At 41.0% G+C, this 70,541-nt stretch overlaps 5 protein-coding genes across 5 annotated transcripts in view; 3 read left to right on the top strand and 2 right to left on the bottom strand.

Annotated features, from left to right (window-relative positions):
* Positions 1 to 15,023, top strand: part of LOC128879161 (papilin) — a 107,038-nt gene extending 92,015 nt beyond the window's left edge. Inside the window, exons 11-37 of the mRNA XM_054128062.1 lie at positions 1 to 322; positions 497 to 676; positions 885 to 1,058; positions 1,503 to 1,685; positions 2,453 to 2,594; positions 2,911 to 3,041; positions 3,487 to 3,832; positions 3,896 to 4,063; positions 4,127 to 4,822; positions 4,930 to 6,006; positions 6,204 to 6,560; positions 6,799 to 6,975; positions 7,085 to 7,264; positions 7,688 to 7,867; positions 9,206 to 9,376; positions 9,843 to 10,058; positions 10,137 to 10,307; positions 10,415 to 10,819; positions 10,920 to 11,132; positions 11,371 to 11,541; positions 12,130 to 12,372; positions 12,539 to 12,861; positions 13,019 to 13,169; positions 13,357 to 13,875; positions 14,245 to 14,400; positions 14,476 to 14,589; positions 14,816 to 15,023. The exon at positions 1 to 322 is cut by the window's left edge and continues 22 nt beyond it. Coding sequence (XP_053984037.1) covers positions 1 to 322; positions 497 to 676; positions 885 to 1,058; positions 1,503 to 1,685; positions 2,453 to 2,594; positions 2,911 to 3,041; positions 3,487 to 3,832; positions 3,896 to 4,063; positions 4,127 to 4,822; positions 4,930 to 6,006; positions 6,204 to 6,560; positions 6,799 to 6,975; positions 7,085 to 7,264; positions 7,688 to 7,867; positions 9,206 to 9,376; positions 9,843 to 10,058; positions 10,137 to 10,307; positions 10,415 to 10,819; positions 10,920 to 11,132; positions 11,371 to 11,541; positions 12,130 to 12,372; positions 12,539 to 12,861; positions 13,019 to 13,169; positions 13,357 to 13,875; positions 14,245 to 14,400; positions 14,476 to 14,589; positions 14,816 to 15,018 — 7,369 coding nt within the window. The 3' untranslated portion in view covers positions 15,019 to 15,023. The remainder of the gene's footprint in view (positions 323 to 496; positions 677 to 884; positions 1,059 to 1,502; positions 1,686 to 2,452; positions 2,595 to 2,910; positions 3,042 to 3,486; positions 3,833 to 3,895; positions 4,064 to 4,126; positions 4,823 to 4,929; positions 6,007 to 6,203; positions 6,561 to 6,798; positions 6,976 to 7,084; positions 7,265 to 7,687; positions 7,868 to 9,205; positions 9,377 to 9,842; positions 10,059 to 10,136; positions 10,308 to 10,414; positions 10,820 to 10,919; positions 11,133 to 11,370; positions 11,542 to 12,129; positions 12,373 to 12,538; positions 12,862 to 13,018; positions 13,170 to 13,356; positions 13,876 to 14,244; positions 14,401 to 14,475; positions 14,590 to 14,815) is intronic.
* A 4,358-nt stretch (positions 15,024 to 19,381) lies between these two features.
* LOC128879956 (potassium/sodium hyperpolarization-activated cyclic nucleotide-gated channel 2-like) lies at positions 19,382 to 22,274 on the bottom strand. Its single transcript, XM_054129534.1, has 7 exons — positions 22,039 to 22,274; positions 21,413 to 21,634; positions 21,089 to 21,335; positions 20,518 to 20,959; positions 20,227 to 20,418; positions 19,871 to 20,094; positions 19,382 to 19,651 (listed from the first exon to the last, which is right to left on the bottom strand). The coding sequence occupies exons 1-7, from the start codon at positions 22,272 to 22,274 to the stop codon at positions 19,382 to 19,384; spliced, it is 1,833 nt and encodes a 610-aa protein (XP_053985509.1).
* On the bottom strand, positions 21,796 to 28,106 carry LOC128879162 (two pore potassium channel protein sup-9). The gene is made up of 5 exons (XM_054128063.1): positions 27,392 to 28,106; positions 26,845 to 27,000; positions 26,090 to 26,433; positions 25,860 to 25,978; positions 21,796 to 25,533 (listed from the first exon to the last, which is right to left on the bottom strand). Exons 1-5 carry the CDS (start codon positions 27,516 to 27,518, stop codon positions 25,272 to 25,274), a joined length of 1,008 nt encoding a protein of 335 aa, XP_053984038.1. The 5' UTR covers positions 27,519 to 28,106; the 3' UTR covers positions 21,796 to 25,271.
* Positions 28,107 to 36,825: 8,719 nt separating this feature from the next.
* Positions 36,826 to 39,938, top strand: LOC128879983 (uncharacterized). Its single transcript, XM_054129581.1, has 5 exons — positions 36,826 to 37,006; positions 37,095 to 37,102; positions 38,149 to 38,488; positions 38,639 to 39,065; positions 39,188 to 39,938. Exons 1-5 carry the CDS (start codon positions 36,826 to 36,828, stop codon positions 39,591 to 39,593), a joined length of 1,362 nt encoding a protein of 453 aa, XP_053985556.1. The 3' UTR covers positions 39,594 to 39,938.
* Positions 39,939 to 41,985: 2,047 nt separating this feature from the next.
* Positions 41,986 to 43,514, top strand: LOC128879976 (U1 small nuclear ribonucleoprotein 70 kDa-like). Its single transcript, XM_054129564.1, has 3 exons — positions 41,986 to 42,414; positions 42,624 to 42,948; positions 43,211 to 43,514. The coding sequence occupies exons 1-3, from the start codon at positions 42,297 to 42,299 to the stop codon at positions 43,440 to 43,442; spliced, it is 675 nt and encodes a 224-aa protein (XP_053985539.1). The 5' UTR covers positions 41,986 to 42,296; the 3' UTR covers positions 43,443 to 43,514.
* The last annotated feature ends 27,027 nt before the right edge of the window (positions 43,515 to 70,541 follow it).

Raw genomic sequence — 70,541 nt, 5'->3', positions numbered from 1 at the left:
CTGCGTGCGAAGGAAGGACAGCAAATCAGTGGATGAGAGCCTCTGCGATCCGCATTTGGAGCCAGCCGACACAGAAGGCTGTAATATGGACCCCTGTCCACCTGTGTGGGTGGAGGGCGAGTGGGGCCCTTGCAGCAAACATTGCGGGGAGGGGGGCGAGCAGAGCAGAGAGATCAAATGCGAGCAGGTCATCTCTAGTGGAATTCCCTCGGTGGTCGACGATAGTCAGTGTGTGGAGAAGGTGGGACCGAAAGGGTCCACTACCCAGGAGTGCAACAAGGACCTCCAGTGCCCCCAGTTTCACACGGGGCCTTGGAAACCGGTACAACTTCATTCAAGTCCCTTTCCATCGTTCAAACATTTACTTTATTTCATTTTACCTGGATATAATTTTGTTTACATTTCTTCCCATCATTTTGTAGCTCAATTGTAGATTATGCTAAATACAGCTCCAGGATAGTATCTCGATAAAAATATACATAATATCGTTTAACAGTGCGACCATCTGTGCGGTCCTGGCAAGGAGACAAGAAAAGTGACGTGTTACAAGAAAGTGGACGGGAAGATCGAAGTGCTGGAGGACGAAGCTTGCGAAGGAGAGGTTCCAGAGCGTGAGAAGCCTTGCGAACTGAGGCCTTGCGCCGGCCTCGACTGGGTCACGTCGGATTGGAGTGGTGTAAGTTTGCAATTTGTCATGTCGTGGCACCCAAATACCCATTCGTCCTTTTAAGATACTCACCAACAAAAATGAGGAAGCATTTTGGCAAGCGATATTAAGAGAACGCGTATCGCGACATATCTAAATGAAGAGTGACCCATTTCCTCGACACTGTACGTGTAGTTTCTTAATGATTATCATTCGGCACTCTTTCGGCTGTTGCCAGTGCGACGACAAATGTGGCCTCACTCAGGAGTCGAGGACTGCTCACTGCGCCACTCAAGATGGCACCGTTTATCCAGACGAGAAGTGCGATTCGGAGAAGAAGCCTGAACTGACCAGGGAGTGCGAGGGCACGAAGGACTGCGAGTTCCTCTGGTTTGGGGCTCAATGGAGCGAGGTGAGTGCCTTCATAAAAAAAACTTATATTTACGATTATTACGTTATTCTACATTTTTCTTACTTTACAGAACTCTTAAAATTGTTTTTCATACTTTCGAGAGCATCGAATTTAGAAAAAAATATTATATTCTCATAAAAACTTGAATAGTTTCGCGAGTGTAATTTACTCAAAGACAAAGATCTATTCCCACAACAGTTTCACTCCTACTTCACTTACTCGTTCATCTGAAAACTCAATAAAAGTTTCCCCACGTGAAAACACACAAGCTCCTTAAACCTGATTAATCTGTCCCGATTTGAATATTTAAATTAACTCATCCTCCCCTCCCTCGCCTTGCGTAAAATATCGCGAGGACTCGACTCGCAGGATTACCGAAAGCAGAAATGAGCGTTTGTACGGTTGTAAATCATACCCAACGCGCGATTGCGTTCTGCCCGATAGTGTTCGGCCAAATGTGGGTCCGGCGTGCAGTCTCGCAAAGTGTTCTGCGGCACGTTCGAGGACGACACGGTGAAGAAAGTGCCGGATGAAAAATGCGACGCTAGCAAGAAATTCAACGACACGAAGAACTGCACCGCCGAAGTGGAGTGCAAAGGTGAATGGTTCGCTGGACCATGGAGCAAGGTAATGTATCCGAGCGAAACCGCTTTCTAACGTCCACCCGTTGCACCCCCCACTGGGGGAAAGTATTCGCGGGGCAATCTATTTTCCTACGGTGTCAATTATGCGCGAATTTTATTGCATGCAAGTATGAGCAAGCCGCAGCGAAATTTATTCATACGTGCCGGAACATTTATTAACGGGTGTCAATAATAATTTCAACGACGACGATAGGACTTTTAACGGAAACCATAATAACTGTCCACCATCAAAACATTATTTATATATCTGTACTATTTTTGTAGCACAATTTACATTGTACCGGATAATTGTATTGTACGTTATATAACTTCCATTTTATTAGCGATTTTCTCCATCAGAATTATTTACAGTTAAATACATAACGTAACATAGATTGAACTATATTTAATCATATCATAAATTATACTATGCGCAATGTAGATGTATAGTATAATAAAAATTGTTCTCGATTCTCGTATGTTCCCGTGTTTTGAAACGATCAAACTATATTATGCACATGCAAATAAATTTCGCTGATACTTGCCCGTTCGCTGTCTTTCGCAACGATGTTCAACAACAAAACGACCATAGTCTCCGATATTTCCTGAATGCGTCCCTCGACTCGAACGTGGCGAGATTATTTGCATCCGCGAGAAATACTCCGCGCGTTCCCCTGGTGGGTCAAGAAATTTAATATCTTCGACGGATTTGCAACGCGCAAGAACCGTCGGCCTCGAATTTCTTCCATTAATCACCTTACCGTGTTGCAGTGTTCGAAACCGTGCGGCGGCGGCACCATGAAACGCAAGGTGATTTGCATGAAGGACAACGTGACGGTGCCTCCGACCAACTGCGACCACAGCATGATCATGTTCGCCTCCGAGGATTGCAACCCAGATTCGTGCGAGGAAGGTACCGGTCCATCGATCTAGCGTCAGCTGTTGCTGTAAAATTAATTTGTTTGGCCATTGGAACGTTGATACACGAGCCCATTCTTCGTGTACAAAGACATTCTCGATATTTGTTTACAGTGAAATGGGAAAAATAGGAATCTTATTTAGTATGATAGGGTATACGTTTTTTTTAGAGTACTTTGAATGTTGACGATGCTATGCAGGAGTCTTAAAGTATCACCTGTTGCTCCAATGCCAAGAATAACATCGAGTGATCTTTTTTGTTATAACAAAGGAATCGAACTTTCCTCATATCACCTATCACTGCATTTTAGACCAGATGATTCCAGTCGAGCCTGAGAAGATCAAGGACCTCGCCGAGGAGGACGACGATGAATGCGAGGTCTACGAAGACGAAGATGAGGACGAGGACTTCGTATCCGTCTCATCCAGCCTCGCACCCGGCGTAAGTGAAACTGGGTCATAGTTAATCAAATATCTTGGAACCGTCTTGTCTCGTAACTCCTCGCCTCGGCGCTACATTTCGCGCTATTTTCATGTAAATGGAGTCGGCTCTTGCCGTTACCAAAACTTTGATATCTGGTTTCAGTAAACTTGCGAATTCGCTCGTCGTCGGAAACGCGAAAATATAGTTGCTCGCTCCAAAGTCAGTCGTTTCGTCTTCTTTCGCTGTTTATTCGAGTTTTCATAAATACTGCTTCTTCTGTTTTGCATAATCGTAGAGTTGAAGTGATAAAGAGGTTGAGTTGATCAAATGCTAGGTGTCGCTGACAGTAACCATAGATAAGTGCAATCTGTCAGCGATTGAACGTAAAGTGGAATCTCCCAATGCATTTGAAAGCAAGAATTGCTTCATCTTTACCCGCAATTTTCCATGATTTTGTGTACAGGAGGACAAAACGAGTAAAGCGAATGACTTGACTGAAGCCACTCCCCTAAGTTCGCCAGATTCTGAAATATCCACCGGAGGCAACATGGACGACTTAATGCTCGGCGACGCAGGCTACACCAGGGGCGATATTCCGCCTGGAGAAACCGGAAGTGGCGAGGGAAGTGGCACTGATTACACAGACTTCCTCACGGGTTTCACATCTGAATTCGAGTCCACGTTTGAGGGCAGTGGAACAGAAGAAACGACGGACGATGACTTGACCACAATGTCCGGAGTCACGGAAGCAACTGACACCTCGGAATCAACTGACGAATCGACGAGTGAAGGCAGCACGGTATCAGGAGGTAAGTTGAGAACTGTTGAAATGAATAATATTTATAGTAATAATATTTACGCGACTGCTCCAGAAACGGAAGTGACAGAGTCTGGAGCTACAGATGCAACAACAAGCGACGTGACTTCCGAGAGTGAGGCCAGTGGAGCCTCTGAGGATTCCACGGATGAAACTGGAACAACAGAGCCCACCGAATCTGGCCAAACCACGTCCTCATCCGAGACTGAGAGCACATCATCAGGTAAGTAATAATTTTTCCACCCAATTATAGATCCAATACTCAATTTCACTTCCATCGCCACAGGTGAATCGACCGTTGAGTCGTCCACCGAAGAGGAAGGATCGACAGTGTCAGGAGAAACCACAGAATCAGGTGCCACCGAAGAGACGACAGAGTCGGGACCCACTGAACCTACCGTGACGACTGATGTCTCAGCTACCGAAGGATCCACCGAGTCTGGACCCACGACCGAGTCTGGAGCAACGGAAGCCACCGAAAGCACCGAGTCTGGGGCCACAACCGAACCTTCCGAGTCTGGTATGACTGAGACTACTGAATCTGGCCAGACCACAGAGTCTGGTGAGACCACTGAATCTGGAATGACAACCGAGTCTGGAATGACAACCGAGTCTGGAATGACCACAGAGTCTGGTGAAACTACTGAGTCTGGTCAGACTACTGAATCTGGAATGACAACTGAATCTGGAGAGACGACTGAGTCTGGCATGACCACCGAGTCTGGTATGACAACCGAATCTGGAGAGACTACTGAGTCTGGTATGACAACTGAATCTGGAGAGACTACCGAGTCTGGTATGACCACTGAATCTGGTGAGACTACCGAGTCTGGCATGACTACCGAGTCTGGAGAGACCACGGAATCTGGTGCGACGACTGAGTCTGGAGAAACTGACGTGACCGAGGTCACAGAGTCGACTGCCTCTGGATTGACGCCTGCCACTGGAGAGGAGGAGTCTGAAATGACTGAAAAAACTCACAGTGAGTCTCTATGTTGATCAATACTCTCCAAGTTTTCAAAATCAAAGTCGAGAACCCATCAACTATCTCTGAAGCACACACGTTTTAACATTTTATTATTATTTCAGTATCCGAGTTCTGGACAACCATCGGCCCAGAAACGAAGCGCAAGGGCCGCGTATGCAAAGTGCCCAAGAAGAAGGCCTGCAAGACCAAGCCTTTCGGTTGCTGCTACGACGGCGTCACCGCAGCCCAGGGTCCCTTCGGCCAGGGTTGTCCGACTCCTCAAACCTGTAACGATACCAAGTATGGCTGCTGCCCCGATGGCGTGTCACCAGCCACTGGTCGAAACAATCAAGGATGCCCCGAGTCGCATTGCAGTGAAACCCTATTCGGTTGTTGTCCTGATGGAGTCACAGTCGCTGAGGGCAACGACATGGAGGGATGCAAGAAACCCTGCAACGAAACAGAATTTGGATGTTGCCCAGACAAGGAGACTGCAGCTAGTGGCAAGGACAACTTGGGCTGCTGCAACGTCACCGAACATGGCTGCTGCCCAGATGGAATCACAGCAGCGTCTGGACCAGATGGAGAGGGTTGTGAGGAGGAAGCTACTTCTGTCACTCCTATCACGGATGAGTATGAGACAACTACAATCCAGGAGGATTGCGCAAACACCACCTATGGATGCTGCCCAGATGGGGTCGCTACCGCTACTGGAACGAACTTCGAAGGGTGTGGAGTTATCAATACAGAGAACTGTACTCTGTCCTACTTTGGATGCTGTCCCGATAGTGATGCACCAGCTCTTGGTCCAAGCAACTATGGCTGCCACATGCCCTGCGAGAACAGCACTTATGGTTGCTGCGAGGACGGCGTCACCCCCGCGCACGGTCATAACAGAGAGGGTTGCTGCTTATCGAGCCCGTACAAATGCTGCCCAGACAACGTGCTACCCGCTCGAGGACCAAATTTCTATGGTTGCGGCTGCGAGTACACGAGATTCGGCTGTTGTCCTGACAACTCCACCGCAGCACGTGGTCCTAATAACGAGGGATGCGGCTGCAAGTACACCCCTAACGGCTGCTGTCCCAATCGCTTCACGCCAGCCAATGGACCCAACTACGAAGGGTGTCCTTGCTACACTTATCAGTTTGGATGCTGTCCAGATGGTGTCACCATCGCCAAAGGACCCCATGGACAAGGTAAGGCTATTGCGAATATTTATTTAACTCCCGGATTTTTAAGTAGTATTTTTAATTTTATTAATTTTTGAATGAAACTTACAGAATTAGTGATTAGATTCTCAATCAGACAAATTTTTGAGCCAATAAACATTTCCAAAGTCTATCGAGTCGGACCCAACTCTCGCTAATAAATAATCATTCAATTTTGTTTGCAGGCTGTGGTTGCGAAAATACAGAATTCAAGTGCTGCTCCGATGGAAGAACCCCAGCCAAGGGTCCGAACTTCGCTGGGTGCACTTGCGACGCCTCCAAATTCGGATGCTGTCCGGACGGAGTCGAGGAAGCGCAAGGGGAGAACTTTGAGGGATGTCTCACGGTTCCATCGACCCCTGGAGCTGCCTGTGCGCTGGAGAGGGACAGAGGCTCCTGCAGGGATTTCACTGTCAAGTGGTACTTCGATACAGAATACGGTGGCTGCTCCCGATTCTGGTACGGAGGCTGCGAGGGTAACGATAATCGATTCAAGACCCAGGAAGAATGCAAAGAGGTGTGCGTCCAGCCGAAGGGAAAAGGTAAGTCCACCGTGAATCTCTTTAATTAACACTCGACGACGAAACTTTTACTTTGAATCAGTTAATTTTTCATCGCCTCGGCGTTCGTTTGATGGAAACTTAACAGCTTGTTAAATTCAGAAGTAAATTTCAAGTTGATACCTACTTTCTTAATAGAGACTACCTCTTTAAAATCTCTAATTATAATTCAGATTGAACGTGTCGATTAAAATTAAACTGGAATTTTCTGATTTCGTAGATGCTTGCAATCTGCCAAAAATATCTGGTCCTTGCGAAGGCTACTTCCCCACGTGGTACTACGACACTGGCAGAAAGCAGTGTGGCCAATTTGTCTACGGTGGTTGTCTCGGAAATGCGAATAAATTCAAGACTAGAGAGGAGTGCGAAGAGCTTTGCGTTACTCGTAGCGATCTGGGTAAGTTCCAAGTTGCCAGCTTCCTGATCCTTATACAGAATTTCAAGAAAAATATGAAACCTGCAATAGTAAACTTAGTCCAGGCTACTAACTAAATAATTTATCCAAGATCCTTGCGAGCAACCGAAAGAGCCAGGCCCCTGCGAAGGCAACTTCACCAGGTGGTTCTACAACGCCGACTCTCAAGGCTGCGAACAGTTCAAGTACGGTGGATGCAAAGGCAACGACAACAACTTCGCCACTGAGATTGCCTGCCATCAACAGTGTCTACAACCAGGAGGCAGACGAGGTACGTCTCTTAAACTGGTTCTCTTCCATTTCAGGACAGCACGCATCACGCTCGAATTTCTCTTGCCTGAAGTCTTCAACCCGTTAGGCATTCGATCGAATGAATTCCAGATTGTTTATTTGTCGAACGAAGCGTGAAAATGCGTTTATATCAAATTGTTCATATTTTCAAATGGAATTTTGCGAAGTAGTAGAAGCGAAACTAATCAGACGCGTAATTACACATAATTTAAAGCGTGGTGTCTGTGGAGGGATTAGAATAATGTATATGGGAAGGGTCGATATCGAGGATATTGAATCGGTAGGTTGTGGGATCTGCTTTAATACGGGTACACAAATGAGACTCCGAGACTTCGCCAGACATCTGTCATCGAACCTGAGCCACGAATCAGCCCTCCCCAGTAATGCATACAAATATTTCCAGTAAAACTGCCAGAAGTGTGCTCCCTGAAGAAAGATCAAGGGCCCTGTCCGGGTTCGGTGTTGCGCTGGTATTATGACGCCGAGCGTCAGATGTGTAGCCAATTTGTTTACGGCGGTTGTAAAGGCAACGCCAATAAATTCCGTTCACGTGCTGCCTGCGAGCAGCGGTGCCCCGTAAAAGGTATCAGAGCCAGGAACAAATGAAACAGAATGGCAGAAATACATAGACTGAATTTGACAAAAATTGGCTTCTCTGCTTCGTGGATAACAGCGTCACTCGTAGCAGGCGCGGGTCGTTTCTCGCACGTGGGTGTTGGGGGAATGGGCAACATTTTATTTTAGTTGCATTTAGTTATTCAAAAAGTTTCTGGAATTATCTATTTTTGAATTTATTACATTATGGAATCTAGCGTGTTAGCAATCTATGTATATTGGTGGTAGAGTGGTATACTATTCCTATGAAAGTGGTATGGGGAAAGTACCTAGTCGATAATGTTGAGTACTCAGTAGGCAAGATTCGGCAATGCAAAGCTCAAGTTCGGTAAGGCAAATCGCTCTGTTGGTAATGTAAGGCACGGTTCATTTTTTATTGGTTACATACATTTCTGTTCAGACGAGAATTTTGCCCATTCCTGATTGGACGATCGAGAGACGACTCGATGTTGTCGTTGGTGTTGGTTCGTTTGTTATTTGTCGCTGATTGCACGTCTGTAACGAGAAGCAGCTACAATATCATGTAATGTTATTTTCGCGCTACTCTCGCAATCAAGAAGCTCACGTTGCCTTTCACGCACACTCCGCACTTGGCCCGCACTTTTGTTCACTCCGCAAATCATGCTGGCGCACTACTTTGCCAATTACTCGAAATTGTGCTCGCGACTTTGTCGTATTTTTCCCGCAGTCGAACTCAATTCTCGTTCGAGCGGGAAATTGTCGACGAGTTCCTCCACTCTCGAACGAGAACAATGGACGAGTAGAGCGAGGAAAGTTCTACCGTTGTTCAGGAACTCTGTAATAAATCGTCAGGTGTAGAATCAATGAAGGAAAACAAATTAGCGCTTTCTAGTTTCGTTTCTGCAGGATGGAGATTCAATAATGTATATTTATATTCAAGATGATATTTTTGTAGACTAATTTTTGATTATTCATTGATTCTGGCATTATTATTCGATGAATATTCGTATAGAATTTCTTGACAAAAATTGGACCCCCAGGATAATTAAATTATTAAAGCTTACATTATTTCAAAAATGTATACAATTTTCAATCATTTTATAAAATTGATTGGAAAAGCATAATGACCACTGATACGAATTCGACGCGAAAATTCATCTCCATAGAAATGGCAATTAACGCTTACACTTTCCAGGAATTCAGGAGATATTCACATATATAAATGTATTCGTCAATAATTTGCGGTTTGGTTATCTTTTCTATGAATCGAGAAGAATAATTCGAGCCGCAAATGGTTAATATTAGATAAGATCTAACTTTGCATGATAATTAATGCGATTAACAGATAGTTGCTTGCTGCCGCGAGCCGAGGGTAACTGTGGGGAGAAGAACTCTCGATGGTACTTTGATCAGTCGGAGAATCGATGCATGCCATTCTATTATACCGGTTGCGGTGGAAATAAAAATAATTTCGAATCTAGGGACGCATGCGAGTCCGATTGCCCGGCTAAAATCGGTAAGACTTTATCCTAATCACTGTCAAACCTTCCTCGGTGCCATACTTCACTTTGCGTAGCATATTCATTGAAATACGAACGTTTTTTCGATTACAATTCATTCATAGCATCAAATGCACGTAAACGTTTCAACGCAAATATAGTTGAGACTCTTTTCTACGGAAGTAAACATTTTAAATGGTATCTTATTGTACACGATTCGTGCAAAATTATTGTATTGCACGCTGCTTTCACTGTCGGAACGCGTGAAAGCGAAGAATTTTTACCAGTGTCCAGCTGAAATTAAAAGTTGAAAGGGAAAAGAGTTGTGTATAAAAATTATGCAAAAAAAAAAATTCAGTAATTAATCAGGAAATTAATGTATAAAGCAGACACAAACAGATCTTCGACACTGGCAGAATTGTTCGCTTCTCATGAAGATTGCAAACAAGAACCTATCTTAACATAGTCCTCGCTTGGATGCAGAGCAAGACGTTTGTCTCTTGCCCGCGCTTTTGGGAGAATGCCACAACTATACCCAACGATGGTACTACGATTCCTACGAACAGCACTGTAGACAGTTCTACTATGGTGGCTGCGGTGGGAACGAGAATAACTTCCAAACCGAGCACGATTGCCTCAACAGGTGTCAGACAACCCTCACCACACCTGCTCCGCCAAGGGAGATCGAATTTAAACTTGGTACGGCATAAATTAAATTGAAAAAATTGCACTTTTGAATTAAAAACTAAATTCAAAATTGTCCACGGCTCACCCCAGACTACTGCTTCCTCCCTGACGAACATGGACCATGCAACGAAGATCAGGTTAAATGGTTCTATCACAGTGGCGAGGGCATTTGCAAACAGTTCAGGTTCGGAGGCTGCCACAGCAATGGGAACAACTTCAACAGCAAGGACGAGTGCGAGTACCGTTGTGGAGATGCTCGAGGTCCGTGATTTCATGTTATTGAGCTTCTATGAATAGAAACATGATACGATGGAGCAATACATCTGGAGGAACATTTTAAATCAGTCAAATCAATTCTTTTTCCATAGACCCCTGCACCCTACCCAAGGTCATTGGTCCCTGCAGTGGCTTCGACAGACAATACTACTACGACTACCGCACAGATACTTGTTCCGAATTCGAGTATAGTGGCTGCCAGGGCAACAAAAACCGCTTCCAGGATAAAGACTCCTGCGAGAGGAAGTGCAAGAAGAGGATCGCCCCCACCGAACCCCCTCGAAACGTCAGCGAGGCTGTCGAGCCTGCCTCGAAGAATCCTATCTGTTACACACCTGTGGACCCTGGTACCTGCAATGGCGACATCACTGCTTATTATTACGATTCTCAGAACCAACAGTGCCAAGCTTTCGTTTATGGCGGCTGCGAGGGGAACGCCAACCGATTCCAGACGGAGGAACAGTGCGAACGACTTTGTGGGAAGTTCCATGGTCAAGGTAAGTTCTAGGGATGAATTCCACTCCTTTTGTTGATCCGTAATTAATATTCTTATCAATGAATATTTAATGCATCTTGAGATAATTTTTCTGGTTGTAGATTCTTGTAATCTGTCAGTGGACCCTGGCCCGTGCAGAGGATATTTCCAGAAATTCTTCTACGACCCAGCCACTCGCACGTGTCGCGAGTTCGTATATGGCGGATGCGAGGGCAACGCCAACAGGTTCAGCACGATGGACGAGTGCGAATCGATTTGCATACACCACGAGGAGCCTGTCCCAGCTGGAAACGACACCAGTCTTTCAAATCTGTGTAAGTATTCCGACATTTTATTCGTTCTATTTCCATTGCCTATTTCATTTTCGAGTAGCATTTAATGTCACTGGCGAGTTACTGATGGGAAATAATTTTTATTTGCAACACATTTCGTAACTCAATTCAGTAGGAAAACATTACGTATGTGGTGATTTTATTTGATATTTGGCGAATTAATGTTGAAATGGTAACGTTCGTTCTCGAGTCTTCAGTAATTTCGATCTCGATGATTTAGCAATCTGTAAAGAACCGGTGGACATTGGGTCCTGCAGTTCCGAAATTACGATCAAACGATTCTACTTCGACGAGGAGTATCAAACATGTCGAGCGTTCATTTACACCGGATGCGGTGGCAATCGTAACAGATTCAAGACCTTCGAATCTTGCATTCACAGTTGCCTTGGGAGTAAGTCGAGGAAACGTGATCGCCATTACTTAAATAATTTTTGCAGATCGCAAATTTCAGCTATGCAGCTTCAAAGATGGTGTACATATTTGCTAAACAGTTGTGGCTCGTATTTTACTTCAATTTTTTATTCTTATACTTTTAAAACCTATGCTTCCATAAACGCTCCAAACTATCTATGCGTTCCTATATAAAAGTATCCTTCAAAAGAATTTCAGAGAAAGACAATCCTAAGCTTTGTATCAATATTATTTCACACCATTTTATTCTAACGCAAAATCTGTAACTTTTCACATCTCTAAACAAGTCTCCTATTTAATCTTGTAAAAAGAAATATTCTCAGCTACATTTCCAAATTTTTATTTCTCCACCATTTTATTTAAACGCAAATTTTGTATCTTCTCACTGCTATATAAAAGCTGCAAAATTCCACTGAAAGGAAACACATAATATTGCTTTGGACCACGGTTTAATTCCTTCCCCATTATTTTTCTTAATTTTTCTTCAATATTTTTCTACCGTTCATTGTATTCTTCAAAGCGAATTAATTATTCCTGCTATTTGAAACGCGAAATAATTTCATCGCAGCTACCAACGAGATCGACGTAGACTCCGGAAAGGATACAAAGGATCCTTGCGCGGAAGCTCGCGAGGAATGCAATACCATTCATTGTCCTTACGGCAAGGAGGCCTTCGTGGATTCTCAGGACTGCGAGCGATGCCGCTGCGTGGATCCCTGCAGAACACAGATTTGTCCTGACGGCACCAGATGCGCGATCACCTTGGTCGCCACTAAGGATGGCACCGAGTACAAGGGCGTCTGCAGATCGAGTAATTATACCATTCATTAAATACCGTCTCAAAAGGACAAATAATTACAATGTCACAAGATTTCCTATGCGTAATGGTCTTCTCCTAAATTCTTCGCATTAATGAACTCAATGAACTGCTTTGGAAATTCTCATAATTAATTTAAATGACATTCTTCTGTACAAAGCAACGAAACCAGGTCGCTGTCCAAGGGTGTCGAACAGCACCAGGTGCGAACAAGAGTGCGCCACTGACGCGGATTGCTCGGGAGAAACGAAGTGTTGCGACATTGGCTGTGGCACTTCCTGCCTCGAGCCAGCTGCTGAAGACGTTTCTCCGACCACGCCAAGGACATGGGCCACCCCTCCCCCGGCTGGGGCTGAACCAGCCGCCATTCAGCAACCCGAAGAGCCGCAAGTTAGCGCCCAAGAAGGTGGTTATGTCACCATGAAGTGCATAGCAACAGGGAATCCCAGACCAACCATCACTTGGAGAAAGGACACGACTTTGGTGAGATATGGACATTTTCTAGGAAAAGGCTAGGTTCATTTAGTTTTGTTTCAGTTTTCCCATTAATTCTAGACAATCGATTTCACTCGTGAAAGCATTCAGTAATAGAAATCCTTAATTCTGATCTTCTGATTATCTGAGCGCTTGTTCTTCGTAGATTGGCCCTGCAGAGAACAGACGTCGCATATTGCTCGACGGTTCCCTTCAAATTATCAGCCTGTACAGATATGACAGCGGAACTTATGTCTGTACAGCTGATAACGGCTTGGGACCACCAGTGAGAATCGAGTACCAACTGTCAGTCACAGGTATGTAGTTTAACTCCATACTGCATCAAAGTGATGTGTCTTAAAAGGTGATGGGGTTGTGAATTCGTTTGTCTAATGTTGTTCAACGTGAATGTCTTGTCTTGTAAGCACTAGATAATAATGATAAACATTTAGCGTTGGTGACGGTGTGTTCGTATCTGTGCATGTTCTCTTGCATCCTGTGTAGAACCGCATGAACTGTCCGCTGCCATAATCGGGGAGACCAATACGTACCTGACGGTGGCTATGAACTCGCCCATAGCCATCCATTGCTACGCAATGGGCTGGCCAAGGCCATTCGTCACCTGGTGGCGAGGCGATCGCATGTTGCCGTTGGCCTCGGAAATCTATGAGCAGGACACCGATTATACTCTGGTGATACGCAGGGTGTCACTGCCTACTCTTGGGGTCTACACTTGCCAAGCCTTCAACGCCATTGGCAAACCAGCGTCCTGGTCGGTGACCTTGCAAGCGATAGGCCCTGTTCACAATGTCAGACCTGAGCACGAACCATTTACGAAATATCTGGTCCTACCTCCTAAAAGACCGACTGTAGAGAAACCTCAGTATCCGTATAGACCTAACAGAACGCAGACTCCAGATAACCAAACCTATGCTCCACTTTACACTTCCAGACAACCTCATATCCTTACTGTATCCCCAATTGCAACCACCACTCAGGAGCCTGGTGGCGCTAGGTTTAGAGGTGAGGGTGCACGAATAATTGCTTTCTTGAGGATCCAATTGCAATGGTAATCTTTGTTTTTAATTTTGTTTTGTCTTTAATTATTCGTATTCCAAAAGAACATTGCAATTGGACCTAAATCTTCAAATTGCGTCTTCGACTATGAATGTTTTCATCTTGTTTTGCATTGCTGTGCTTCATTAGGTACTTTATATGCATGTTGATTGTATTGGAAAATTAATAGGAAGAATTGTTTACAGTGTCGAATGGACAGGTAGGTGCATGTGATATTGTTTTACATTGCATGCTTGATTTTTCATTTAATTTTTCTTTTTGCTTCCTCTGATTCTACGTGTTGGTGAATTTGATAAAATAGTCATTTTCTCACAGTACCTGTCAGTGTCAACATATCGGTGGGACAGAATCAGTTCCCAGAAGGAAGCGACGTCAGCATTGCTTGCAACGTCGATGGCTATCCCACTCCTCGAGTAGCGTGGTACAAGGATAACGAATTGATCCATCCCATCAATCGAATTCAGATCACTGGTATGTACCAAAATCAACGAAATTCTATCTCCTAAACTTATCGAAATATTGACGCGAGTTAAATCCTATTTTCAGACGTGAACAGACTGGTGATCAGCGACGCAAATAAAGAGGATTCTGGTCGATATCGCTGCGAAGCAAGCAACGAGTACTCCTCAGACGCTGCCAACGTGGATATACAAGTTGCCGGTGAGCTATTAACCACTTATTCGTTCCTTCCTGAATTATTCACTAACTATATCAATGACTGATACAGTATCTTGCAACGTAAACAAAAATGATTCAACTTGAAATACATTCTACGGAACACCAGACACAGACAGTACAATCAACCCGGAAATCACACGTCCAATTTCCTTCAAGTACTCCGAAACAAATTCCCAATTTCTAACGAACCAAGTTTTCTTCTTTTCAGGAATCTTCATCCACCCGAACTGCCAGGACAACTCGTTCTTCGCGAAGTGTGACCTGATCGTGAAAGCCAGATACTGCACGCACAAGTATTACGCGAAGTTCTGTTGTAGATCATGTACAGAAGCTGGCCAGTTGCCCTCCAGGGGACCACACCTGAGCAATTCCAAGAGGAGGCGAAGGCACATCCTAAAGGCGCTCGTCTAAAAAGCCAAAAAACGATGCTTTGGTATTTCAGGTGTGCCCTGATACGCGTGTCGCGATCAGCCAATCACGATCAGGGATGGGGGGGGGGAGGGGTTAACATCGTCTTAATCGAGGGTGGACACGAACGAAAACGACGACGGGCGAGAGATGACGTGGGCATCGAGCCCAACATCTCAAGCGCGCCGCATAATCGACGTTAATTCACTGCCAAAGCCTTAGAACGTCTATACATAGGTATCTTAATATATTAAGCAACAGCGAGACGGAGGGACGCTGAGACCCGGGACGCGAGATTTTAACGTCGCTGTCCCTTTCGAACGTCATCATCCATGTATATACGATCTGACGCTGAATCCTAGTCGATCGAAGCCATATTAGGCGGGTTAATTACTGTTCTTCGGGTGACGGGAACCTCAAAAGGTACTCGGTATATTTTTTTTTGTCCTGTTAGGTCACTTCAGGAGGCTCTGCGTACTATTATTCGAATGGGCTTTTCGCGTTTAATTTTTTCGTTGAATTAATTTATCTGAATTAATTTGTCTGAAAGTTCTGAGTACTATGTTTCGATTATATTTCAATACGAAAAGGCAAAGATTTTTATAAGGTACAAACAGTAGTGTCTTCAGTTATCATAAGTACGGATAGACTCACGAAATGACCTAACCATCAACGTTGACCGTTTTGCTGTCCGTCATCAGCACCTGCGTTCTCCGAACCGCAAACCACAGGACACAAATTTTTAACTGTGACCCGATCCTTCGCCTAATCTCAGCATCCCCATCCAAACTTGTACTCTCATTTCTACTTTCGTAACAGCAATCCACGTGGAGAATTTCGAACGTTTACATTAGACATTTATGGAAGTTCTGAGAGCGCAGGCGTCGGTGCATAATCAGCGGCCTACTCGACAACGCGACCAATTTTTTCTCGTGGATCGCGATGCGAGCGACTGCGTAGCTTTGCAAAACAGGCCAGATTCTGCACGAATGCTAAGGTAGTAGCTCTCGATCGTTCAGCGATACTAACCGAGTACATCGCGTCGCGCGATTAAACGGAGAAGAACGAGCGACAGGGAGGAGTAAACTTGTACCTATTTGTATGAAGCATATACGCACGTTACGTTGTACAATATAAATAGTTTGTTACGCAATATGCCATTTATATACTCTATGATACTGTTATCACTTATTCCTTATCGATACTCGGATGTATTGCCATAGCATGTACCGTCGCCAAATAGTTCTCGATCGCGATCAAACGACGTGAATCGCAAAGGTGCAACGTCGCCGCTAATTCTGGCTTTGTTCGCGAAAAATACTCTACTTCGACTATATCGACTTCGGTTGCATCTTTGCACGATTGTTCGCCGGCGCTGCACCGAACGCGTGCAGTTGCGTTCTCGATGCCGTACGATCAGTTCTCGTAGCGCTGATACCGCGTCATATGCGCATATTAACGTGTTGCATTTATATATTTGTTCCTGAACATTTTAATCGTAATGTTAACTACGTACTGTTACTATGTATACTGTATCATCTATCGTGAAACCACGACGCCCAGGGGATGAGGACACAGGTTCAGTCAAAGACCTTCGAGAGACTCGGAACTTATTTTAAATTTAGAAAATTGTAAGCTCTTGGTTTCAATTCTAAGAAGAAAGTTTTTCAGTTTAGGAGTCCGTGAATCTTTAAGCGTTTGCGTCGAATTTATAAATTTGGAAAGTTCGTATCAATGCATACTCGAGTGACTTCAATGCATGGTGAACAATGCACCGTTGTCGAACTGTGTATTCGAAGCAGAAAACTCTACATCTAAATTTTATTCCCATTTGTTGTTGAGTATTTAACTATCTACGTTGGTCTGCCTGTTATTTTACAATATCCAAGGTGTTAATTAAAAAAATGGCGGACCTGTGTACCCCAACCTCCAGGCGTCGCAGAAATATCAGTAGCTCGTAGCGTATCAGGATTCCGAAGGGAAAGGTACCAAAAGCATTTAATAATATATCATAAGCGTAAGTTAAACACGAAAGAATCCACGGAACCGTAGGGAAGGACTACTCTTCGTTCATCTTATCGTTTTCAGTCACAGTAAATGACAGTGCCTTATTAGACGCCCTTCGAAAGTGTCGGGGAAAGAGTGCTAAATATAAATTTACATACAGATACTGTTTAGTGTAAATACAAGCGTAGTATAAAACGAACGATCTGATGTTCACGAAAAATCGTAGCGACATTTTGAACTTAAACTATCTCGAGGCTAAACTGACGGATTCCTCCGATTTATCCTCCAACATCCCCTAAAACTCGAATTCCTCCGAAATATAATTTTCCCCGCCATTCTTATCCATGTACATTCAAACGCGTCGCACTGTTTTAATCGTAGATAATTTAGAAACAGTCGAGAACCGAGACAATCGCGGAAAAAATTAAAAAAAAACGATGATGCATATCAACGAAGAAATTGAAACGTGTAACCTGTTCGTGTTATGATTTCTTCGCTTAGGCTCGGGGGAATCGTGCGGAAAAAGTATACTGAAAGATATTGAGTACTCTTCTCCTCCGTACTCCTCTAGATCTGACCAAATTAGATTATTTACTCGATTGTAACGGATATGTTGTAAAACGTAGCGACACGACTATCTAGTAAATGTATAAATAGTTTACATAGTTTAGATATCCTATTGATCGCATATCAGGCGTAGAGGAACAAGTATCGTCGTTTATCGTTGGACGATGTTGATTTTTAAGGGAACGAATGGTACGCGGTAAAAGAAAACAAAACGAAACGTCATTTCAGTAGACTCTCTCTATTCTATAGTAAATAATTTATATTTCTATACCGTGTGATTTAAGTCTGTACAATGCCCTGCATCCACTTACTATTACATTAGAGATGTATATAATTCTCACTATTACGTACTAATTGTTAACGACATATCTTATATCGGGGCACCGAAACCTCCTCGTAGGGACTCCATTGTCCGTAGAAGCGATCGTGACCGTTCGTTCGTTAGTTTTAGTCGTCACCTTCCGGGAATCCGTTGTGTTTGCAAGGAAAGTTCGTTTTAAAACATCGTATAGATAGACATTTAAAGCAATGGTAATTTAAGCAGCTGTCTAATTACTGTAAATTCATTTTCTGAGAATATGGAGACAGGCTCTTGTAACCTTTGATAGTGAGATAGTTGTACATACAACTTTCAATATATAATATGATAAATAGATAGAGTGGTGTAGAGTAGATTACTTTTACACACGTGGAGGCATTGTTTTGAATGATGCACGACTGATTGCTGCGTTATTTTTTAACGTTAAAGAGCAAAGTAGAAAGTTAAAGAGATTTATTGGGAAGAGGAAATTTATCTGTTCCTACTTTTGAGAATTGAAGCTTGAAATTTGAAACTATAGTAAGTAGCGTAGAATGCTTAGCCTAACCTTTAGTTTTCAATCTCAGTTCAGGAAGCACAGGCCTCAATCAGTCACAATTAAAATATAATTTAAATTCTATGTGTCACTGCTTTTTTATTCGAATATTTAGAAGATCGTGGATTGTTGCTCGGCATAGGTATAGTAAGTAGGAATTGTGAAATGTTCAGTTTTCTTCGATTCCCGTAGGGTAAGACTCGATAAGAATGTGGAACACACCTCGCGTACAATTGACAACTTTTCCCCTGATGCTTTTCGTAGCCTTTTGTATTTTTGGACGATAGTTTGACACCGCCTCCTCTAGGGTCCCTAGATAAATTCCCAGACGGGTCTTCCAGGAGTAAATGTTCACGATCATCGCTACGGACACCGACAAAGGTTCAAGCGTTTCGCGAGAAAGAGAATTGCCAAAAAAAAAAAAAAAAAAGAGAATGGAAAATAAATTAATCACTTATTCGTGTCTCCAGTGTATTATCTATACGTGCATAGTTCATCGCAACAGTGCTAAAGATTTTAGTGAGTGTATTTGTAACTTGTAAGTATCTTAGGTAACGATTAATATAATATAATATATATATAATTATAAAATAAAGGTAGACATAAAGGAATGTCACTATACAAACAATGTATGGACAATAATAATATATAAGATCCTTAAATATATGGTTGAACGATCAGCATTATTATTCTTTGGTCAGGAAGGTACTACAGATAGCGTCCACTATGTTTATTGACTTTTTAATTCTGATGAAACTCACGAGAGTCAATAATTCGAAGATGAAGAAGACCTAATATGATTTAAACCTAGTAAATTATTCTTCTAACTTTATTTTTACCATATTACACTGAGAAAATATGATTGAATTAATGAATTACATCAATGAATTAATAACGATAGTAACTCATGAATTATTTTCAGTATCCTATTCCAAGAATTAGAGCATTCCATCGTCGTGAAAGGAGTCACGCATGAGGTGACGTTTATGTTGCTCCTCGATGAGTACAGCCCTCTCGATTCTGTCCGTCGCGATACTCTCGATGTTTGCAAAGAGTTCGGTGTGCACAGCGATGCATTTTCGAAAATCTCTGCGATCCAGACGGTACACCTCGCACACCTCGATCGCGATTACGCTCGCCACTCTTCTCTGATCGGGGACCAACAGGGCCACCTCGCCGAAATGGGCGCCATCTTCCAAGTGACAAATCTGTGGATCATATTTGAAGATTTCAGAAATGTTTATAAAGGATAAATCAAAATCAAGCACCTGTCGCACGAATTATAATATATAATTCATGGTGTACATCAAAAACTTTAAGTCACTGTCAACCAATCCACCTTGACGTGAATCGAAGTTCAATATTCTGGTACAATGATTCCCAGAGATTTGACTTGAAAGCTTACTTAAAAACGACGGATTAATTACCTCCTTTCCAGTGGGCGTCAAAACAGCGACAGTACCAGCAGACAGGAAGAACATGCAGTCACCCTGTGCCCCAGCTTTCACGATCACGTCGTTAGGCAGGTGCAGCTCGAACTTCAGATTCTTCACTATCATTCGCAGAATGTGCTTTGGTAGGTTCTTAAAAATGGCCACGTTTTCGATCAAACGATGACTCGACTGGAGCGCGATTTCCTGACGCAGTGCCTCTACAACACCATGAAATTTAAAAAATAGAAATAAAAATAATGTCAAACTCATGTACAAATGAAAGGATTATGATCTTCTAGTCTCTTTTGTTCGAAACTCCAAGATAAAAGACAAGAATCGATCTGCGTCACCTGACAGGTTCGACAGGAGCCACTTCTCGCGGAAGTAGCTATTCCTGAAACGATATTGGTAATAAGCTAAGAGTCGATTCTTCATGTGCAGTGGCAGTTGCTTCTGCCTCGTGTAAGCTTTCAGTTGGTTCATGATCTCTTGAAATTTTGATGTAGACGCCTTTGTTCCTGCTTTTATCTGAATGATCATCACTGAAACAGGTTGAACACTGATCTCTCTAGTCCGATTTAATTATCCTTATCCCAACTGTTTTATTCCATAACAAATAATTTTTAGAAGAAGGGACTCACCTATGATGAAACACTCGAGTACTCTGCCCATCACCATAAGAGTGCTGCTCAGCAGAAGGTGTCCATCTGTTCTTGGCACGTACAAGCCATAACCACTGGCTGATAGCTTCTCGATTACTATGAAAAGCGAGTGCTGGAACCTAAACGGTATACTGTTGCTGTCTAATCCTGTCATCCAACATTCTACGCATTCCTGTAAATAAAGAATATCATTATTAACATCAGTATGGCTCGAAACAGATGATACATTATTTATCGATCGCTTACCTCTGGCGAGGAATTTTGAAAATGAAGGATCAAGACTGGTATCAAGTAGCACAGACACGAAGACCAGAACATTAGGAAGAAACCCAACATGAGAGTGGTTAACATTTGGTAGTAGAAATGTATTATCTCGAGGTACTGAAATGTTATAAGTTTTATGAAATACTTTGTCGATGGATTGTTAAATTGTTCAGAGCAAACATTTATTCTCAAATGATTACAAAAGGAAAGTATGAAGTATTCTTAGGAGAAGGGAGATTTATTAGGTTTGAAAATGTAGAATTCTCAAGGGAAATTAATTTCCCGCAAAACTGAAGCAACGAGAGTCCAATGAAGATTGATCGACAATTTCAAAATGCGTTTTCACCGTAAATAATTCGAAAATTCTGTAGTTGACATAGATGTAACGTGTCAGCTTCAGAAGAGGCAGAAGATTGATCAGGACGACGACGTAACTAGATTCCTTCCCAGGTTTCCTTCGCCATGGGAGTGTTATGTGGTCCCATGGCAGGGAAGAAAGGATATCCATTATCAGGAAGGTTCGCAGGTAGTGTCTAACCGAAAATATTAAAATAGACATTTGTTCCAATTGCAGTAAAAAAATGATTTGTGATAATAAAACACGAGATACTTTAAGATCTTTGATAGTTGCATTTCAACGCTTCTGTGCTTCTCATCGTAGTACCCAGTGATACAGTTGCAAACTATGTCCAACCAGCAGAACGTGTAAATAAATAAATTGTATTTGTCCAAACGGACGCGGTCGTGGCACATGACGATGAAGCAGACCATGAAGGGGATCGATATGAAGGAGATCAAGTATATCGCAGCCATGAACAGATCCCAGGAGAATCTAGTAAATTGTTTGAAATATTACAAGAGTTTGTTGAATTTATCAACGTCTATAATTTATCCTTTTCCTCACGTTTGTTTAATAATAAATAACTTTAATAATAAATTTTCTTATAGGTATTCTACTCGTTTTGTATCCTTTCCGCGTTTTTTTATATTTTATTTGCGCTTCAAATCAAATTTAGTGGTAATATTTTATTAAAATCCGAGGTTGGATAAAATATTTGTCCAACCAAACTGCCAGCAATAAATAGATCATAGAACATCCAACAAGCTAGCATAATAGATCCGAACATTCCTTTCATTGTTCTATCTACTCAGTTAGCTAAATATACGTTACGAGGAAACGGTAGCTTACATCATGCGCGTAAATATAGAATTCATGTTCGCGCGGGAATCGAATACCTAAAGAGACTAAAGGGGTGAATGATCCACGAGTATTTGAGAGCAGCGTGCCTCCTGCTCTCAACGGACACGGCAGCCAGGCTGTCTAAGAATATTTTCGATCTTGGCGAGTTTTCACTGATCTTGAACAGATTCGTCAACACTCTATTAAACGTGTGATCCTTTATATTTATCTTGGAGTCGAGGTGGTGAAAATCTTCCCGATTCTTAGGTAATCCACATACGTGTTCTTTCATGATTCAAATTTCCTTGGTTCTTTAACCTTGATTCAATGATTCGTGGAAACGAAAATTAAAAATTGAAATCGTTACAAGAAACTTGAAGGTATTATAGTTTTGGTAGTGTAATAAGAACTCTTCTTGGTACCTTGAAGTATGCTTTTATCTTTCTGTTCTTCGTGTCGTGTTCTTTAAATTAAAATTATGAATGTCCAACATGTTTTGAAATTATGCGTGAAGTTGGCAAATTCGTGATCGATTAGATTGATTAGACAGGGTGGAAATAAATGTAGAGCAGAAAATAGTGAACTGTCGTTTATTAAAAAACTCTCGACGATAAAAAATATACCCAATCGCGTCCCATCGTTGCAATTCAATGAACGTCTATCAACTAGGGTACAAGTATACAAACGGGTGCGTTCTATTACTTGTATTTACAGTGCATACCGTGACAATTGGCTCGTTGACATTTTTTTCGGAGGATAAACGTGGACCATTTGTGCGTGTGTCGCGTGATTGACAAATTAGTTAACTTCGGTTGAGACAAATAAATGTCGATATTGAGCTAAAATTTTGAACGAAACGAAATAGGTCTGCTAACCCTCTAACTTGTTCTTAGTCAGTGTGATTCAAAGATTATCGCACTGTGCAGAAGCGCGTTAAAGTGATCGGAAGTATTAAAACATCATGCTTTACCTAAATTTGAAATTTTTTAGATTTTCTTTAAGCTCGGAATAATTAAAGACAAGAGCGTGAATTCTTTCGTAAATGTTTAGATCTTTAAATTGAAATAATTTCTACAAATTGTAGATCCTGTGATCCTCTGTTGAAAGATTCGAAATTGAATTCGTTGGAGGGTTGATAAGCGCTAGAGAATGGTTTGCGTTAAAAAAATGACTACCCCAGTTAATTTATCATCAACTATCAGTCTTCCCGGATATTCCTGTTTGTTGTTCGATATTTATCCTCTAATTGGTTAAAAAAATACGACCTTCTAATGTTTGTTCTCCGTCGTTTGCTTACTATAAAAATTGGCGTCGTCTGAGCAGCGTTCTTTCGCTACAAAATGGCGCTAACCCCTAGGATCGACGTCCCTAATCGATCGACGATTACACAAATATTTTTCACGGCGTTACGATGACTTTCGTGTTACGTCTACTGATACAAACATCGAATTGTATATGTTTAACAATCACTCTATCGAGGCCAGGCTATTGTTGTATGTATATTCCATATATACGTATAAATAATTAGTGTGAGACCCTCTGAATCTCGTACCAATTCGATCTTCACGGGATTGCTTCGTTCTTCACAGAAATTAGATCGAAAATTCTATTATTATTTTGCTTTAAAATTTGTTGTTAACTAATACATTGTGATGTATGTAATGTTCAATGTTTAGTTGAATATTCGCAGCTTGAATGTGCAGCCAAGCTCAATTTTTGTTTTTGGTGACAGAAACTGAATTAAACAATGAATAAATGAAATGTATTTTGTAAGCGTTTATAAATTTTATCCAAGATAAAATTAGAAATATTCTGATTCAATATAATGATTTAAAGAAAGATAGAAAGTAGTATAAGAAATATATTTTATTAATAGTTTGCACATCTATCGTCCATTTATATAAATCATAAATACACAGTGTCCAACAAGTTCGATAAGACAATCACAATTGAAAAAAAAAAACAGTAAAATTCATAGATGAGCGAATAAATATCGCGAACAATCACATTGTTAATTTCCAAATTAAAAGAACAAACAACAGAAGAAAAAAATATTATTTCAAGTTGCTCTATCGTATTTTTACTTGAAATCAATTTTGAACAATGTTTTAAATCTTTTAACGTACTTGCAACAAAATAATCCTGTAAATCACGAATGCAATCCCAGTTTTTGAACAAATTCGACTACGGTCTGCGGTACAACAATTATCCTAGAACTTTGTCAACGCTAGACTCGTAACGCAGCAGCACTCCGAATTCACCTAAGCGCGTCGAAACAGCCGGTACTTGGAACGATATGAAATGTACGAAATCGTTACAAAATCGCCTACAAACTCGCTCTATGAAATATTCTCTCGGCATCTGGTTCTACGCATATTAGTTCTTATATTACAACGTGGATTAAGTAACTTGTGCTTCAACGGCGACCCTAAAATCGTCCCCATCGAAACCAGAGATAATCAGAATTTTAATCTAGATAAAATGTTTCGAATAACGAGTAAAACATTAACTACTTTTGCTCTGTTACATGTTCGTTAAAAAATCAAATTTAGTTAAGATGTAGAACAGCCTTGTTAGTTGAGCCTTGCCTTTAACCTTATTTAATAGAGTGCCTGTATATATGTTTTATCTCTATTTATTAAATAAAGATAAAAATAAAATTGTATCATATCGAACTGAATACCTGTCAGGTCGAATATATTTTCAGAATAAAATATTGATCACCTCTGGTTGATAAGGAGCTCGAGTTTCTTTCAAAATACGTCTTCGAAAATCAACGAACGTGCGCGAACGTGTCCTTGAGCGCTTCAAGGTAAATCCTAAGAACACAGTTACGGATACCAGTCCCGCGAATTACTCCGCAAAAATCTGTACGAGTCATTGTGAACTCCTTTTGTTTTTACTTGCTTCCTCGGGGGCAGTATTACGAGGAGATAGAAAGATCAGTCCTGGAAAGAGTTGTATCTCAAGTTTGAAACTTTAACGGACAATTCTACATGCAAAAATAAAACGAAAATAAAGAATGATAAATTTACGTTTCAGGCTTCATCACTCTTCGCTTTCGTCTTTTTTTAGTATACAGAATCACCCCTCAAAATTCTAGACTGGTCGTACACATTCTACTAACTCGCGTATATTTCTTTTAATCCTGAACTGATCTACCATTCTACCTACTGTAGACCCTTAGCGCTTCCGTTTCGAGCCGATTTTACACGTCGATGCCGAGCAGCTCCCTGCTGTCGGCCCTCGACAGTCGACGACGTAAACTGCGACGACGAAACTCCTTCCATCAGACGGATGCGCGTTTCACGCGAAGGCTGGCGGAGGTCGGTGGCCTGTAGCCTTGGTATCCTTGGTCCAGTAATTCGGAATTAGCTGGTCTCAGGCACGTGCACGAGCACACGCTCACGCAGTCGTCCGTGTCGTGGACTATGGGTATGTGACCCGCCAATAGCTTTCCATTAACGGCGACCACCTCCCCATCCAAGGTCAAAACATGATGAGAAGCTGGCTGAAGCTCGTTGTCCTCGCGACGAGCGTCCCCTGTGTTCCTGTTTATAGGCAATACTGAATTAGCGAGACTTATCGCTAATTAGGGTTTGTCGGTGAAAACGAGACCAAACACGGACAATTAAAGATAGTGTGAATGCAATTGTACACCGATACATGGCCGTCACCGCTTTGAAGTTCAGTGATCGAGCACATGCACGAATATGTAATCCTGATCCGTTGTATGCAGATATGCATTATCATATAAAGTATTATGGACTCGTGGGGATAGAGGCTGGTGTTAGAATCACATTTTCGATATGACCTACATTTAGGTGTATATCATAAGGTGTATAGATAACGTTGAATTGAGAGAACGTGTACTTACATTGTCATGAAACGAAGCACAAGCAAGTTTATGCTGGCAGCGACGACGGCCAGGCCGAATAGAATGAAGACTAAACTTAAGGCCACGTATCCTGGTTTATTGGAAAGAGCATGGTCATTCTGCAACATTATAATGTAATATAGAAAGTAGTTTAAAATGAAGTTGAGACTGAAAAGAACAAATTAACAAGGAATTTCTATCGAATGATTACTCCATGGACCTAAGCTTACCTGAAGAGCGACGTAATCGCCAAAACCTATGGTGGTGAGCGTTACAAAGCAGTAATAGAAGCTATCGAAGTAGCTCCAGCCCTCGTAACGCGAAAACACGGCAGCTCCAGTTGTGATGATTATGCTCGAAAGCATACCCGTAGCAAGCATGAGATTCATCTCTGTCGCCTCCGTTTTTTTGCATCTCATATACGTTTTGGCACGCTTGATGACGACTGATGCAAACTTGTTCAAACGTTCACCGATGCTCTGGAACATCACCAGACCCAAGGGGATGCCCACCATGGCGTACGCCATGCAAAACGCTTTGCCACCTATGGTGACTGGCGTCGAGTGTCCATAGCCTCGAATGATAGTGGAAAGTAGTATGAAATTGTTTGAACAATTAGATAGCATTTGTTGTGTATCGTTCTTTGACACCCCAATCTAAACGTGCATTAGGCATTCTTGGATCGATTAAGGTCAAGAATAAAATTAAACTCTGATAAACTCAATTTTGTTTGAGCTACAAAAGCCAACGCGTTTTCCATTTATAGCAGCCCTTTTACATGGCAACGCTATCATCGGCTTTAAATTCCAAGGTCATGCATCGATATCGATTCAGCGCGGTATATTTAAATTTCGCAACAAATACTATTTCTTACTTTTTAATAATCATGTATTTGCCTGCATGATATTAATCGTAACAATTTCTCTCTTCTTCTGAATGACGCTTGAAATTAATAATACAATGGGAATCAAAGTATGCAGCTTACCTATCATAGCAAGTACAAGCGTCGCGAAATAGAAGGCACCCGCGAATTTCCATTGTGGACCCGCCTTGTGTGGTTTGTTCTCTATTATGACGATCTCCAGCATTCTGTAATCCTCCTGCGTGATGTTGTACTTCTTCATCATGCTCCGACGAACCTCTGAAACACCGTACACGTAAACAATACCTTACCTAAAATTCAGACACCCCCCAATCAATTTTACTTCATTTTCCAAACACCAGAAAAACGAAGGGTTCCCTATTTTTAGAGAAAGAGGCTTTAGTACTTTGTTATTGCAAGCTCAAGCCTCTTTCGAGAAACCCTTTATAAACAGCGTTCCTCTTCATCCCTTCTCCCATCAACTCAAAACAAAATTGCTTCACCGACGAAAACATCCCCCATAAATTTTAGTTCATCGGACATTTCAAATTTTAACTCTCCTCGGACAAACAACAAATGAAAACTTGCTCCACATCCACCCACTACTCGAAACACATTCCCAAGTACAAAACATCGCCCATACCCAATCCACAGAGGTAATTAAACTCACCCGAGAGGAACTCCCAACGCTTCCTCTCTGTGTTCGACTCGAGCGCGTCGAACACCGCAGCCCCGATCAACAAATACGTGAACGTGCACACCACCAGGGACAGGGTCCTGACATTCTGCCTCTTCATCTTCTCGGTTTGACGTTCCGGGGGAGCGTCGCCACGTCGAGACCCGTGGAACTCGTTGCAAACAGTCGGCTCGGCGTTCCTACGCGCTTGGGGTCGTGGTCTAATCCGCCTTCGCCTCACTCATGCCTCTGGCAGACGAAACAGGGCCGAAAATACGGCGACATTTTCCTCGACGGACACGACGCTATCGTTCCCCTCGCGACATGTTCGCAGGAACGTCCGTGGTAAACGTCGAGACGCGTGCACGATCCTCTGAAGGCCAGCACCCACCACGCTTCGACGCTCCTCTCGACGCGACGGGTTCGAGTATTGATCGGCCGCGGTCGCTGGGATAAACTCCATGGAAATGTGGGCTCTGGCAGTAACCAGACCAGCTAGCGGTAACATGGCTTGCTAAATCGATGGTTTATCCTGTGGGGTGAAACGTGACGTGGTCCTGGGAGAAGTGTATAGATGGGAGAACGAAGGAAGTAGAAGTAGATGAGGGACGTACGTGGTCAGACTCGAGACTGAGACTTTGTGAGGCTTGGTAAGGGAGTGGAAAGAATTCTTACGTAGGTAGAAAGTTTCTAATGAAACGTAGTTATTCGAGTAAAAAAATCAGGAAGGAATATTTTTTGTAGAGTTGTAGAGTTGAATATTTCAAATTTATTTCGGAACTTGACGAAGTATCGAAATGAACTACATCTGTAATGGTGAGAAATAAAAAATATACTTTCTCTAAATCCTTCATTCAATCGTATACGTAATCGTATGATAATTCATCGAGGGCTCTGGATCCTGTAGCAGTGGACGTTCATTCCATCAGTGGTATAGGCCAGTGCCTGGTCAGACATGACCAGAGCAGACTCGTAAATGATTGTATGTTATAAAACGATATAAATAATTGAACGAAGGACCTAAAAAAAGTGAAGATTTATTGATCTTTAACTGATATAAATGTAATTTATTTCAAAACTCCATATTGAAGTATTGAGGTCCAACATAAACCACATCTACACTCATAAGAAGATAAACCATGAACTTCAATAATTTCCAATCGCACTAATAACTTCGTATTCCTTATTCAACAACGTATCATTAAGTTTGTTATTCCCAACAAAGCAAGAAAGACACCCCTCAGTAGTATAGGCCGGTAACTGATCAGACGTTTCACTGGCGTATTCGACCTGATAAGGGGAAGTGTACAGCTAGCGACGAATGGTAACTCAGAGGGTGGTTTACCGACCGTGGTGGTCTTCGAGTGCCCTTTGACCCTTCCAGATGTTACTTCCAACAAACTTGCTACTCGACAGAGTTTCGAATTAACTTCATGCACTGCTGCCCTTAATGGAGTTGCCTCTGTCGTCGTATTCCCGTTTCGTAGGCAACATACGATGTTCAACTTGCAAGACCGCGACGAGGCTTGTTAAACTTCAATTTATTCGTTGCGTAGGAGGCCCAATTGTGTTTACTTTGGTTATTACCAGACTCTTTGATTCATTTGATTGTATAAATTAGTAAAATCAAGACAAAAATCAAGTAAAAAAGTCGAAGAACGCGATAATTTATGAGACTGCGCTACTAGTCTCTTTTAATTTGTATCGTCCACAAACATACCATTTAAAATTCTGATTTTTAACAAAATATTCAGACGTTCGTCACAGTTTAATAAAACGCGCAACGTCCACGCGTTTCCCACTTTTATGGCAGTTTCAAGTCTGGGCAATGGACGTTTACGAGCCGTCCCTTAGGGGGCCTGGAACAGAATGTCCAATTTCGCGATAACTAATCTTTTATACGTCGTTAACCGTCTTTACACGTCACGGAAAACTACGTACCCGAAGAATACGAACACAAGTCACGATATTTTAAGTCCGACTCCACCTTGCGGATACTTCAAAAATCCGTTTTTACACGTCCCTTTATCGGAAAAGTTGAACCAGGACTCCTTTTATACAAGGAACGACGAGGAATTTGCTTGAACGAACAGAAATACGAAGGAAACGATAAAGGTGTCGCAAGCCCGAGGCCACGTAGGTGTTCCCAGGAGCTGGAACGTTAACGATTCGAAACAATCCCTTTCCATGGCATTGATTTGACAGCGACACCAGTTTCTGACAGATCAAACGAAAATAAAAATACGATTGCTTTTGACATACTTATTAATACCTCGCAGAACAAGGGAAAATTGAATTTTTCTATTACAATTATTCGTTGAGTTTTACAATGGGTATCCGTAATTGTAGTTCAGAATGAGAAGTATCAATTAGAATTCAGTGAAGCAGGGATTAGAGTGGCCCAAGAGTTTAATGATGAAAAGTTTGGAGCTGGGCGCGAATGGCAGAAAGGAAAACTGACTTGGGATGCAAATATTCAGTCAGAGTCATCTGCCAGATGAACTTGTTATTTAATTAAGAAATCTCCTTCCCTGAAGTCTGTAGCCTCCCTGGCAAATACTCCTACAGAAATCCTGTTAAATTACTTTTTATTGTCCTAATGCCAATATTTCTTCTAGATAAACGTGCCATTTAACCCAGCAATCCTATCTTTCTATCTATCTTATCTATTCTCATCCATCTCCTTCCTAAAAATCTATATCCCTTCAGTAAATACACCCTCGGAATGTTAAATTACTTTTCATCGTGGCAACGCCAATATTACTTTTAGGTGAACTTGTTGTTTAATCTTCTTTGTTTCGCGAAGGATCTATTCGAGTTCAAACAACTGTTCCCCTTCCCGAAAATCCGTAGCCCCTGATTTAATATCGAAGGCTGCAAGTTGTTGGAGCAGAAGGTTTTTTCCTCCCTGTCTGCAAGACGTTAAGTTACCTTGAGACGTTCTTTCGCTACCTAACTCGAGCCATCGACAAAAACCTAAAGCGTATACCCTAATTGCGCACCTCGAACGGAATTTCATTAAGCCGCGACATTTCATTAAAATCCTTCGAGGACAGAATTAAAAATATTTTACTTCGCACATTTACAAAGTTACAAATTTATAAGTACAACAAAATTTCGTATAAATTTCTAAATATCTCACGCTATTAGACTTGAGTTTACCTTGCTAAAACTAAGGTTTTGATAGGTGCAAGAATCAGACTCGCGACGAAAGAATTGGGTTATACGGGGATTGGTTATGCAGAAAAGCTGCGAGATGGGATTCTATGGAAAAAGTGGAAGTCCGTGTAGGGCAGGTCAAGGAAAGGGAATTGCAAGTGGAAAGCCACGAAAAGGGATTGGGAGTATCTGAAGGAAAACAGGCGAGGTTTCAGGGAGTCGAGCGTGGTCTCCTAATTTATGGTTGTCGATGCCGCGGTAGTCTGGCTAATGTATGGAAACTGTCGAATTTGATGTATCGCTCGACGCTCGATCTTTTTCATTTTTACCACAACGTTATTCTCGGCGAGGAAAAAAATGAAATTCTCTTCGTTCCTACATGAGTTCAATTTTATTCAAAATTTTGAATAATATTTTCCCAACCATTATCCCACGATAAAATTATACTACAAAAAACGCTTAAGTTCTACACTCTGATTTGAGTCTGTAACAGTCAAACCAGAGTCTGTAAGTAAGGTCACGAGCATCCCTACACCTCGAGCTATTAATTCCTCCACGTGGCGCAGCAAAACACGATTCTCTGTTCGAGGACGTTTTCGACTCGAAATTGCGAGGATCTGTTCCTGTGGGAGTTGTCTCGTCGACACCACTCGTAGGAAACAGTGCGTCGCTATCGTTCGACTATTTGCATGCAGATACTATCCTAGGTAGGCGAGCTTATTTGAACGGCCGTGTCGATAACGAGCGCTGACCTATATTGCTAATAACGGACGCCGCGAGGCAAAGCGGGCGAGGAAATTACCGTGGGGTTTCGTCAATCGTTATAGCTGTCACCTTATTTGTCAGGCATATTGCACTCGAAACCATGCGTCAGAATTCGCCTTGAATTGCGATAAGCCTCGAACAATCTGTTCTCTTGGACGCGCTTCACGTCATCTTGCTTTTCGTTGTCCACTCTCGCGTGCCAACGTAGCTTCTTTCTCACCTTTGTTAATTGAAATAAATAACGGGAAACGTAGGGAATTCATCTCGATCAGATGACTAATTGGCTATGGACGAGGGGATAATTAAAATTCGTCGGGTACGGTAAGGTCTACCGGGGAAATCGATATTCGATTAGTCGATGCGTATGGAAGAGACTTTTGCTGGATTGTATTTTTAGACTTGACGGATAGGTGTGTATACTGGGTGATCAATGAATGATCAACCGAATTAGTGTTCGGAGTAATTCAGAAATTATAATTTTAGTATTTCTGCTTTTTTAATAGTAGCATCACTGCAAATTCTATAACTCCAAATTTGTTATTTTTATATTTTTTATTTGTAAAATGAATTTTCCTATAAAATTCTCTCATAAGAGTTGGTCATTCTAACGAAAGGATTTAAATTGATCTTAAAAATCTTTGAAAAATTGGCTTACGCTGTGATAAATTTTTAGAGTTCTCTGCAGTAGCGACAGAAGTAATTAGGGTGATCTAGTTATATTGTTCACCCGGTACGCTCATATAGGATATAGTTGGCGATGATGCTCAACTAGGTGAAGGCTATTTTACGACATTGTTTACTTTATGTATCGAAACTTTAATAACTCTGATAAGATTTAAAATAGATCGCGATGAGTATAATTAAATTTTGTTGAACTTGAAACATAATCGAACTAATTGATTCGATAGACAGATACAAAGAAAAGAAATAATATATATGAAAAGAAATGTGTGTTTAGTAACTGGTGAGAAAATCCATACGTCAAAAATGTTTTTTACCCACTCACAATTACACAAACTACGTAAAACTTCAGCTCGTATTGAATCCAGAAAAAATCAAGGCCACACATGCTAAAAGTGCGACGCATATATACGTCAGTCTATCAGGAAGTTTGCGCATGAAATTTTCACTCGTCACCTTCCTGCTTTTGAAAAATTTCCACGGCAGCCTCTCTCAAAGCTTCCAGCTTAAACCAATTCACGAATTTCCAAAACTTGGAAACCTCAAAGAAGTCCAACCTTCTGAGCGAAATGTTTCCAAAATCGTTCCATCCGTTCAAGGATTTATCACCAAGGATCCATTTCAATCATACAAAAAATCCTTCGATTCAAAAACGACAATGTCAAGCACCGAAGGTGGAAAGGAGCTTCAATAAATCGTCAAATAAGAAAAATTTAATTAATTTTCCGTGCAATGGCGGGTACTATAAGGATTTTTAAAGAAAACGTGACAGTCTGTTGCAGCATGAGAAGTTGCGAGGAAATAAATATCGTCTCAAAGGAAACGTGTCCTCGAATCAGGAGCTGACGAACGCCGGAAATAGGAAGAAATTCTTTCCTCCGCGCATATAATACTTTCGAGAAATATACGTTGAACGTTCGATTTACGAATCAATTGTAAAAAAGAGAACGCGTTCCAAGAAAATGAAATGCGACTCCAACTCGTTCGATGAATATTAAACACGCAGTTGAATGTACACGAATTTTCTCGTGTCTCTTATCACGTTCGATGTTTTCAGATAACCACATTTACAATGTTTAATTCATTAGAATGGCAAAGGGTCACCTAGTCTATTTTTTCCATAAACAAGAATCAATTATCCGTACTTGAGAAAATTTCCACACCTTAACAAAGCATAAATGATTACAAATATAACATTCAAAAAGTTATATATTTTGAAAACTTATCAAAGATTAAATAATTGTTAAATGTGAAGTGTGTAGCTTCACAAACAAAGCACACTCCTCAAAGACGATCGATAAGGAACGTTGCTTCTCCAATTAGATGTAATTGCATCGTACACGAGCAATCTCAAAACAGAAAATACACACAGACTTTATTTACCAAAACAGCGAGCTAATTAAGAAGTAGCCACTTACCAGGCTGCAGTCGTCACGTTGTAATTTAGGTGTCGGCTTACGATCCCATTCCATCGCTGGTGCGACGATGGTAAAACGCTGCGAGTCCGCGACACTTACAAAACATTCTCCGCGTAATTAAATGAGAGGGTGTAATTGCAATCGTTGGTTAACGACGTTCCTGTGTCGCACTCCTGTCATTACGCTTGCTTTTCCGCCGCCTAACGGTCTTGGAAGCTCGAACAATGCCTGTGCTTTATTACACGACGCGGAAAATAAAGTCCAAGGCGACGTTCTTTCCGAGTTCTTCGTTTTTTTTACGGGGGCTGCACCCTCGTTTATAATTGAAATTATTCCGGGTAGTAATTGGATTCTGCTCTGATTTCACCTTGTTTTAGTATGTTTGAGACTAAATCTCTTGGGGATATTGCAAGATATATAAAAATAGTTCGATTGGTAGTTAAAGGTAGTCAGTTAAGGGGGTAGTCTTGTCTGGAGCATCAATTTTTAGGGATGCACAATCGCCGATGTACATATTTAATGCATTTTATCGTTTCAGATTATTTATAACAATGTTTTTCGAGAAAGTAATATTTTCGGACATGACAAGTTGAGAATAAAATTTAAATAAGTATTCGTGAGATATTTTTCTATATTTTAATATCTATCGATTGGACCAACTAAATATCAATCACTAACAATATTCATAAACACATTTAGAACATTTCGAAAATTACCGTTTGTCCCGCTGTACCGCTGAAATATCACACTGTGAGACGTCTCAAGTATCGAGCGCATGAAATATATGTACCGCTATATTGAATTATTCTCCACGAATCCCGCCCCCTCCACCATCTCTGCTTACACTTTCCAGGCGCAATAAAGCTATCGGTTCGCGCCTGGTTTTCTCCTCGACGACCATTCAGGTAGATTGAAGAGTAATTGAACTTGACTCCCGGCGTCCATGTATCGCGGGTGTCCTTGAATCTTGAGGCGAAGTTCGCGCCACAAGTGTGCGATAAATCAGCGGCTGCTTGATAGGGTGCGACGGTCGTGAATTAACTCGGCACGAGACACGGCCGCCCTTGCATGTTACAGCGGCGCAGCGGCACACGCTCGTGGGTGGATTTTTGTAATTCAAATTGAGTCGGTGGTTCGACGTCGTGCCGCGTACCTGAATAAAAATTCGTTATCGATTTATTTTCGTATTCCGCGGCGCTTCGTGTGGGGGTGTTTGGGAAATTCCTCTATCAAATAGAGACAATTACCGTGGTGGTTGGGTGTACGAATTTACAATTTTTTCAATCATTTGCTGGGAAAATCTTGCTTTCTGGTCGACAGTGGTAAACAGTAAACCATTTTTAATTGCTTGTGATATGGAAACGGGTTCGAGTAGGTCCTCGAGTTTACTTTGATATTTAAACGTGGCAATTTTTATCTTGTTTTCTGTTCCTTTTATCGAAGACTATTAGTAGCGTTATTGTATAAACATATGAAATTTACGTGTTCTTTTGTCCTCAAGGACCCTTTAACGACAAAGGTACATCGAATTTCCTTTTACCCACGAATCACCAGAGTGCAATCTCTGTTAACGTTGAAATCTTTAAGAAAACATTACCTCGGGCTCGCCAGACCGAAAACACCGCCGTAATTCGTCCCAAACGTCCCGAGTTCAAACAACGTGAGGCTGTAAGGGGAGCAACGCGCAGCCCCGAATCCACTTTCTTTTACATCCGCCATTCCGAACCCGAACGATTCGAGGAACGGCTACTCGAGACGTAACCCGACGTTCTGAAGGACAGGTTGGTGAAAGTATGCCGTGATCGCGGCCCAAGCAATGTCCCGTGGTAATGTCTCGTTTCACTCTTGGAATCGTAAACCTCGAGACGGTGAGAGGGTGGCTGCAGGTGAGGAACGAGGAACTGAAGGAAGCCTCGATGCGCAAGGATCCCCGTGGGAGGCATTTTTTTTCTTTTAATGCCCAGGGCACTAAAGGGCGGTCGCGATTCTATCTTTAAGGTCGTCGCTTGCGTCTGGGACGCTCCGGAAAATAGGTCGAGCAGCGAGGAATCCTTCTATAACACGACGTAGCCTGTCGTTTGGACGATTGAACGGAAAACTGAGCGCTGCTCGTTTGCTGAAACAAAGTGCTCGGGATGGGCCGTCATTTTGTTGCTTGGAGCGAATTGTAACTGTAAGCTGCTAGCGTTATTTTATTTATACATAGAAATATCAGTGTCTTATATCATTCTTGTCTAAAATATGTATTTATAAAAGAAAGTGTAGGTATTGTTCGAAAACCCTAAACTAGTCACTCGATAGATCCAAAGAAATTCACGAGGGGCATTCACAGAACTAAAAATCAGAAAATGCGCTCCCCAAGCGCGAGCCATAAACTCCTCCGGAGTTATAACAGTTTCCCAAAGGAAGTCCCGGAACTAATCGCGAAAGTAGCTAATGACAGAGGCCAGGAAAGGTTGGAAAAGTAACGCATGACTTCCCAATATTGCGAAAAGTTTCCACGAACGGCTAACACCGGTGATAAGCGCGAATCAAAGGACTGGAGGATGCATCGTTCTCCACTGGGTTAAGTTTTATCGAACGTGGCCGACTCTCCGGTGCTGCTCGCAACTGGAAATCCGCGATAATCCTAGAAGCGAGCCATTCACGGAGCCGCGGTTCTCCTCCGTGGTCGGCCGGGCGAAAAGAACACCGAATCCTAGGGGGACGGAGGGGTTGGACACGGGGAGGGTGGTTTCCGCAAAGTCAAGGACGACGCTCGAAAGTTTTCTGTCCGCAGAGCGACATCCTCGAGGTAATCGATACAGGGACCGGCCGAAAAAGGCGATCCGTGGTTCGAGAAGTTGCCAACTCCTCGAACAACGATCAAACTGCGATAAATCGATGTCTGCGATGCTTGGTAAAAAGGCGAACCCGGCGAAACTTTCACGACACCTGTTAAGCAGCGTTCGGTGAAAAAGTTCGGTTAGGTACTTGGGTGGTCAGAGGAATTTGTCGATTGTGTGACTCGATGGAGTCGATGTATTTTTATTTTATTCTTTTATATGTGTTGATACGTCTTCACACATGTTTATGTGTATAGTTTATTTGTGTTTATATGCGTTTACATGTGTTTATATCTGTATGCAGATATAACACAGTCTTGTCAATTTAGTAACCAAAGCATGTTGAAATATTTTCAGAAACCCCGAATAAAAGTAACGACAACCGTTTCCCAATCGACGAAGTCGTTGAATTGAGCGTCATTGAGGGATTGATAGCCAGCCATTCGCGCGTTCAAAAAGTGTCAACTGTCAATTGCCACGAGGAAAATCGGAAGTTCGTTTTTCCGTCGCCGACCGCGACTCCGCTGTTTTTCCACGAGAATTCCTCCTACCGGGGAGAAAGAAATGCCATTACCGAATAATGGCGCCACCGAAGAGGAAGACGAGAGGCTCGTTGGGGAAGAAACGTTCGCCGCAGCCACGTTATTCCCATCGACAACATCGTAAACGGGCCGAGCTTCCACGTCGACTGCAGACCCGTCAACCTATCGATACGCTGGAATTATTCTACAGGCTGTTGAACGACGGCAAACACAACGAAGGTGCGTTACATTTCGCTGAAACAAAAACTCGGGACTCGCGACGACTAAAATATTTTAAGGGGTTCGGATGGAAAACCGTTTAGCACAGGCAAACGGGTTGTTTTCAATTGGGAAACGAATATAGTTTGTTTGAGGCATACACGGCGAATAAAACGCTTGGCAACCTATTCGTGACGTTCCCATTCTTGTTAGATTTTTAAATGTCTAGTAATTGTGATACTTGTTTCTTAAATTTGTCGAATATTTAAAGAGGAATTTATTTATGTGTATATGATACAGAGTCGTAAAGACACACATTCAAACATATTTGTGTCCCACCCGGCCACGCCAGGGATAAAGTAGCTCATCATCTGCTCCTCACTAGAACTTTTTGTCCAGATAAGATTTCTGCCAGTCCCTGGGACGCAGTAGATGTAGAAGGCAAGCGCAGACATTAGTAGGGTCGCGAAAGCATTGATTTTCCTTTTAACGTCGAACGTTTCTCGCTTCTATCGCAAAGAAGCTAATTGTCGTCGCGAGGGAATTTTAATCTTCGGAGTAGTTAGCCTCTCTTTCACGGCCAAAATGTTTTATGCGCGCATTTAAGAAGGGAGGAGAGGATTGAGTTACCTCGACGAGAGCGTCGCCGAGACACAAAGAAAGCTGGAGGCACTCCTTTCTCCAAGCGTACAATGGGCCAATTGTTAACGGAGAAATTGAATTTATTAACCAATTGGAGCCAAGCCTGAGAGAAAATTTCAACAATAGCCGCGGAAATTCATCAGATAATATTCTTCTTGAAAGATGTAATACAATCCTTCTTAGCTGTATCTGATTCCAGTTAAAATCCTTCGAATAAGGATTAGACTATTGTTACTAATCATTTAGGCTCTCAGATGGAGGGCTGGAAACGTACTTTTGGGGGATGTCTCAAAAATTAGGTATCGCAAATCAATTCTCTTTTATATTGTGAAATTTAGTCGCTCACAAAATTAAAAATAAGATACATTTCCAACCCTCCCATTTGAGAGATGTATTCCTTAACTTTTCGAAACGAAACACAATTCTTTGCAGCTGAAAGTAAATACACTTTGAGTCTCAAATAACACAGTGGCTTTTTATTAGATTCGTCAGCCTCGAACGCTATATCAGATCGTGGAGAGGGTAGAGTTTCCCTGGGCAGAGATCGATTTCGCGGGAAAATGCGGAAGTACGAAAACCACCGAGATACCTCGTACGATACCTCGTCCTGTCACGACAGCACGGACTCCATGGAGGAGTCTGAGTACACAAAATCCGGGGCAACGTCCACGGAGAACCTATCCAGGGTGATGGACGCCACAAATAGCTCGTGGGCCACCGGTTCCGAGAACAGTAGCGTATCGAATACCTCTGTGGAGCCGATCACGCTCGGCAGCTCGATCAATAACACTAGGTCGCTCCTGAAGAAGAAATCCCTCGTGCAGATCATCAACAATTACATCAAGGCTGGCATCGAGGAAGGTACGATGAACGATAATTATCATTTCAGCAATTCTTCGCAGCTCCTGTAAAACATTGATCTAATTACACGATCTGATGCAGGTTTATGCATTCTTAATATTACTATCTAATTTAAGTATTCATAAATATTTTATGAACATCCTGTTGTAGGCAAACGCCAAGCCAAGAAGTACATCCGCAAGGCGCTATCGTTCGGTATGAAGTCCGGTTACCTAATCCCAGCCGATCCTGACGGTCAAGTGATTCGAGTGTCGCCAACCCTGGTGGAATCGAGAAGGAGCGACCCTGAGTTACGCAGGAAGCGACGAAGGGCCCGCAAGGGTGAAGAAGAACCCCCTTACGTCAATCGCAAGGACCGTCGTCGAGGAACCCCGCTCTTGATCACGAAGAGGAAACCTAGACGAGAGAACTCGCCTGAACCGGTGGTCCCGAAGAAGAGAAGGAAGACCTCCACGACGAAAAAGCAGGGAATGGACTTGAAAGTGACGTATGTGAACCCAAAAACGAAGGTTGCAGCTCGAAAGCGTCGGACGAAGGAACCAACGGAGGTTGAGAACAAGAGAGTCATGAAGAAAAGGTTAGGGTTAAATGATATATTTGATCAAAAACTACATCCTTCACAAATATTAATTTCTCAATTCCCCCTTACTTTTCATTCCTCCATCCTGACGCCATCCGTATCATTCCCAACTATTTCAGAGAGCCAACCGTGTACTACAAACTCGCCGCGCCAAAGAACAAACGCGAGAACAGAAGGAGCGTGAACAGAACGCCCAGCAAGCACAAAAACGACACCGTCGATGGTAGACGGAGCAACAAAGGTCGCCTAACGAAATCCCCGCACAGAGATAAAAACGGAAGCGACGACCCGAAGAAGAAGCAACCAGAGTTGACCGAGGACGAGGACGAGGACAGTACAAAGTCCAGTGACAATGAACCCAACCACATGGCCGCGACGGAGCGACGAAAGTCGGCGTCCAGTCGGGACGGCATCCGTCAGGATGCCGACGAGACACCAGGATATCCTGCGCGGGAGGTCGAGGAGCAGTTGGCGTCTACCAACAACGACGACAACGAAAAGAACGCGGACGGAAACGTTGATTAAACGGCGCGTTTTTCTATCGGGTTTTCCCCTTCCGTTTTGGATGAATGTATATTTTGAGGAAATTAAATTTCCTGTGGAATAAAATGGAGAGAATATACTGGGAATTCTTTGGTGTAGGAATGTATGGAGTTAGGTCTGGCAATTATTTTGTGTATATTGGGGGATAGCTTAATTGTTTAGATTCTTTTTATTTGTTTTAAATTTGAAGGATGGAGGTGAAAGAGTTTTTGGAATCGAATAGTTGCTAATATTCGTTCTTGTGGAACACCGTGTAGACCATAGATGCGCGGAACTTATCAGCCAGAAATGAGAAAGTTGCCTAAAGAGTCACCTAGGCTAGGATCGTTGGGCGTTATCTATCCCTGAGGAAGAATCGATATCAAAGCCCAGCGAACCATGTAAGAGGATTGTTTGCTTAAATCCATATCGGCAGTTCGATGGATAGGGTGTTGCTGTCAACGGTCCTGTACACAGTGAGCGACGATGGTCTTCCGAATCATGGCGAACGACCTCGTCGATATATTTACAGGTCACGTGACACCGCGATCGACGCCATCGACGTGGCTGCACGAACTGGAAGCTCGTCGCCATTGATTTCCAAGTCTGGGAAAGGACAATGGACAGAAAAAGATATCGAGATTCACGTGTCACCCTTTGAATACAACAGAGAAATACAGATTCTTGAGTTGCATCACCTAGAACATTGAATCGATAATCTTTTATATACGACTTGCTTAACATATCCCAGCATAACCCAATTAAAAAAACTCTAGAAAATGTCCAAACGTGTCTTTGTGTAAATGATACAATTCAAGGCAATGCCAGCGAAAGAATACAAGAAGTAACATCTTGGCACAATGAAGACCGTCACGAACATGATTATTTTTAACAAGAATAAACGCGACGGGGAACATCATTTCCATTTCACCGTATAACCTATTTCCCGTTTCTTCTGCGAACTCGTCCCCCCTCCAACACGTTTGTAAATCCCCAAGAGGGTCACTGCAATAGAAAGTTAATACCTGTTCGATACCAGGGTTTCAATTGGTCGCGTTTTCAATCCAATACATTTCTCTTCCAGGTCACTTCACTCGATATGGATTGCATCCACCTTCAGGTAACGAGGTAAACATAAAAACACAAAGGCAACGCCTACTGTACGAGCAACGTCGAAGGCGATGCGAGCAAATGTTCGCTGAAACGAGGATCCGTTGTTTCACGGGGAAAAGAAAGTGAAAAGAGGGAAGACGCTGACGGATCGGCATCGTCTGTCCCGTCCTCCTTCTTTTATCATTGTCCCGGAAAATTCGCAGACAAAATTTCGCGCCACGACCGATCTGAAACCTAGAAAACTTTGGACGATCGTCGTTCGGACCCTAAAAGGATAAAACGGTGGCTGAGAGCGGTTCGAAGGAGTTACGGATCCAACAGTAAGCACAAAATGGCCCCTGTAAAGAGACGTCCTCGTGCGCGGAGCCAACACAAGATGAGTGAGTCATCATCCCGAAAAAGAGTTGAGAAAAACGTGTTTCCCCTTGGACACGATTTTCTGAGAATAACACCGCGATTCATCCCCGTCTTTAATTTCTCAAAACTTTGATCCGATGCATAGAGCATTAAAAAATTACAAAAATAATAGAAACCGATTGATAAACCCACCTTTTTAATCATCAGAGACCTTTTTTGGTAATGACAAAGCTCGAATAGTAGAAAGCTTGCTCAGCCTAATTAAACTTGAACGACGATCGCCCACCGCGATTGAAATCGTTTCAGTTGATTCCCGACGACGGTCAATTTCATTTTTTGGAAATACGTTTAACGTCGCTATACTTGCTGCGACTAGGGTCGTACTTTTTACATAGCAAACGCTCGAGGAACTCGTCGATGAAACTATATTGATCGACTTCTCGATTCTCGGCAAATTCAAGGAAATGGTCCATCCGCTGCCGAGAATATACTTTCTCATCTAATTTATCAAGGATGCCGATCTTGTAGCACTTTTATGTTATTCCTTGACCTCTTCGCTGGTTTCTGCGAACTCTGATGTCAAGCTTTACTCGTTACTTAGGACGAATGACTCTTACACAGAAGTTTCTTACCTTTTTCCAGGGGAATTTCTACCGACACGTTTTTCTTAAACACTTTAAGGCCACTGATGCATGGTTACACGTGTATTTTGCAAGGTATTTGATGTTACAGTTATAGGTTGCTTATGCAAATTTAATTAATATTAGTATAAGCTGAACAGACTGAATTAAAAGAAGGATTCAGAAATCGAGGTTACAGTTTCTACGTCACGTGAAGAGGTTATTTTTTATATAATAGTAACAATTACTTCGACCATTTTTTCCTCACATTGACAGTTCGAAAATAAATCTGTACCAACGTTCCATAAATTTGCAAAGTGGAGGAGAGCTCAAAACCACAAATGGAAATTCATCGGGAAGAAGGGACGTTGCAAGGGGTGGTGCCTAGCCGTACCTAGCCCAGACCAGCCGTTGGTACAGAATTTATCGCGTTTCAGAGCCGTACCGTCGTAAACCAAACATCCCCGAGCTGGTGTACAAGTTTCTCAGTCTGGGCTGTAGAGAGGGCAAGGAAAGAGCGTCGAATGTCGCATACACCAAGTGCAGTTTCTGCAAGCGACAGAAACGTCGTAGCGAAGTTCTGGATTCCCTGAATTCCCCAACGACCGGCAGTAATATGGCCAACAAACGACGGGACTCGAAGAAGAATTCCAAGATCCACCATGTCAGGCGTCGCAGAAGCGCCAGGGAACCGACTATGTCGGCCTGCATGCATAGTCGCAGCAGGGGAGAAGGTCTCGAATTAATTATGCCTTTGTTGAATTATTATTTCAAGCGTGTGCAATTAGAATGATTTTCACTTGATTTATTTTTATATTTAGTTCTTTTCTATTTAGTTCTAGATTCTGATTTAGTTCTTTAGTTCCAATGCCAATTTTTAATTCTTCATTCTCAATTTTAGAAGATTGACTCAACACTATTCTGACTTTACTCCACTTTTCAGGTCTAAGGAAGATGAGGAGGTACATCCAGAAAGCGTTGGACTTCGGCGTGGAGTCTGGTTATTTGATCCCAAAGGACGCAGCATACAGAGTTCTGCGAGTCTCGTCCGATCTCATGAACGATGGCAATTACATGAGCAAAGTGAAACACTCTGCAAGAGGAGTCTCCCAGGATAGGGACAAAACTCCACGTCAAACGCCGATTAGATTCGAGGAGTACGAAGTGCAGGACGCCAGGAGACGAAGAAGTGGACGTAGAAGACGAAGATCGAGGAGTGGATCCAGGAGGCGACGGAGATCCAGGAGACGTGGGAGGAGGCGCAGGAGGTAATAAATTATGATTATTAAGGGAAAGTATAATAATTTCTCCTTTATATAAAATCATCGAACTTCCTTTGGTTCATTTTGATTATTACTAGTTTCTAATACTTATCCGAGGTCATATATTTTTATTTATTATTTAATAATATGTATTATATCGAAGGCACATTAGCATCTGTATTAATCTGTTTATACAGGGTGGACTCAGTAACCTATCCACCCACAATTTTGTTGTTAATGGCCAATGTACCCCAATGTGAAACTCTAGGTCCGACACCGACGAAATAATCGAGAACGACGACAATTACGAGTTCGACAATCAGGATGAAAACAGGCGCAACACTGAAAACGCAGTTAGAAAGGATGAAACTGAACGTAAAGCTTCGAACGACGAGAAAACGACTGACAAAAGTGGAGAAGGTGGCTCGGATTTATCTGTCGACGAGGAAGAATCCGACGAGGACGAGGGAAAGAAGGGTAACGACGAGACGCAATCATAGTATCGCCATTTCCATGATCCTACAAGATAATTACTGACGCGTACCAATTACTTACTTGAAGAAAAATTTTAAAAACTGCCACAACGACAAATTATAATATATCCTGTAGTAGTAATCATATTAAATTTGCAACTGAAGTACATGTGCGTATTGTCCATCGTGTATGACAACGTGATTCCAGCAGTACATGTTTCAATAAATATTGATTAAAATAGAAAAATGTGGAATTGTAGAAAGTAACAATATAATATTAGGGGCAATTAGGAATATAGATTCTAATCAAGTGAAGGTGATTATAAACAGAGTAAGGGGGATGATAAACCTCCTCTAAAAAATTCATGATTCTAGTCTCGAGTGCTTGAAGTTCCATAATTACGCGAATTTTTCCGCGTACTCTATTCACTTGCAAAGTAACTTTCGAAGCTGCAAGTTTGCTATAGTACGAAAGAGTCGATCAGAAATTCAGAAGTGGCTGAAATCATGCCGACAGCTGATAGCTATTCCTTCCACGCGCATACTTCTGGCTCGAACGTTTACCAGAGTCTCCTCTTAAATCACATCAACAGTCGAGGTATGAAAAAGGTCGATAACAAGATTTATGGCGATAACTTGTAAGTCAAACTTCTCCATATGAGAACGTGTTCGCACAACGATGTGTGGAAGGATGTTTGTGTTGGGAGACACATTTCGATAAAAAACATTATCCAGACATAAAAGAGATTAAAAATTCTTAGGTCATGGATAAAAAATTACCACCGCTACGTGCACGAGAACTTTTCTTTATTTTCCCTCGTCTAACTTACAGTCAGACTTTCTTAGAAGGAGCTCCCAACCGTTTCGACCCTTGAAATACACATCGATATTACAAAAAGTGCCTAGGGTTCCCCTTCGTGCGTCCTGCTTAGACAAATAAATCCAAACCTTCGTGTATTTACACCACACCGACGTTCCCCTTTTTTAATCATTACATTGGTCGTATCTTGGCGATAAATGTTCCCTTTCCTCGTCCTTCGAATCTCGGGACTAATGTTAACGCTCACAGCCGCCCCCGAGCAGGGTAAACGACCTCTCATGGAATTATTAAGAGCCTTCCCTCGCTGAAGGGATAGGGAAAGCTAGGAATGCCCTCCTTCCCGTAAACCCACTGCCTAAATAGTCCGTCGATAACCACGATAAACGGACATAAGCCTCGGATGTCCTCGCGAAATTGGCCATTCGCCAGACCGTACATTCACGACAGCTGTACTCCTCTTCATCACGCACGTGTCGAACTCACGTTGGACTTCGCAGATCCAGGATGGATTTAGGTGGGATTTCGGCCGTCATCCTCTTCGCCTCCATTAGGGGTCTCGATCACTCGAGGTGTGGAGAGAAACACGAAATGATGAATAAAGTGTTAGAATTTTTAGTGGATTTTATTGAGAACTTTGATTTTGGGAAATGAATTTTTATTTGTATATGTGGGGTAAAGTGAGAATTTGGGGTAGTCGAGGAAATAGGATAAAGAGGGCTTTAAAAAGGGTCTTCCAATTACTGGTTAGGTGTGCACTTTATATCTAAACGATCATATGGGGAATAAGAATTGTTGTACACGTTCTTCCTTTTTTTTTTTATTTCAATACAATTATTTTTGGAATACTTCCCCTCGCAGGATATATATAAGAAAGTAAAAATATCTTTTCAAGAGGGTTTTCTATACAGTCTATAATAATTCATCTCTAAACATAGTATCTCTGCACCAGTCTTTTCAATTTCTTTAGTACATCCAAACAATACACAGCGCTTTCGTTACAATTATCTCGCAAATACCTATGAAATTAAAAAGGAAAAAAAAAACTTCCGAATTAATTATCGATCCTTCGTTAGTACCATAGTCCCAGGGGATGAAAGGGGTGTCCCTTGGGCTTTAATTGGATCTAGACAAAGACACCCCCCCAATAAGAACTCGACACGAAAGCGGTTGCTGGAATACAAACACGGTTGGTGGTTTCGTGTTTTGTTTCCCTCTGGCTTTTATAGTCCCCTTTCCACCGATGCTTGCCTCTCCCTCGCGCGTGCTTTTCTCATAAAGGGGATTCGTGAAACAGCTGCGAGATGATATTTCAAAATTTGCCTTTCGGAGGATTTTCTGGTTGCCAGTTTACGACAATAAGCTTTATCGGGTGTTGCGAGTTGACTCGGTGAAACTATTCTACCACGTTTGGGAATGGTCCTTAATTTGTTGGATGGTAATTAATGAATGTATCGTCGACGGGGATGATACGTCGTTCACATCCATTATATGGAGTACGTGAGAGTTAGAGGGTGCTTAATTACTTCAAATTATTTGGGAACATTCTGGTGTTTTTCCGTACCGGTGAAATATTCTGTTTTATTTTAGTAGGACATGTTGGCAGTACGTAGTTTGCATGGCTAATCCTCAAATGCACGATGTTCGCAAAGCTAATAGAAGTATGGCTCAGTACCAAGCGAAAAAAAATGTCGTATCTTATTAATTATTTTTATTTATTTTTATTTCTACTTTTATTATTTTACATATTTAGTTTCTTAGATGAAACATATTAAAGTAGTAAATAGATCGGAGATTGAAAATTAGTGATGCTAATAATTAGAAGAAACTTTAAAAAGTACCTAACCTCAACCCAAGTGCACTTCTTTCTTCACGAAGAAAGTTCACACAAAAGAGTATAAAAGGTGGCCTCTTAAGTGGCTGCATGACTACAAAAGTTTGTCTCCTACGGGTCTCTCGTGTGCTCTGACAAAAAGAGTGACACTTCATTACAGCGATTAATTAACCCCTAAAATGAATAGTGCATCGTAGAACAGGAATTGCACGGTTTCAAGAACGGGAATATAAAACATTTATTCAATGAAGTTTAGTATACTTCGCTTGCATATTCAAGATTAATACAGAACTCTCGTGTCTCTTACTTACCATGAAGGAACCCGCAGAGATTTTATTTACGACACGCAATATCCATCCTCTCCAATTTCGCGAAACGATATTTCGAGTTCGCGGGCAACGCGGACCGCGACCTTAAAACCTCTTGGAAAAGTTCTATTGCTGCCACTTGTACGTGTATTACACGGATAATCTGGTTTACCGTCCGGAAGCACTTACGATATTACACGAAAACACGTCATTTCCTGGTGCACGAGGCGACGTGCCCCAAATCAGTGTCTCTCAGCACCTCTCAATCTTCTTAGAGTGGAGCATAGAGACCTGTCGTGGGTTGCATGACTTGCAATCATGGGGGTGAGAACAATACAATTATGAAAATATATATTCTCTTAAAAAAAGAAGGCTACTGAAAGATAAAGTTCAAGAGACAGTCTATATAACTTAGAAATATGACACTGTATTCGCTCTAAAAACACTTTAAAAATCATACCAAAGAAAAAATTACAATTAAAATCCACTCCAGGGTCGATCCATCAAAAATATTCCTGCATCAAGGTGGTCCATTGTGGTCTGAAACTCAAGAATCCCTGACTTGAGCCCCCCGTTGACGATCAATTCTCTCCAACTGGCCTGCTAAAAATACCCCCTAAAAACATTGTTCAGCAGGGGGCCCCCCTTATTGAGAGTCACTGGCCCAAACCACCGTGCAACCGCGGCCAAGTACTTGACCTTCATCAGCCCGTGAACCCAGCATCCGAAATTTACGAGCGAAATCCTATCCTATCCGTGCGTTCTCGCTTCTTCCTCTATGGGTCCACGTCGTCCTCTGTCCTCCCTGCCCACCCTCTTCGCGTTCACGCCCCGAGTTCGCGCGTTCCGTCTTTCTTCGGCCCAGGACACCCTCCCATGCGTTTGTCCTCGTCGCACGGGGAACGCGGTGCACCCCGATCGATCGTCGACTGCATCGCCGACGACGGCGACGACGTTTCCTGCTTCGGGGTTTCGCGCACAATGCCATTCAGGCGGCTTTGGATCCGCTTCCAAAGTCAAGAACGTCGACGACGGAAACCAACCCCCTCGGTGTCGACGGTCAGTTGGCGTCCTACGCGTGAAATCTCCTGCAAGATGTACGGATGGGGTACAAAGTCGTGTTCTTCTTTTAGAAAGGTTCGATTAGATTGTTGGTGATGCTTTTTTTATTTTGGTTGGGTGGATGGGGAGGAGCAGTACAAGGGTAGGTGGAGGGGGCAGTAAGGGTTGAAAGATTAGACAGAAAAAAGACAGTAACTGTACTAGTTACATTTTTTAAATGAAACACTGTCGGTATATTCAAAGAAAAATTCATTTTTCACCGTGTCTATTACAAATTTATTTATCGATGTAACTAGCATAGATAGAAAAATTACAATACAAGTAAACTCCCTCGATGAAGAAACATTTCTAAAAGACACCCCTACAAAAGATACCATCTCATTTCTACGCCCATAGGCATTCCTACCTCTCACCCCCAATTTAGATCATCATCTAAACCACTGAAAAAAATATATATACTTATATTTTATTCACATAATACATACACATGCACAATGTTTTTGTTTGTATTACATTTCTCAAGTGCGCGTTCACTTCACCCTTCGAGAAGTAAAATCAAGGGCAAACTCGAACCGTTCGACGCCCAAACGTCGCGAGCGTCGACCGCTCGACGGTTGCGCACCACGTGGCCGCGAGTTCGCGCCAGTAGGGGGTGAGAATTGTAGGGGTTGACTGCATCTCCGGATGGTGGGGCAGTCGCGCTCCGGTGGTGGGGAAGCTGGCGTTCTCGTGTCGGCAGACGCACCCGGTCCCCCACCCCTTCCTGTTCGAGCCACCGGAAGGAAAGACGACGGCTTCAGTCGACACGCGGCGTCGCGACGCACTTGATCGTACGCGTAACGCCTTGCGACGTTTGGCCCTGCTCGATCTTCTCGATCCGCGCGTAACAGTGATCGACGAACACTTGTGCAGTGGAAAAAGGATTTTTCTTTTGGCCATTTTTTTTTTCACCCTCGATTGACAGACTGTGTTCCTTGAACCTCGGATTGCGGCGTCGGTGGACCAGTGTCACGCCTTCCATGGTTAGTCTGTAACTATTTTTTTTTTTTTTACTGTTTGTTTCTTTGATGAATTTAAAAAAATTTTTCGATGGTCAATTGGAAATTCTAGGCGTGGGGAAGTGAACTGTGTCGGGGGGAAATTTTTTTGGGGATGACGTTACGTCACTTAAGTGATCCTTTTTTAAAGAGTTAGTGTAGGGGTTGTAATTATTTTTAAGAGTTTGGGTTATTATATGGAAAACATAATGTTGTTGCAATAGCGTAAACAGTATGAATATTTAATAGCGATGTTTATTGTAAGTTAAAAATTAGTGAAATGTTACATTTTTTAAAATTTTCACTTGATATAGCTTACATTTGTAAACGTAATTTATGCTTGTAGCCAGAGAGCATTTATCTTAATTAAGTTCTAGTTGGGAATTAACCTGTTTGTTGGTTAAACACTGCCTTTGCTAAACATCATTATTCAAAGATTTAATTATATAAAATTTCGACACGCGAAGATGAATATTCGAGTTCAGTTTTAATGAATATTAACTTGACTGTTATTTTGTATTGCATGTGTGTATCATTAATATTAATTTGTATAGGAATGTGTGTAAATTAAAATATATACTAAATAGCTACAAGCATGAAAGGCTAGAGTAGTTAGATGTTCTGATATTTATTATTGCAAATAAAAAAAAAATAAGAAAAAGAGTCTTCGATAATTTTTTTAGGAATCAAAAATTTCTATAAAAATTTCTAAGTAATCCATTACGTTTAATTTATGATTGAGCTAAGCTTGTAATATGTATCGCGCGCATAAAAGGAACGTGTAAATATCGAATATCATTTACTCGTGCGACTGCTCAGCTTCGTTATTAACGTGGATTATTTCTTAATGACATTTTATTTTTAATTACAATTGTACATGCACCTTTTGCAGTATAAATCGTCCAATGCTTGCTTTGTCGTTTAATATCGCCAATTATCGTTTCGCGTAATCGTTTGGGAATTAACAGTGGTTCACAATAATCGTAATGCGATTACGCGAGAAGGCAGTAATGAAATCAAAGGGAGATATTTTATCTGAGCCACGTGCATGTAATTAGGATTAAAAGCGACGGAAGAACTCTATCGATCCATGCCTATGCAATTACTATTTACATTAAGAGGGAAATTTCAGTCGATCTATGCTAGCATAATTGATCTTCAATATTGGTGTATTTATTATTAGAATTGGAGGAATGATTTAAATTCACACGTTTTTATTATATTTAAATAATTTGTATTACATTTGTATTTTTCTTCTTATATTTCTTAATCATAGAGTCGTGTCTGCAATCCGGTACATCCTTTGAGTTATGCTTTGTCTTTAAACAATAATTGAGAACCATTATCCTCTAATTTTCTTTCATTCCATATTCATAACCGTTTTCGACCAATTTTCACGCGTGCTCTATGACTTCATTCTAGGCTATTATCATTAGCCACGTGCCTGGAACAAATTTTCAATCTTTCATTCCAACAAGTGCTTAAAATTATTAAGCGACAAAAGTCGATAATGATTCGTAATCCAACCTAACAGTAGAGCTTTGTCAGAACCGCCAGTTTTCAAATCCTTTGAGCATTGTACATATTCGGAAGACACGTCAGCTCCATTTTCAGCGTTCACTCTTAGCGCAATTATTTCAAAACAGTTGAAGTCATGCATTTCAAGGAATGCACCGAGTCACTACAACGATCATTATCTGGAAAATTTTCGTGCTCTATATCAGTTTCCCCATCCCGTAATCCGACGCTGGCTGTTGCTCCTCTCGATACAACGTTCTCCAACCGTGTGCTTTCATTTTCCAGACGATTTTCTTTCGCCATTTTCCCTCCGTCAGTTTCCGACAAATTGCTGAGCTTTCATTGCTTAACGCTTTGGCCGTCCCACGAAATTTTCTATAATAAAAATTCCTCTGGCGATACGTTATTATTTAGTAGCAAAAAGGGACTAAGGGATGCTTGAAGGGTGAAATATTTCATTTTCAATTATTAATTGACTTGACTTTTAATTGAAAAAAAAAAGTAAAAAAGTATATATTTGTGGTCAAAGGTGTGCCATCTCCATTTTCAAAATTTCTAAGATCATCCCTTAATCTGACTCCAATAATTTCCAAGTTGGAGGGTGAAGGACGTAGAACGGATATTCCAAAGGGAACAAAAGGAAAGCCTCTCCCCGTGATCACATTCATTTTTCGATCGCTACCGTATCGCGTGCGCTAGAATAAAGTCGAATAATTCCAGCCACGTATCTGCGCGTGAATTGGTAACTTCAGTGCCATTTTATTAAGTCGAATGAATGCATATTGGAAACGTATCGCGTCGAAAGTCCGACGAGAAGTCTTTCTTTGAAATTTGTATATTACCCTCGCTTCACCATTTCTCAAGAAAAAAAAATATCCAATGCGTCAAAGCAATTATTTGATACATTTATCATTTTATAAACACCTTTCATTTGAATTCACTATTATTAACGTTGACCAATGGCGCGACAGTTGTCTTCAGAAGTCAAATATAATTTGGATTGAGAAAGGTCGAGGGTGAACGATTACCAAGAAGCTGTAATTATTTATTCCTCGCCAGTCTTAATTTTCATTCGCCGATTTGAATATCGATTTCTTGCTCCCCCTTCTGGTGCCTATCGTGTTTACTAATTAAGCGATCCTACAGGCGACAGTTAAAATATTCAATGAAGTCCTCCCCTCCGTGTGGGCCCCAGGAATCCCTCGCGGAATTACGTCACTACGCGGTACGGTGTTCTCTCCCTTTGGCTGTGCGTTAATATTTATGCAACCTTGCGCGACAACGACAGGCTAGGAATTGAAGATCACGGGATACGCTGAGGTTAATGTTGCAAAACAGTCGTGTTAAAGGGAACCCCTGGAATGGTCTCTTTTCGTTAGAATTAAAAAACAAACAGCTTCAGAGAAACGTATACTCCAGTGTTTCTCTAGCTCCATCTTTAACAAACACCCTAAATAAAGAAACATAGACGAAAGTATTTCATCTTTGTGTTACATTTTTAAAACTGCTTTTAATTATTTATTTGTGTGTGTTTTATTTACAAGGGAGTTCCGAATAAAAAATACGAGAAGTTTATTTAACGATACTTTAGCATTCACTAATATTCAATTTATTTTATCGAATAGTATTTAAAAATTTTAATTAGTTTGGTAATTTATATATTTATTCAAATTATGGTAATCGATCAATTTACACCAACGTAAAGAGTAATCCAATCAAATTCTGTTAACTCGAAGCATTAATTACTGAAACGAGAAATTAATCAGCTACTCGCGAAATGTAATTTTGTTTCCAAGTCAAATGTTGAAAACATTTACCATACCATAAAGTTAAACATTGCTTGCACAAGCTCTTTACTTGCTTGCTTTTCGAACAGAAGCAAACAAACATTTTTTCTTTCATCTTGCAATTAAAGAATGAAAAATAAACCACCAAACCAAACATTTTCGGCGTCCATGTTCTTCAGTCACGAGCCACGAATGCAGGAGCAATAAACAAATCCTCTTGCGCAAATCCTCAATAATCGACGGCAAAAATTGTATTCTTGTCGTTACATTTGTCGTGGTCATGTTTGACAATCTCTGTGGAGCAGTGAAACTCGTAGAAAATAGTACGGTTCGAATTCTGTCGTGATCGTAAATATTGCTTGGATATAAGGGAGTATTGCACTCGAGTTTATTGCGCGAACGGTGCAGGTTTCTCGGGAAATGTTTGTATTTAATAGAAATAGAAAATTCCGGGGTCGAGGAAGAGGTTTCGCCGACACATAATGCAGGACTCTTCGATTTCCTGTCGTCGAGCAGTCGACAGCTGAATTTATACGAGATTCACTGCGGTCATATTTTACGGAACACGTTGGGGAAGGAAAATATCTTTGAGAACGTCCGAGTGAAATATGTCATACGGGGAAGAAATGTCTCCCGTTTCGACGAGTTACAACGAAATAGGTACCTTCTATCGATAAAAGTTTATCAGTGTAGCCATACAAAATATTCGAGTATGTCTTTCACAGATGAAAGAGGAAGTATCGAGAAACAGAAACGAGAAAGAATGATCTTTACCTGGAGTTAATAGATTTAAACCATCCAAGATTTAATTTGCCTTCAGGGGCTGTAGCTATGTTTGATTGTAGCTACAGTACAGGCTTAGGAACCCCGAGGTACCCTACCTATATCAATGTCAATATACAGAGATATATTTCACAATCCCATCTTGGTATTTTTTACTAATTTCCATTATATTGCAAAATTGACAAACTTGTACAATTTAAAGATGACCTAAACCTTGAAAATCGAAAACTTCTGTTGAGGATACGAACATACCCAGGAACAGTGAAGTAACCTTTCCCTATGCATTGTAATCAGTGAATTTAAATTCCATCCAGGGGCAATTTCTTGCAGACCCCCGACGTAGATAAAATCGACTCGAAAGCACGCTCTTCCATCGCGGTCGCGTCGATTTATCGAACCAGTTAGGCGTTGCTCAGAAACTGTTAGACGGAGGAAATGTGCATAATGCATCGTTAATCTAGTCCGAAGGTTGGGTCGCTATTATATGCATGCACGTCGTTGTCTCTCTCCCCCCCCCCGCCCCTTCTGGCCGTAACATTGAATTTTATCCCCGAGCCGTGTCTTATATCACACCACCTGCCACTTATCTTTACAGGGAAAGTGCATTTTAAAAGATACCGTCCGCGCGCGGTGTGCGAGTCGCTCGATTGGAATGCATGGTACAAGAATTAATGCATGAAATTTAAGAACACGTTGCTGATATGATGCTAATACGCTCGGAGCGTTCCCCTAATCGTGCACTATGGCAGAGACCACTTTACTGAAAGTTTGCAAAGGGGTATTTTGACGAGGATCGTTTGCACATAGACAATTACTGACGAATTTTTAAATTTTGTTGTTACGTGATCTGATTGTACAGTTCAGCAATTTTTATTCGGTTTTTGTGGAAAAAAATGAGTCGAAAATTATATCATAATAATATATCCCCGCATGCAAATCAATATTAATGTGCCTTTTTATAAATCCTGAATGAAAACGAGTATCAAAAGCGTCTATTGTGCACCGGCATGCTACGGTGTGGTTCTGCATCGTTCATTTTTCATAATCACATCATAGTACGCTAACGTTTCTAAACGTATACGTGTATGAGTTTCTTTCAACCGACCATATATTGATAACGTTCGCGCCACGAGGCATATTCGAGTCACGTATCACGGAAAAATACTGAATATGGAATAAAAGAACGAAGAGAAGCTCTGGTTACTATTTTCTTGTTAAGTATTCCTACATACCCGGGGCGATATTCTGAAAATTGGCAAATACTCCAGGGTGGCTCGAATTCCCTGAAAAATAAGTTCATCGCGTTGCCTCGTACCGGGGAAATAAATCTCGTTTCGAAGTAAACATGTATTGTTGAAGACCTGATTTCTTAAGCACACTTGATCAATTAATTCTGAAACGCAGGTTCAGTGAATGTAAAATAAATAAAATCCAAAAATGTTTCTCATAGAATCTAAAATAAACCCCATTCGTTTACTTTAAATATCACAAATCAAATGCAATAAAATTCCTGAATAAATATTCTTATCTAAGAATAAAAATTGAATACCATCCTATAGTGTCAAAGACTCGTAAATATTCATATCTCCGTACATTAAACTCTGAATTTGCTTTCAGCGTTTAATCATCCAGCTTCGTTCAGCTTTCTCGTTTCGCGTGCAAAATTTCCCAGGTCGCCGTTCGGCTCTCGGTCGGATAAATTGTAATTCGCTGGGTAACGGGACGGTCTGAAATTGAGACAACATCAATTTTCCTGGGAGGCGAGGCGATTCAACTCGTGTCGCGAGTTTACGTGTCAAGCGTGGAGGGCGAACACGTGTCGTCGCGAGCCGTCTGCACCGGACACGCTAAGGGTGAGGACTGCACAAATTGCATGTGCAGTTGCAATCGTTGCAGGGAGCGTGATACCCTCTGTTCGAAAGATTTTGCGCCACCCACGGGAAAACGTGAATGAGAAATAGTATACAGGGTGGAGCAGTGAAGACTCGATTTACTTACCGACGATTTATATACCGCTGATGGTAGACGGAAATATCTTATTTGATTTCAAGAAAAATACAATTTGGTTATACTCGTTTATTTTGTGAGTGGGAATCAGTGGAATTTGATAGAGTCAGGAATTTTCAGTATAGGAGGATTAATGTGTATTCTATAATATAATTAATGTCTTCTTCCTGTCTTAGTCCACTTTCATTGACTTTTTTTAAATTAACTTGACTTTCTTTAACTATTCAATTAGTAGTTCTTTCTGGAGCACCCTGTATGCGCAGTCTGAGTTTATCCGTAAGAAGGACGGCACGAGAAATAATAAGAATTGGCAACCCCTATCGTAGGGTCGTCCTTATCGAAGGTCCTCGGTATCAACGAGCAACGCTCGCCATTTATGGATTACACGTGCAGCCGCGAAAGCAACTCAAGAAAACCACGCGAATCGTCTCAAGAAATAGCATACTCCCACGTGCCACGAATGCGCGAAGCCGCGACAATTTGGCGCCCTTTGACTTGCTTATTTTCCTCGTGGATTTCGTGTAATGACGAACAACGCAGGCCAAAGGAAAAATCGTGGGCGTAGAGCGATTGTGGCTGGAAATGGAATAGATTAGAGCTGCGATTTGTACAGCAATTTATCAGTTTTGGTTTCGGCATTCGATACTATTTCTGTGTAAGGGAAAGTCCTGTTTTCGAACCTCCAGAGAATCTTTTATAGAAATCAATCTCTGGTCTAATTTAATAAAATAAAAGCAACATTAAGTAAATGTTTACATTAGACCTTAAATTTATACAAAAATTTTTCGCTCAATTTTAATACTTTATTGAATTTGTATTTTACGAGGAATTTATTATTGAATGTTTTCTAATTATTCAGGATTGTGATTTGCGCCAGGTTTCCTTCTTTCTAAATTGTCCCGTAAGTCCAAGAAGACCGAGAATCTTCTTTCAAACTGTGTCCCGAGCTTAAAAAGATTAAGAACCACTGAACCAGAGCATCGCGATAGAACGACGAGACGCAAAGTGACTCCAGAAAGTTGCTCGGGAGAGTTTGATGAGAGCGAGGGAAATTATCAGTCGCTTTGCGAGTCATCTGGTTGGGAAACTGAAGGGAATCGCTTCTTCTAGGTTACCTTAAATATGCCCATGGGTTACTTTATTAAACTTTGTTAGAGTAATCAATTTAAAATTCAGAGGACTAAGTAAAAATTTCTTTTTAACTAAAGGTAACATTTTTAAGCTATGTTGTTTTGTCAAATGTTATTTTGTCAAACGGTGATCAGGCTGAAACACTTTCCGAAAAGGGGAAAGCTAACACATAAATGATTTAAAAAGAAGCTACACACAAGTTCCTATCGAGTCCACGACGCTATTTACTTTGAAGCACGGTTGGAAGTGTAAAACGAATCTGGATTTAATCGGAAACTGAACAGCACCTCAAATAGAGAACATCCAGAGCCTAGCCGACGGAAGTGTTCCTGCTCCTCCACCTTCACCCCCAAGTAACATTTAAATCTTTATTGATTCCTGACGAAATATTTAACTCCATATCTAAAATTCAATTTTCTCTCCCAACAAATACGTTATTTATCTTATTTATCCTTTATATCGCATTTAAAATTTTCATCTACGTGAAAATCTAGCCCACCCCCACTTTGTTAACGTCCCTCGAGTCTCTCAAAGGATCCCCAACAGACCCAAAAGTGGAACTTCGGGTCGGTTAGGCTGATAGTGGTCCGAGAACAGTTTGAAACTCGGGTAAACCGGACAGGAAGTTCACGGCGGGTCGCTTCGACGTTAACTTACATCGTTGGTCGCGATCCAGAAATTAGGTTCGGCCTCTGTGGGGACCGCGGGCGATCCGAGGCGGCGAAACTTTATTTTTACCATGGGCGAATGGGTGTCGTTTCATTCGCGCTTAAACAACGACAATAACAACATCCACGGCGGAGAAGGGGGAACACGTTTCCTCCTATGAAACGAACGACGCCGTAAAAAGTTTGTGAAAACAGGTCACAGCTGTACACTGGACTATAATGTAGGAGAGCCAAGGCCTTTCAATTCTTAGATGGTCGAAAAACTGAATTAAACGGGCGAGAAATTCAATTAGAATTTAATGTTTGTTGAGTATGCATTTTATAACATTTTTAAATATGCATTTTATCTCACGCCACCAAGGTAGATTTGTTTGGGGATGTTTGGACAAATCGGACCTCTCTCCAAGCGATTGTAACTCTCACCTGTGCTCTCTTGTCGACATAAACCACTTACCACTCAAGTGTCCCATACGTGCACGTCCATCCGTTTAGCCCGCTTCGTACAAAAAAGGAAATTTATTGCTAGGATAATTCAAGTCCTTCGTTCTCTGGAATTTATTGCAGGTGTAGGTTGGTCGTGAATTTTAAGGAGATAACTACGATACAGAGGTGCATTTTGGAAAAGTTTCACTTTTTTAGAATATTTTCATACGGCAGATTTTAATGTCCCGATAGAATAAAAAATTAGGAAGAAAATTATTTTATGATGGTCAATTTTAGCGATAAGTAATTCGAGATTAGACCAACATTTTTCAATGTTTGCTACTTAATTTCATACTGTGGGCCATGAATTTTTATTATACCGAGAAATTTAAATAAGAAAGAAATTACCGTTCGAGATAAATTGTAAAGATGACCTTAGTTTTCGACTCGGTACCCTGGTTATCTCTCTTAAAGGAATATCATAAATCGTATCAAGGATAGCATACTGAATAGCTTAAGAGAATATCTTTCGACAGTAATCGGATTTAACGAGCAGAAACTTCAGAATTATTAAATATTAAAATTTTATACATAAATTCCTAATTAAATTATTTCACTTTTAGTCGCGTCGAGATTATCACTCAAAATTGTTCTTTATAATTTCTTGAAATATTCGGTAGGCATACAAAATTTAATCAAGAATAAAATACTGCAAGATAAATAATTGGGTGATCGATAGACCTGGATTCGAAGGCAGATTAAACAATCGAGGTCGTCGACAAGTTTTTTCTCCCTCGTTTCAATGCTTCAAAATAACCACTGCCATTCACTCGAGTAGCAAGATAAATACGGCTCCTCTCGATCTCGCGTTAAACTCGAAATAACGAAAAAAAGAGATCGCAATTGATGAAAATTCTAGATCAAATTCAAATTAAAGATCACGGTGGTTAATAAGAGAGATACGAGCATTTAATCTTCTTTTATCGTAGCTTATTTATTCAAATTTATAAAGATCTATCAAAAAGCCCTTCCATAAAATTCAAAATCAAATTTTTTGAACCCTCTAAACACCACCTAATTTCTTCATCCCCGATCAAATTTGATATTCCCTTATGAGAAACTGAGAATCCTAATATTCTAAGAAGAGAATTGTGCCCCCTTAGAAGATTCTCTCGAATCTGAATGAGAAAACTGATTCCTGAGAGGACAGTGACTGATATTTCCGACACACCCCGTAGGTTGCAACGGAGAGCCCTCATCATCCTCGGAAGACGTTGTCACAAACGCCCGCCTAGGACCTATCTGTCTGGAACACGTTGTTCTCGCAACGTAGACACGAAGACAGCATTGTATGGCACAATGAAGGTTGCTTTGACGAGCCGTTGTCTGCTTATCAACCCCGGCCCGAACCCAGACGGACCACCCTTGTGTATCGTATTTAACGACACGCAATCGACCATGAATCGATACCTTTCCACGGAATAAACAACCCCCATGTAAGGGTCGCCTCCAATCACTCAGGATTAAAATGCGACGTAGCATTATGAAAATTTGTTCATCGAGCTGATCGTTTTGCATACACTTTTCAACAGAAATATTGTTTAGGAATACGTAGAATATTCTATAATCGTTCATTTAACGTTATTAGACGTTATTTGTAATTACTAATTAATTTTGTAGACAATAAATCAGTTCGGTAAAAATGTTTTCACAGCCACATCTGAGAGGGGGTATCTCGTGGATGCAGATGCTCGAGCCTTGTCGACGTAAATACATCGTCCAAGTGGGGTGGTTATCGAATATTTCAGACAAGTAGAACTCCACTCTCGTTGAAGTGAATTATGCAAGACATTTAAGGGTGCAAGCCTGGTACTTTCGACAGAATATTACATTTTTTTTTTATAGAAATAAGCATAAGAATTAAACATTTAAACAGTGGCACCATTTTGGATAGTAATATTCAATTTTTTATTTTATTTTTAAAGACAGGTGGTAAAGGGCTATTTATCTAATGACATTTAAATGTAAATATTAATATTAGATATCTCATATAGTTATTTATAAAGAATTGCTAATTTCCATTGTGTCCTGTAATCTCGTCAATAATAGTATCCCCATCTTTGTCTCAATTTATGCATAGTTTGATATTTACCCTGATGTTCTTATCGCAAGCGGCTTTGATATTTGCAAGCCATAACCTCGAACTATGTGACGATAGATTTGATGAGACTTTACATATTTATAGGGTGGGCGAAACTGACTGACACATGAAATTTATTAGTGGTGGAGACTCGAGCTTAAGGGCTTCAACTCTACCACCACTCAAAGTTTTAATCCTTTGACATTATCCTAAACATCATTGACGATGGAGGAACAGCTTTATCGCGCAAATTTTAGTGACTATCAGTGTGATTCAAAATTTGCATTTATTATTCACGTTTCGAGAACTTTTTAATTATTTACTAAAACAAAATAGTAGAATTCGTATGTAATTTGTTTCTTCATTGAAGAATGTTCTTCATACGTATAAAAATAAAACAATAATTCTCTATATAAAATTTACCTGCACGAACAGTTCTTAAGCTAATATCGAGGAAATAAAACTTTCAATTAGACCCTTAAATCTGAACTTCCGTAGAAAAAAAGCATTATCCCTCCCAAAGTTTGGCTACCCTCACGAATACCGTAAAGTTCACCCTTGCCACTTGCAGATGTTTCGCAAGAAGAAGGTATTTCTCTTCTGGATCATGTTAAAGAAAGTTTAATGCGTTCCCCCAGTCCTTCGAAGTTCTCGAAAAATTATTATCGAAGATCAAAGGGAAATAAAGGAATGACTTCCTCTTGAAGACAAGAGAAGGTTGCAACTTTATTTATTTAACCCTCGATGGACTTCTCGGAGCTTCCCTAGTCTGCGATAATCTCAAAGGGTAGACAGCGAGGGTGGAGAATTTTTTCTACACCTAGTACACACCATCGCCCCGGGCAGAGACCTCTTTTCCACTTTTAACCCTGTAACGAGTTACCCAGGGGATCAAGGGATAACGTAACGTAATCGACATGTTATAGGAGGTCTAATCTGCAACGTTCCGACGGTAGGTGATACCTCGGGCACATATTTTCGCGTTGATGAAGGTTATGAGAAGGTTATAATAACATTTAAACAAATTACATAAAAATAATCCGTGCGTTAAAACGTTGAACAAATAAAGTATAACAAAACTAATAATAAGCAAACCAATTAAATTTTAACAATTCGTCGTCTGTATTTCGTTAGATACATACGTATCGAATTGTAGTCACACTGGGAGTCTTTCAATTGTCGCGCACGAATCAGAATAAAATTGTCGCGCCAAGTGGGAAGGAGGGAAGAAGAGCAGAAATCGCTAAGGGGTGTCAGTCCACGCTCGATACTTAGAGAGGGTATTGCTCCACTGTAAACCCAGATTCTATTTCTGGTGCGCAAGGAAGCTTATACCGCCGTGCGATTCCCAGTCGAGCGTTTTTCTTTTCTTTTTTTTTCTTTTTTAATTCTTAAACGTCGCAGCATTATCATAAACGTCTTCCGGCAACCGTTCGCCGGTCTCGTCCGACGTTGTCGCCATTTTTAAAGCGCACGACGGTTTCTGCCCTCGAAAGACGTTCCAGGATGACGCTGGGAAGTCGTTTCACCCGTGCAAAAGTCGTTCCAGCGTTAATGTATGGGTAAATTATTAACAGGGCTCCCGGGCGACTCCGACATTTTTCTGGCGCCGGATGCGCGTACGTGTAAAATCGATTTGGCGGAATATTGGACGATAAAATCGAACAATAGGTACGTTACCCGGAAAATAAAGTGCTCGTATCGACGATAGAAGGGAAATAAATTTATTTTTCTGAGGATTGAAGGAAGTTAATGATTTTACTTTATCTCTATAGTGAAAAATATTGGCATTTTATTCTTGCTTTGTTTTATTCCAATTCCTTATTTTATTATTTGATTCCTCGAGTCTTAGATGGAGGGAGAAACTCGCCCCAATTTTTCTTACACAGGCTTTAGGTTGGATTTCGTAAATTACTTGAAACTCGATGGTGAATACACAAAAGGATTACAAAGCCATTTCGTATTTAAATTGAAGCGAGCAATATTTTTGATAATACTTACATTTACATTGCCTTATGAATAACTACTGGGGCAGTTGTGGCGTACGTTAAAAGTAAACACTCGAAAATGTTCCCGTTCCTGAATAAACGCAGAATATCAAACAAACACGCTCGCTAAATATTATTCTGATAAAAATACGTGCTTGAGCCAGCAAATATTTATCGTGAGAGCTTACTGGCTGTTTTGATTCGATTAAATCATTAAGTAGCGCGTTTCGTCAAATCCAGATGCTACATTCAGGCAATAGAAAACAATGGAAACGGTAAATAAAATTCTGTCGGTGGAGTATTCAAATTTAATACTATAAAAATAATCGTGGTGAAGTAAATCAATTTTTTTTTAAATAGATTTGCACATTTAATGTAAATTTATTATTAGAAAAGAATTATTTCTAGAATTTTGAAACCTCTACTGTGTGACCTATTAAAAACTTATTCTGACATATACGCCAACGGTTCGAAGACTAGACTTAGTATAGGTGTGCAGTTATCGCTGAAAAGTCTATTCTTAAAACCAAGTCACACAATTATGCTACAGCACGCTATAGCGAACCGTACGCCTCGAGCTATCGAAATAGCATCGGAAGAACACGACCAAAAGTATGTTATTTTTTTCCCTTACAATCCCAGAAGTGCAATCCAAAGACATCATTTCGAAATGTCAAGAATTGCAATCCCTGGCAATTGGAAAGGGCGACGCTATCGATTTCATTTGGATACTCCGTTACGGCATTGAAATAAATTAAGTGGAGGATAAAATTGCAAAAGAAATAGCCAATCTTGCGATAACACCTTGAGCGTTTAATTTTAATATCAAACAACACCGTGTCCCTGAGGGTTGAAAATAGATGATTGGAAACGAGAAATGGAAATTCCTTTCACCGTTTGCTGTCAATTTAAAACTGATTTCATGAAGAAGTACGATAATGTAACACATAATTTTTTATATTTTAGACACTCTTGAGAATTAAAAAAATATTATGTTTAACTACACCCATACACATTGGGATTACTGAATTATTTCTTTAAAATCGATGGAAAAATAAATTGCGAAAATCAGAACGTGATAGGAAAACTGAAAAAGGTGCTCGTAAATTATTTAAATAAATCCAGACCAACATCACTGTGAAACTGTTCATAAACGAAAATTCAGCATAAATTTTCAAAGGTGGGAGAGGATTAGCGTCACGTTCCATTCTTAGCTTCGCCCTTTACGCTTGGCTGCTGATCCAGATAGAAATATTTCGGGATCCTTGATGCCCCTGAAAAGTAAATCGTACGCAGGCAAAGTGGACCGTATTTCATCGACGCACGTGTTTCGGACAGGACTCTATGGTTACTTGTATGTTTGATACAGACCGAGGCGAAGACGGTGAAACTGGGTGGCGAAAGGCGTTAATAGAATTGGGAATTTAAGTTTCCGAGGAAAAAAGGGACCTAGGCCGTCGACGAGTAGCGTCTGAGGATAAACCGTGACAATGAATCTTTTAAAAGTTGGATAATTCGAGATTCGAGATCCGCTGGGTGAAGCTATGTACATTCCGCGTATTCGAGTTGAAATGGTGAAAGATAGTCCTTGAGAGAAACCACGAATTGTATTCAGAATAAAAAATAACTGATTGGTATAATACTTCAGTTTTGTATTGCCAACAGAGTTATTTTAGGAATGATATAGTCGATTCATTTGAAATAATGGGAATTTCAATTGGCGAGGCGGATTCGTTGTTTAAAGTATCAGCTATTTCGTTTAGAACAGCTGGTACTTTCGATGATGAAGCTATTTCATTATTCGAGGCAACGGCCATTTCAAATTAAAAGCAATTTTGTCTCGTATTTATTTTAAAATAATGAGAATTCCAAGTTTACTTTGAAGTAATAGGTGTTTCACATTCATATTGAAATAATAACTGCTCCAAATTTATTCTCCAATATTAAGGAATCTAGATATATTTTTAAATAATAGATACTTCTAATTTATCTTGAAATAATAGACATTTTATATAAGACAATAATTGCACCATTTTTAATTGCAATTACTGCTGGAAAAAATAATATTCCAGTTAATTTCTTGAGCATTTGAATTACGCCTCCCACAATGGAATTGTAAGAGCATTGAAATGCACTGCAGTGCACATAGCACATGGTACGTGTAATCAGACAACACATATCTCATAACACGAACCAAAAGTTGAGACATCACGTAACGCAGTAACATACACCATATACTTCATAACAATTCGCATAATTGCCTTATACAGACCAGGAAAACCCTGGTGTATTGCTTGCCTGTGCATGGTATTTACGCGATACATTTATACGACAGGGCAAATAATACTCATACATGAATAGGCAAAGGGTCGTTATCGTCTATATACGAGACCAAGCATTTATTTATCCCATCTACGTCATATAAATTTTCATTCAAACGAATATTCATCCGAATAAACTTTTCTCTCGATCAAAATTCATCGACCTCCACGAGAACATAAAAAGTTGGTAACGAGCCATATTAAAAAGTTAATAAGGAAGTTTCTAAAGGAGTATGCAACATTCTTGCCTTATTTTTAGCCACGGGGTACGCCTGCGAAGTTTATTATAGAAACTTGTTGTATACCTTGTATATTTGCGGTGCGTGTGAATCATTACCAAATGGTATGGTTAGAGTTCATGCATATGCAAAATATCAATGAGGTACATTTGATGTACTAATTTTTCTTCGTGAATCACGGTCGCTTCTATTTTAGTGGCATTTGTAGTTTACATTTATTGAGAGATTTCGAAGCATTAGGGATTCGAATGTCCGTTTTATAAACACTCTTCGAGGAATATTTCGGTTTATGCTACTCCGTATAGATAACTGTTGTTTTCGTGATCTGAGATGATTTTATTAATTCCTTCAACTCCGAACAATTTTATTAATCTTTATTTTTAATCGTTCTATTAATTCTATTAGTTAATTATTTTATTTCATTAATTCTTTCCTTTGGAATAATTATACTAATTGCGTCATGTTAAATCATTTATGCAACGCGATAGATATTTTCAGTATAGTTTCAAACAAGTTCAACGCCCTCTGATTGATTTCGGCTAAAAATTGGTATAGCCAAAATTTTACATGAAAAAAAATGAACGATCGTCGCCAGTGTTTACGCAAACAGAATCTGTGTTGGTGCACCAACGGAGAGCAACGGCTCATCTGGAGTGCATTCAGCCCGCGGCATAAATGAAACCAGACGTGCTCGAGAGAGTTCGGTGCTAATTATAATTCGCTCGGTGATTCGAATGGCGAGAAGTCACGTAACGTGAAAATCGACGGTGATCCGTTTAACGCGATTATGACAATTAAAATCTGTCGCTGGAGCTCTCACGCCGTCGATACCCGGTTTACACGGTCTTTAATCGTCCATAATTAATCGCAGATTGGATTCCCATTGGAACAATGTTTATCGTGGAAAATCTCGGGGCCGAGGATATCATTGAAATTTCTTATCGCCAATTCAGCAGGCTCATCTTCACTTTTCACCGATGAAATATTACCCTTCTTCATGTTCTAATTAAATTATTATTTCTATAATACGAGATCATGAGTTATGCGCGTTTAGGCGCTAAGGTCACGGCTATTGGAGTCATAAATTTCGAAGGGCAACGTCGACGAATGAAAACTCTGTGTGCGAAACTGAAGTGGAAATAGAAATAAATAGACCAAGGGGCGGGGAGAGTCTTTATTCGCGAACTTGGTGGAAATTTATGGGGCAGGAGTTCAACACGGAAATGAGACGAATAAAGTCTTATTTCACTTCGAGTTGAAGGGGCGAATGTTTGCGTAAGTCGCTGGGAGAAACTTCTGATACTCGAAAGGGTACATTGTGTCGGGGTTAGGGGCGAGGAGGGGAATTTTTCAGGAGCCATTTCTATTTAGATTTACTGCTTCCTGTTTCAGCAAACTTTCCTCGACTGTTATGGAATTTTAAATATTTTTTTTACGATATTCTTTACTTTTTATGGTAGAAGCTTAATTTCTAATTATTAAGTTATCATTCCCCTTGGGTACCTTCTACTTGACTACTTAACATTCCACCCTCCAACCCTTCAGAAACTTCAAACGTTAAACGATACACTGTCCGCCGAAATCACTGCCCGAAATTAGACACATTTACAGAGAATTTACCAGCGCGTAATGTTGAGTTAATACAATTCGATAACGCTCCAGTTAACCGTTTAAGCCATCGACCAGACGCGAAATTAAATTATCGAGCGTGTATCCATTTCAAATGAATTATTCCCGGAGCGAGTCACGAGTGAAACGTAATGTAGGTCGAAATACATCACCCTTGATTGGGAATCGAGTCGATACGTCCGTTATCGTGAATCTTTGATCGTTAACTCGCCGAAGCGTCAGTCTTTTTTCCATCGAGGAAATTCGGATTTATTTGCCAACGTCGAGCTCGCCCTCTTATTTCGCCCGGAAAGTAAGCAAACAGCCCTACGCGCGCAAAAAGAAAACGCTTTTCTCATCCGCGAATCGTAATTCACGGTGGAACGAAAATAACTATACTGTCCGTCGTGTGCAAATAGCCAAATCCTTCGGCCTCGATGCTCTGCGTAAATACGTTCATTGTCAGACGAAAGTGAAACACCTACGTGTTACCATTACGCAAAAGAACCTAACGGGAAACTGGTGGGTGGCCCTCCGAAACGAAACACGTCTTGGACAGTAATTGACGTATGACACGCGTTGATGTCGATTTTTCACGGATTCCGTGAGTGTGAAATGTAAACGAGTAAAAAGAATAATTGCTTTGGTGAGTTCTCTGTGAATTTTGAAATGTTTTACGGGGCTTTGATGTGTCTTGCCTCGGGTAACGTCAATTAACCATCCCGCTGGCGATGTCTGGAAATTGTCGATTCGACGGCGGGCCGAGCACCCGAGACTCGTTACGAGTGAAACGTGTTGCGTAGAAACGATTTTTTCCACGATTCCACTCTCTTTCGATTCAGCGATGGGAGTATGAAGAGATTCTCAGAGTTAACGATTGCCACTTAAGAACTTGGCGTTCACTCCAGTTCGGAACTTGGGCCCAGCTTCCGTGCTTCAATATTTTCTTAATACCGCGTCCACCTGTCCTCCGAATCCCCTTCTCTCGGGATTAAATCGTTAACGGAGTTCCCGGCTAACTCTTTGCGCAAAGAATACCTCCTCCCACCAACCCCCTGGTTAAACGTACTCGATCTTTCCCGTCGATTCCACTTTCTCGCTATTTGAACAAGAGACATCCCTCGACTTTCCTCTTTCGACCGGAGAGAGGATGTAAATATCAGAGAGCGTCGGAACCCATCAAGGGTCGCAATTAATCCATCGAAGCGGAGCCCAGTGGAAAGCTGCTCCTCGGTTTCCTCCAGTGTCATTACTCGATCCTTTGTACATAATTGGAATTCGCGTTAACGCGTTACACGGAGCTCGTTTTCTTCTTTCCCTGGAGATTTACCTCCCGCAAAGGGCGCGTATTACCGTTGCAAATTGGGAGCTGCATGCTGCATCGCGGATTTCGACGCTTGAGCTTGGAAGGATGTCGGAGAAATTCTGAGACGACACGCAAGATATCCAGGCTTTGATCTCGAACGATGAGGGAACGCTTGTTATTTAGGTGTGCGTGATCACTCTTGTTGCATTTTTTTCGGTTTTTGAGTTGCCCCCATTTCCAACCCTTTGTTTAAAAAAGACGTTTAAAAAGATCCCTTCTACCATTTTTTTGTTTGATAAATATCAGAAATCACTTCTCTTAATAACCAAATAAACGAAAGCTTTTCCCAAATTCCTCAGTTCTGATGTTCGTGGGGGAACATCGATGGTAGAGGAAGTTAAGTGATGAAGTCGGAAACACAGACGGCAGTTATTAATGTGACATAATTTGATGGAAAGCCTTAGTTAATTGAACGTGAGCGAATGAAGGATTTAGCACATTATGGCGAAATTTCGCGGAACGTCGATAAACTACGGTCTGCGAATTTAACGAAGCTCGATCACCTTCCTAAACTCCTAGTAGGTTGTAATGATGGAGGTAATGGTGTTAGTGCGTTGGCTCTTACTGTGACCTCCAATTATCCGATTGGTGAAATCAAGGCGTTGGTTAGTTCACTTTCGTGGAAATTTCACCACCTACCCCTCCTAAGATTGACCTTGCCACGTTGGGATACGCCTAATCTGCTCTGATAAGCAACTGCTTGGGAATAGGATTAAGACTGTTGGAATAATTCATTACTTTTGTGTAATATTAATTTTATATAAGTATTTTTATACTATAAAATGAAGTTAATGTTTAACTATAGATCATCAACATAATTTATTTCCACCCCTATTCTGTCGAACGCGACTCCAGCGTTTCATATAACTCGAAGCCTAATTAACTGCTATCGATCGTAGCGTATTTGAGACGTATCTCGTTTAATATCGTGTTTAAACTTCGTTGCTAATAAGTCGAGTACCGAAATTCAATTCAACAAACAAGTGAATTATTATGAAATTGAATGTCCAAAAAGAAAAATTACAAATGCAAGGCCTTTGTTCTTATGCAGCAAAATTATTCCTTTTCTATAAATACATTGAAAACTTTCATAGCATATTTACTTTACGCAAAAATATTCACAATCATTAACGTTCCTTTTAACAACGGTAGGATGATAATCAGAATCTGTGCTTTTACAATATGTCCAAATGAATATTCATCAAACGACATTTAATGCTTGCCAAACTCGACATTCATTTATTATTTTAGCTGGAATAAAAGATTAATGCAAAACAATGGCACGTGTCTCCTTCAACTATACTCCAACAGATCACAGATGCTATCATTTCCAAAGCGCAGTAATATTCAAAACGGAGTATTTATTTCTTCCTTCATGAAAATATCGTATACCGATAATATTACAGCACATTTACGTAATGCGTCAAAAGTATCAACAACGTCGGACGAATCTTTTAACAATAATAACAATCGACAATGGCTGCCCATCATAACGCGTCGAAATAAATGCGCCGATGTTTAACGTTCGCAAAATTCCAGGATAAACTCTTGTCTTGTTTATTACTTTTACGAGAGCAGGATTAATGTAACGCGATGACAACAAGCGTGCACTTCAACGTATCACGGGTTCGCATTCGCGAATTTGCTCAATTAATTACGAGCGCGGAAAATATAATACAGGAAACGCTGAAAACGGAATTACCCGCGGATGTAATTTCACTGTCCCAAAACAAGCTGAATATAATTTTCCGTGATAGGGACTTGCCTCAAACGTTACAAGGAAGTTTCGCCGTGTTTGCCCGAGGATTTCACGTTCGTGAAAACGCTGTTTAATAAATACACCACGTCCAGGCACGCACACTGCGAAACGTAATTATCGAGTTTTTGTAATCCTTTTCAAATTTCCGGAAGCATTTAGTCGACTCGAAGAATGAATATCCGATAGTGCCAGAGATCAGAGATTCGAATAATAAGTAACGAATGGGAGGCAGTTATTCGTGAAGGGCTTTCATCCATTCGAAGCTTTTATTCGTTGAAATAGTAATCACAATGGAGCATTTTGTTCGATTCGTTCTCTATTTGTGTTTGCCTGGGTACAATCAAGAAATTTTAAACAAGATTTAATTTTTCGTCTTGTGGAAAATAATTTAACTTCTTTTTATTATTCAGATTTTATTGAATAAACGACGGATTAAAGGTCGTCTATTTTTTATTTATCAGAGATGGATACGTGCCAGTTAAATTTTTTCCTATCGGCTCATACATAGGCTCATTGTAAAATGAAGATGTCTTCCACATTTCGTGTCTGCAAGGTGCAGGTGAATGTTTGCAAACGATTTCCTTCGCTGGGGGCAGGTATCGTTGCGTGTATAATTAAAACCAGACCCGACAGGGGCTCCCGGTGAAATTGATTAATTACTCGCACGACAGGATGCGACAGGGTTACACGTGCATCCGACCGACCCTGGGTATAACCGCGGTCTGACTCGTTCAATAATTCAGCCGGCCGCGTTTCGATCCGTTTCGCCTAGCGGGAGAAATAAATCCACGCGGGAAACCATCGCTGACCAGAAGCGGGACTCGATGGGGGGATTGTTTGCGTTTGACATTTGGGAACGAAGATTGTGGACACTGCGGGCTTGGAGGTGAATAGGCAGGATGAATTAGGGAGCGTTGGTTACACGAGAAGGGTGAGGGGTGGTGGCAAACATAGGAGACACGTGGTTGAGAGTAAAAATGTCTTGTAAGTTGGAGATATTTGTTCTTGCTCTTTTTGTGGGGTTGATTCAATTGAAAAGTCATTTTCAGAATTAGATGGGTAAGAAATCTTTAGTAATGTTATTTTATAATTATTGTTGGGTTTAATTTGTTCGTTGGGGAGGAGAGCGAGTAAATTGATGAGAGGAATACTTCACGAAAATATTGTGGGGCTATATAAATCTATAGACATTTAAAAAATTTGATAATTGCAAAAGTAATGTTTCTTCTGGATGTACAATTAAATTTATATTAATCTATAATAGCTCGTACATGATGATACTGTGCAAATATCTATTCAGGGGAATATTGCAACGAGTATTTACACCGTCGCTGAGCGTCTGTCTGTGGCAGAGCTTCCTCAGCTAGACCACGCAGTCTGGATGCGACATAATCACGCTGTGCAGTATGACTAATTTGCGTGGGGGAGACTTCTATTAGTTCTCGTGTCTCGAGAAATATTGCATTTTACTCATTCTATTCCTCGGTTGTTTTCGAACTCTTCGCCGAAATGAAATGTACGCGTCGACACGTTGTTGGAGAGCTCGTTTTGTGCTGAATACAAACGACACTTAATAATTGTTTATAACAGAATGCTCGTTTCACTAAAAACAATTCAATTTGAGTCCCTCGTTGAATTATTTCAACTATTCCATTGAAATAAAATTATGACTATTATTCATTTGAATCGAAGTCATGTTAAATAGCAGATCAACGTCATTTCTATAATAAATATAAAAATTTTTAAATAATCTTCAAAAAAATTCAAAAATATTTCTATCTACATTCCTGTGTGGCCTGCATGAATCATGCTCGAGATCTGCGGATGAATATTTCCAATTCAAAGGGTTTAATTAAATCAGAGAGGGTTTCATCACGAAGTAATTGAGTTTTAAATCAACCGAGAATGTCCCTCGGTTGACCCCTGGAAATTGAGTTTTACAGTTGTGAAAACGGAAGGTTACGAAACAGCGAAAAGTCCGCCGTTTTTCCGACGTTTACTTTTGCGTTCACTCGTCGCGCAAAGAAGCGGAAATTCATTAAAGAAGCCGGGAAAGAAACCGAGATGCAGTGTTCGCGAGCGGAAGCTTTGTTTCGCCCAATGGCTCGTAGCTTTTGAAACGAATAGCTTTCCACGACAGATGTTGCGGTGGGCGAGGCCAGCTAGAAACATTGTTGTGAAATATTTTTGCACGTTGGTTAGAAGTCGTGTAAACTATTCCAATGGTTGCTCTCGAGCATCGAAGTCTCTCGCTACGTTGTACCCTTTGAGAGGACAAACTAATTCGTAGCTTCCTCTTGGATGAATAAACTGGATTTTTTTTAAGAATA

This window comes from Hylaeus volcanicus, chromosome 7 (assembly GCF_026283585.1).
Source record: "Hylaeus volcanicus isolate JK05 chromosome 7, UHH_iyHylVolc1.0_haploid, whole genome shotgun sequence".
NCBI lineage: Eukaryota > Metazoa > Arthropoda > Insecta > Hymenoptera > Colletidae > Hylaeus > Hylaeus volcanicus.
Note: the sequence above shows the minus strand (reverse complement) of the source record. Positions and strands in the feature narration are given on the sequence as shown.

What these genes read in the sequence shown, in the direction of transcription:
- LOC128879976 (XM_054129564.1), top strand. Translation starts at nt 42,297, where the DNA reads ATGGCCAACAAACGACGGGACTCGAAGAAGAATTCCAAGATCCACCAT. An exon ending in TAGTCGCAGCAGGGGAGAAG is followed by an intron (nt 42,415 to 42,623) that starts GTCTCGAATTAA and finishes TCCACTTTTCAG; the next exon opens with GTCTAAGGAAGATGAGGAGG. An exon ending in CGTGGGAGGAGGCGCAGGAG is followed by an intron (nt 42,949 to 43,210) that starts GTAATAAATTAT and finishes GTGAAACTCTAG; the next exon opens with GTCCGACACCGACGAAATAA.
- LOC128879162 (XM_054128063.1), bottom strand. Translation starts at nt 27,518, where the DNA reads ATGAAGAGGCAGAATGTCAGGACCCTGTCCCTGGTGGTGTGCACGTTC. An exon ending in GCTTGTACTTGCTATGATAG is followed by an intron (nt 26,434 to 26,844) that starts GTAAGCTGCATA and finishes CTATCATTCGAG; the next exon opens with GCTATGGACACTCGACGCCA. An exon ending in GCGATTACGTCGCTCTTCAG is followed by an intron (nt 25,979 to 26,089) that starts GTAAGCTTAGGT and finishes ATAATGTTGCAG; the next exon opens with AATGACCATGCTCTTTCCAA.
- LOC128879956 (XM_054129534.1), bottom strand. Translation starts at nt 22,274, where the DNA reads ATGAAAGAACACGTATGTGGATTACCTAAGAATCGGGAAGATTTTCAC. An exon ending in CACCCCTTTAGTCTCTTTAG is followed by an intron (nt 21,635 to 22,038) that starts GTATTCGATTCC and finishes ACAATTTACTAG; the next exon opens with ATTCTCCTGGGATCTGTTCA. An exon ending in ACTCTCGTTGCTTCAGTTTT is followed by an intron (nt 20,960 to 21,088) that starts GCGGGAAATTAA and finishes ACAATTTAACAA; the next exon opens with TCCATCGACAAAGTATTTCA.
- LOC128879983 (XM_054129581.1), top strand. Translation starts at nt 36,826, where the DNA reads ATGGCGCCACCGAAGAGGAAGACGAGAGGCTCGTTGGGGAAGAAACGT. An exon ending in CAAGGCTGGCATCGAGGAAG is followed by an intron (nt 38,489 to 38,638) that starts GTACGATGAACG and finishes ATCCTGTTGTAG; the next exon opens with GCAAACGCCAAGCCAAGAAG. An exon ending in AAGAGAGTCATGAAGAAAAG is followed by an intron (nt 39,066 to 39,187) that starts GTTAGGGTTAAA and finishes CAACTATTTCAG; the next exon opens with AGAGCCAACCGTGTACTACA.